Genomic DNA, 70,432 nt, shown 5'->3' with positions numbered 1-70,432 from the left:
ATGAAGAGTGCAAAGTCACAGAATGACAAGATCTACCATTTCATTGACCAGAAGTGGACATGCAATATTAAAAATCAACGGCAAGACAGACTTTTGGTTGAACTTTTATTGGTTTGTCCTTGATACTATCAGTTAGAGTTGAAGGTGATCAGGTGAATGCAGCGCACATTCAAAAGTGAAACCCTGGCCGGGCATGGTGGCTCACACCTGGAATCCCAGCACTTTGGGAGGCCGAGGTGAGCAGATCACCTGAGGTCAGGAGTTTGAGACCAGCCTGACCAACATGGTGAAACCCCGTCTCTACTAAAAATACAAAAATTGGCCGAGTGTGGTGCTGGGCGCCTGTAATCCTAGCTACTCCAGAGGCTGAGGCAGGAGAATTTCTTAAACCTGGGAGGCAGAGGCTGCAGTGAGCTGAGATCATGCCATTGCACTCCAGCCTGGGCAACAAGAGTGAACCTCCGTCTCCAAAAAAAAAAAAAAAAAAAAAAAGTGAAACGCTCTAGTGACTCTTACTGATTTTTGCTGATCCTTAATATAAAATAGTCATAAGTCATAACCAGCCCAATGGCCTCCTTTCATCTACGATACAATAACACCTGGAGTTGAGAAGCTGAAAGACCTTGAGAAGTAGCATTCGGTCTGTTTGGACTTTAGCTGACACAGTGAGGTCTTATTTTCTGCAAATCTGAATTGTGCAAATCTGAAGTTGTGAATTAGAGGCTTGTTAGAGTTCCGCAGTATGTACCCAATTTGCAATAATGTGAATTCCACATTAGAAATGCTCTAAAAATCTTATTTCAGGGTGGCCTGGTCCCCTCCTTTTTGAAATTAGACTTGAATCTTGTGGGTTCAAACAATGATGGGCTTTGAGTTTTCTTTTCTTTTTTCTTTTTTAGACTGAGTTTCGCTCTGTCACCCAGGCTGGAGTGCAGTGGCGTGATCTTGGCTCACTGCAACCTCCGCCTCCTGGGTTCAAGAGATTCTCCTGTTTCAGCTTCCCGAGCAGCTGAGATTACAGGTGCGTGCCACCACGCCTGGCTAATTTTTGTATTTTTAGTAGAGATGGAGTTTCACCATGTTGGCCAGGCTGGTTTCAGACTCCCAACCTCAAGTGATGCCCGAAAAAATAAGACTCTGTCTCAAAAAAAAAAAAAACCAAAAAACTTCTATTCATTTTTCAGATCTCACCTGGCTGTTCTTTCTTAGCTGTGGCTGCCCCCACATGTAGGGCCTCCTCTGCTGCCTGATCCCGAAGGATTCCCACTTTCCTGTTACTCACAGGGCATCAGTTTATTTGCCCTCAGCCCTTGGCACACCACAAACTCCTGGAGGTCAAGGATGACTTCGGTTTGGTTCATAACTCTCTTCCAAGCACACGACATTGTGCCCAGTACATCGTACGAGCTGGAGAAATAGTGTAATAAATAAAATTATGTAAATTAAACTTAATTAAAAATGTTCATTTTTAGAAAAACAAAAACAAGGCTGATAGGCCATTGGTGAAATTGACAAAAATGAACTAAAATTTGCCTAATAAATAAAATAGAACATGTTATTCAATAACATTTGAAGGCTGGGTGTGGTGGCTCACGCCTGTAATCTCAGCACTTTGGGAGGCTAAGTTGGGCGGATCATGAGGTCAAGAGATCGAGACCATCCTGGCCAACATGGTGAAACCCTGTCTCTACTAAAAAGACAAAAATTAGTTGGGTATAGTGGCAGGCGCCTGTAGTCCCAGCTACTCAGGAGGTGGAGGCAGGAGAATCGCTTGAAACTGGGAGGCGGAGGTTGCAGTAAGACGAGATCACGCCACTGTACTCCAGCCTGGCGACAAGGCAAGACTCTGTCAAAAAAAAAAGCATTTGAAAGAACATGAATTGCCAAACCTACCCTACTGTATAAAGAATGTTGGAGGCTGGGCGCAGTGGCTCATGCCTGTAATCCCAGCACTTTGGGAGGCCGGGCGGATTGCCTGAGGTGAGGAGTTCGAGACCAGGCTGACCAACATGCTAAAACCCCGTCTCTACTAAAAATACAAAAATTAGCCAGGCATGGTGGCGGGTGCCTGTAATCCCAGCTACTCAGGAGGCTGAGGCAGGAGAATTGCTTCAACCTGGGAGGTAGAGGTTGCAGTGAGCTGAGACTGGGCCATTGCACTCCAGCCTGGGCAACAAGAGCGAAACTACGTCTCAAAAAAATAAAAAAAGTTGGAATTTTGGTTGGAAAAAGTAACACTTCATAAGGGAATGTTTTAGTTTGTATTGATTTCAATTTTGCCAACTTTCTAGCATGTTCAGGATTCTTCCAGCAGCTTCTCAGACAGCATATCAGCTTTGGTTAGCTACTATTCAGACAATTGCATTTCATAATCAGCAATCAAAATTGTACTTTTCTGTTAAAGCTGTTAAAATATTCTTGCTTTTAAAAAAGCTGTTAAAAACACAATTGGAAAAGTCAGTGAAATGATCATTTGATATTTGATTATTCAGTGAATTAGTTTTAGACAAATCGGACTGGCAGGCTGCAGAGGTGGCAACAGGCCAGAGGTCATTAGAGGACCAGGAGGCTACAGGAAGGTCACCTCGGCTGCATTTTATAGCTCACAAAACGTTTTTACACACACACTATCCCCCCCACTGCCCCCATCACCCCGAGATGGAGTCTGTCACCCAGGCTGGAGTGCAGTGGCACAATCTTGGCTCACTGCAACCTCTGCCTCCTGGGTTCAAGCAATTCTCCTGTTTCAGCCTCCCAAGTAGCTGGAATTATAGGCACCCGCCACCGTGCCCAGCTAATTTTTGTATTTTTAGTGGAGATGGGGTTTCACCATGTTGGCCAGGCTGTTCTCGAACTCCGGACCTTGTGATCCTCCCACCTTGGCCTCCCAAAGGGCTGGGATTATAGGTGTGAGCCACTGTGCACAGCCTATACACACACTTTTTTAAAAAAACTTTTTTATTTTGGGATTTTTTTTTTTTTTTTTTTTTCAGTTTTAGTCTTGCTCTGTCACCCAGGCTGGAGTGCGGTGGTGCGATCTTGGCTCACTGCAACCTCCGCCTCCCAGGTTCAAGCCATTCTCATGCCTCAGCCTCCCAAGTAGATGGGACTACAGGCGCCACCACATCTGGCTAAGTTTTGCACTTTTAGTAGAGACAGGGTTTCACCATGTTGGCTGGGCTTGTATTGAATCCCTGACCTTAAGTGATCCTCCTGACCTTGGCCTCCGAAAGTGCTGGGATTACAGGCTTAAGCCACCGCGCCCAGCCTGTAATAATTTCATATTCACAGAACAGTTGTAAAGAGATTGCAGAAAGTTCCCGAATTCCAACCCAAGTTCCAACCCTGCACCCAGCTGGCCCTAGTGCTACCATCTTACATAAGCACAATGCATCTGTCAACACTAAGAAATTAACACTGGTATATTACTGTATTTAGAATTCCCTAGTTTTCCCATTAGTGGTGGGATTTTTTTTCTGTCCCAGGATCCTACCTTGCATTCCGTCATCATGCCTCTTGTAGTCTTCTCTGGTCTGTGACCATTTCTTAGATTTTCCTTGTTTTTCATGCCATGGACAATGTTGGGAAGGACTCGTTGGTGTTTTGTAGAATGTCTGCCTATCTGGGTTTGTCTGATGTTTTCTCATGATTGTCTGGGATTACGGGTTTTGCGGAGTATAATGCAGAGGTAAAGTGCCTTGTCACCTCATCATATCATGGGAGGCGGGGGTAGTATTGTGGGAGGCAGGGGTATGTGAGAGCCACCTGGCAAATCTTGCCTCTACCAGGGTGCTTAATGTTGTCACATGTTTGATTATCATAACCTATAAAATAACTGGAAAAGTTAAGATTCTATTTTATCATTTCAATGATTTTTTTTTTTTTAAATTTTGGTATGGAGTCTCGCTCTGTTGCCTAGGCTGGAGTGCAGTGGCGCAATCTCAGCTCACTGCAACCTCTGCCTCCCAGGTTCAAGCAATTCTCCTGCCTCAGCCTCCTGAGTAGCTGGGATTACAAGTGTGCACCACCATGACTGGTTAACTTTTGTAGTTTTGGTAGAGACGGAGTTTCACCATGTTGGCCAGGCTGGTCTTGAACTCCTGGCCTCAAGTGATCCACCTGCCTGTGCCTCCGTAAGTGCTGGGATTACAGGAGCGAGCCACCACGCCAGCCTCAACAGATAATATTTTAGTGAGCAGTCATATATGCAGGCGTTGCTTAAATTAAAGTGATTCAGTATTAATGAGGAAGGTCAGATGTGATCCTGTACTTAAGGAGCAGGGAAACTGAGGATTTGAGAGTCTAAACAGCTTTACCCAATGTGGTCCAGGCTGTAGGTGGCAGAGCCAAAATTCAAACGCGTGTCTCACTTCAAAGGCTGTGTGTGTGTGTGTGTGTGTGTGTGTGTGTGCGTGCTTTTGCTCCACTGATTCCAAATAACAAAACAAAACAAAAACTTTGCTACAAAGCCCTCACTCTGATCCTGATGCTATGTTAATTGTGATAAATGTGTTGTTTAAGCTTCACAACAAACTCATGGAAAGGAACTACATGTAATCCCAGAGCTTTGGGAGGCCGAAGCAGGAGAACTGCTTGAGCCCAGGAGTTTGAGACCAGCCTGGAAAACGTAGTGAGACCTCATCTCTACAAAAAATTTAAAAATTAACCAGGCCTCGTGGCGTGTGCCTGTAGTCTGAGCTACTCTGGAGGCTGAGGTGGGAGGATTGCTTGAGCCCAGGAGTTCAAGGGTGCAGTGAGCTATGATCGCACCTCTGCATTCCAGCCCGGCCAACGGCATGAGATCCCTGTCACAAACAAAACTAAACAAAACCAAAAGAAAAGGAACTACATATTCTTCCATTTTCAGGTGAGAAACCGAGCCCTTGAGTGGTTAAGGAATATGTTCAAGGTTATAAAGCTGGCGCATGGGCTGGGCGCGGTGGCTCATGCCTGTAATCCCAGCACTTTGGGAGGCTGAGGCGAGCAGATCACCTGAGGTTTCTACTAAAAATACAAAATTAGCCGGGTGTGGTGGTGGTGTATGCCTGTAATCCCAGCTACTTGGGAGGCTGAGGCAGGTGAATCGCTTGAACCCGGGAGAGGGAGGTTGCAGTGAGCCCAGATTGCTGCATTGCACTCCAGCCTGGGCAACAAGAGAGAAACTCCGTCACACACACACACGCAAAAGCTGGCACATGTCTGAGTTGGGACTGGAAACAGACTGCTGGGCTCGAGGGCCTGAGTTCTCTTCATCAGTACATCACACACATTTAAAAATGTTTTGAAAATGTATATGTTTATTTATATTGAGGTAAAATTTACAAAACATAAAATATACCACATTATGCAAAGCTGGAGGCCAATAAACAAAATATATGTAAAAAGAAGAAAAAATTAAAAAAGAAAAACTGTATTAAAGTGTACGATTCAGTAGCTGTTACTACACTCACGACGTTGTACAACCACCACCTCTATTATCAATTTTCAAAATACTTCCATTGTCTCAAAAGGAAGCCCAGTTAGGCCACCACTCCCCATCCTTCCCTCCCCTAGCCCCTGGCAGCCACTAATCTAGCTTCTGTCTGCATGGATTTACCTATTCTGGACATTCCATATGACCGGAATTATGTGGCTTTTTGTGTCTGGTTTCTTGCCCTTAGTGTAACTTTTTTTTTTTTTTCGAGACAAGGTCTTGCTCTGTCACCCAGGCTGGAGTGCAGTGGCGCAATCGCAGCTCACTGCAGCTCCGACCTCCTGGGCTCAAGTGATCCTCCTGCCTGCCTCAGCCTCCTGAGTAGCTGGGGTCCCAGGTGTTCACCACAATACTCGGGTAATTTTTTTTTTTTTTTATTTTTTGAGGAGACAAGGAGGTCTTACTATGTTGCTCAGGCTGGTCGGGAACTCCTGGGGTCAAGTGATCCTCCCACCTAAGCCTCCCAAAGTTGGGATTACAGACGTGAGCCACTGAGCCCAGCTGGGACTTAGCATAATGTTTTTGAGGCTTACTCATGGTGGAGCGTGGATCAGTGTTTCATTCCTTTTTATAGCTGAATAATATTCCGTGATGTGGATAGACCAACATATGCTTTGGATCTGTGTTCCCACCCAAATATCATGTTCACTTGTAATCCTCAGTGTTGGAGGTGGGATCTGGTGGGAGGTGACTGGATCATGGGGGTGGATCCTCATGAATGGTTTAGCACCATCTTCTTGTGTTGTTCTCATGATAGTGAGTTCTCATGAGATATAGTTGTTTAAGAGTGTGTAGCACCCCCACCCAACTCTTTCTCCTGCTCCTGCCATTTGAGACGCTTCTCTCCCGCTTTGCTTTCTACCATGATTGTAGGTTTCCTGAGGCCTCCCTAAAAGTAGAAGCTGCTATGCTTCCTGTACAGCCTGCAGAACCATGAGTCAATAAACCTCTCTTCTTTATAAATTACCCAGTCTCAGGTATTTCTTTCTTTCTTTTTTTTTTTCTGAGACGGAGTCTCACTCTGTCCCCAGACTGGAGTTCAATGGCACGATCTAGGCTCACTGCAACCTCCGCCTCCCAGGTTCACATGATTCTCCTGCTTCAGCTTCCTAAGTAGCTGGGATTACAGGTGCCCGCCACCACGCCTGGCTAATTTTTGTATTTTTAGTAGAGACGGGGTTTCACCGTGTTGGTCAGGCTGGTCTCGGGCTCCTGACCTCGTGATCCGCCCACCTTGGCCTCCCAGAGTTTAGGGATTACAGGCGTGAGCCACTGCGCCTGGCCAGGTATTTCTTTATAGTAATGTAAGAACGGACTAATGCAGGCCACGTTTTGTTTATCCATTCATCAGTATGGACATTGGATGGTCTCCATCTTTAGCTATTGTGAGTAATGCTCTGAACATTGCTGGACAAGTTTTTGTCTGAATGTCTTTTTTAAGTTCTTTGAGTGTATAACTAGGAGTGGAACTGCTTCCTCACGTGGGTCACCCTGCTCCTTTTTTCTTTTACTTTGCAATATTAAGACCCTATATTAGTGTGATACTCTTTCCTAGACTTTTAGTCTAAATAATAGTACTTGCTTTTTTTTTTTTTTTTTTAAGATGGTCTTGCTCTGTTGCACAGGCTGGAGGGTAGTGTCCCAATCATAGCTCACTGAAACCTTAAACTTCCAGGGATCCTCCTATCTCAGCCCTCTGAGCAGCTGGGATTATAGGCACATGTCACCATACCCAGCTAATTTTTGAATTTCTTTGCAGGAACAAAGTCTCATTATTTTGCTCAGGCTGGTGTCAAACTCCTGGCCTCAAGTAATCCTCCCTCTTTGGCCTCCCAAGGTGCTGGATAACAGGTGTGAGCCATCATGCCTGGCTAACTCTTCAGTGAATACATCTAAATAAATATATTTTGGGTTTTTTGTTTTGTTTTGTTTTGTTTTTTGTTTTGTTTCTGAGACAGGGTCTCACTCTGTTGCCCAGTGTGGAGTGCAATGGTGCAGCCTTGGCTCACTGCAGCCTCCACCCTCTGGGTTCAAGTGATCCTCCCACTTCAGCCTCCTGAGTAGCTGAGACTACAGGCATGTACCACCATGCCTGGCTAATTTTTGTATTTTTTGGTATAGATAGGGTAATGCCATGTTGTTCAGGCTGGTTTTAAATTCCTGGGCTCAAGTGATCCTTCTGCCTTGGCTTTCCAAGGTGCTGGGATTCCAGGCATGAGCCACTATGTCTGGCCTAAATAAATATATTTTGAATAAATGAATGAATGATATTAGTTGAGGCAACCCTTAATAACAAAGGCTACCAAGACATTTATTGGTCTAGTGAATGGCTTTGTATCTTATTAACTGTAACATTTGAATACATTTGAAACTTTGTTATATATGTGACACAAATTCTGGGCATATAATTGAATTTCTACAAGAACTGAGTTATAGTGAATGTTTATTGAATTTTATTTATGCCTAGGAGAATATGCTGTATTTTCCTTTTAACTTTTCTATCTTATACCTAGTGTGTGAAGGCTACTGTTCTATTTTATTTTATTTTTTAATTAATTAATTAATTTATTTGAGACGGAGTCTCGCTCTGTCACCCAGGCTGGAGTGCAGTGGCACGATCTCCGCTCACTGCAAGCTCCACCTCCAGGGTTCACGCCATCCTCCTGCCTCAGCCTCCCGAGTAGCTGGGACTACAGGCGCCCGCCACCACACCCGGCTAATTTTTGTATTTTTAGTAGAGACGGGGTTTCACTGTGTTAGCCAGGGTGGTCTCGATCTCCTGACCTCGTGATCTGCCACCTCGGCCTCCCAAAGTGTTGGGATTCCAGGCATGAGCTACTGCGCCTGGCCTGTTCTATTTATTAGGAAACTGAGGCCTGAGGGGGCGTCATCCCAGCAGTGAAGCCTTGATTCGTACTCACAACCTAGAGCAGTCTCTACTCAGTTGGGTTACCTTCTCTCTCTACAGCACTCAGAACCCAGACGCAGGTAGAGACAGCTTTTAGTTTTATAAAGGCAGCCCATTAGAGAGAGGACTTCAAATGGGATCAGAGGAAAAGGCTTTTCCTCCCAGGTACTGGTAATGCAGCTTCTGTCCACACGAGGGAAGTATTAGCTAAGGATAGCATTCGGTTGCAACTTGGAAACAAAGGCTGCAAGAGAAACTAAAATAAACCAGCTACTGGATTTCTAGGCCAACCTTAGGAAATTAATCAGCAACTGTAGAACTCTGGGTAAACAAATGTAAACCAGACCAGCCATTGGCTCATACCGTCACAGTGAGGATTCTGACCTGTTAAGCTGGAGAGCAAGGGCTTCCTGCATACACTCCTGTCTACTGGACAATTGCATCTGGAGCTGCCCCATAAGATGCCAAGTTGATTCCCCCAGTACTTATGTTGTCACACACAGATGATGACCCAAAGGAAAGGGCACTGCTTAGCCTCCGAAGAACTTTCTGTTTTTTTTTTTTTTTTTGGTAGGGCAGGCAATTGCATGACATGCTTGCTTGAAAAGCAGATGAAGCCTGGCTTGGTGGCTAACGCATATAATCCCAACACTTTGGCAGGCCAAGGCAGGAGGATTGCTTGAAACAAGGAGTTCGAGACCAGTCTGGGCAACAGAGCAAGACTCTATCTCTACAAAAAATGAAAAATTAGCCAGATGCAGTGGCATGCATCTGTGGTCCCATCTACTCGGGAAGCTGATGTGTGAGGATTGCTGGCTTCTGGGAGGTTGAGGCTGCAGTGAGCTGTGATGGTGCCACTGCACTCTAGACTGGGCAGCAAACTGAGAACCTGTCTCAACAACAAAACAACAACAACAGCAACAACAGTGGCAGATGAAAGTAAGCGTCCAGGAAAACCTTTAATTTGGGTGGACAGCCAGAGCTCCCAGAGTTTTGGAATTCATTAACCAGTAACGTTGAAAAAAACTGATGCCATTGTAAGGATACCAAGTTTTGATTTTGCCAGGTAAGATAGGGTATTCAAAAAATCCAGCTGGTGTTTACTCTCACCATAATTTCACAAAAGAGAAAGCAAGACAGTTGGAAAAACATAATTGAAGACTAAACGACTGTCCTTTAAATGGAAAAAAAAACCCTCATGAAAAACAAATCAGTGAAAACTTCATTGAGACTTGCATAAAGATCAGTGTTGGAAGGCATTGTTTTAAAGGTGTTAATTCTTTTGGTTTGAGAAAAATTCTTAAGGAAATCAAGATAACAAAGAAAGAATAACTCATCTGAATTTCCCCGAACACATTGTACATTTCCACAGACCGGGAAATAGTTTGCTGTTATGGAGCATGTCCAATGGGCCATGCATTTTTCATGCATTGTCTCATTTAAATGTTACAACTACGTTTGAGAAAGGAAGTTTTATCATCCCCATTTTATAGATGAGGACACCAGACCTTGCACCGGTACACAGCTAGTGAGGACACAGTGCTAAGGAGCGGATCCAAACAGTAGCAACGAATGAGATTTACTCTTCTCTGGTTTCTTCAGTTGCTCTAGAAAAGAGACAGGTTTCTTGGCAAATTAAGAACTATCCCTAGCTGGGCATAGAAAAAGAAAATACTCATAATCTCCCAGTTTTTTTTTTTTTTGAGACAGAGTTTTTCTCTGTCACCCAGGCTGGAGTACAGTGGCACGATCTTGGCTCACTGCAACATCTACCTCCCAGGTTCAAGCAATTCTCCTGCCTCAGCCTCCCGAGTATCTGGGACTATAGGCACATGCCAACATGCCTGGCTAATTTTTGTAATTTTAGTAGAGATGGGGTTTTACCATATTAGTCAGGCTGGTCTCAAACTCCTGACCTCAAGTGATCCACCCACCTCAGCCTCCCAAAGTGCTGGGATTACAGGCGTGAGCCACCACGCCCAATCTAATCTCACAGTTTTGAAGTATTAACATTTGAGCACTGTTCTTTTTATACATGAACATTTTGTTTTCAGATTGAATTTTTTTTTTTTTTTTTTTTTTTTTTTTTTGAGACAGGGTTTTGCTCTGTTGCCCAGGCTGGAGTGCAGGGGCGTGATCTTGGCTCAGTGCAACCTCTGCCTCCCGGGTTCAAGCAATTCTTGCGCTTCAGCCTCTCAAGTAGCTGGGACTACAGGTGCCTGTCACCACACCCAGCTAACTTTTGTATTTTTAGCAGAGACGAGGTTTCGCCATTTTGGCCAAATTGGTCTTGAACTCCTGGCCTCAGGTGATCCACATGCCTTGACCTCCCAAAGTGCTGGGATTACAGGAGTGAGCCACTGCGCCTGGCCAAGATTAAACTTTATAATCAAAATTGGGTCCTCTTTCGTTTACTTAATGGTATAAGAGAAAACATTCCCCCAGTTATTAATATTCTTTGTAGTCATAATTTTTGAACGATGTAACGCCTTCCACTGATGAATGAAACATACATTTTGACACCAATACCCTAAGCTTAGTCTTGGTTTCTTTGTAGTGTTCGTTATTTATAGAAACACTATGTTGATATTTTTGTGCATTTACCTTTGTGCACATTTCCGATTTCCTCATGGTTAGATTTTTCAGAAGTGGAATTACTGGGTCAAAGGCTAGAATATTTTAGAATATCTCAGAAAGTGTTACAAGGAACACACATGATGATTTATCAGAGATAGCAATACTTGTTTTGTTGATTACACCATAAGCCACGAGTACCAATTGTTTTTAAGATAGTGTCCCAGGACTAAGTTTGTTCAAATCCAGTTAAAAGATCATTCTGACACAGTTTCCACTAAAAAATCTGCACACATTCCTCCAGACTCTATAGCAGTGGTTCTTTTAAAAATATATAATTGTATATATAATACATATAATGTTATAAACATAATTATATATATTATATATACATACACACACACACACACACACACACATATTTTTGAGACGGAGTCTCGCTCTGTTGCCAGGCTGGAGTGCAGTGGCGTGATCTCTGCTCACTGCAAGCTCCGCCTCCCGGGTTCACGCCATTCTCCTGCCTCAGCCTCCCGAGTAGCTGGGACTACAGGTGTGTCACCATGCCTAGCTAATTTTTGTATTTTTAGTAGAGACGGGGTTTCACTATGTTGGCCAGGATGGTCTCGATCTCTTGACCTCGTGATCCCCCCACCTCAGCCTCCCAAAGTGCTGGGATTACAGGCATGAGCCACCACACCCTGACCCACATATAATTTCATGTACATATTTTATGTTATAACATATTATATAAAAATATTATATATATATTTTAATTTATTGGTTAAGGCTAGTCGAGTGCAGTAGTAAGAAGGGGAAAGAGTAGAACCAGGAGTTCTATCTGTAACGGACTGTGAACAATGAATTGAGATAACTCACTGCCTTTGGAGCAGCCTGCAGCAGTGGTTCTTGAGTGGGAGCAATTTTGCCTCCTATGGGACATATGGCAATGTCTGGAGACATCCTGGGTAATCAAAATTGGGTTGGGAGGGTGCTCCTAGCATCTTGAGTAGAGCCCAGGGATGCTGCTAAACATCCTACAATGCACAGAACAGTGCTGGTAACAAAGAAGCTTTGGAATATCAATAGTGCTGAGGCAGAGAAACTCTGTTCTAGGGTCTAGAGTTGCATTTCCAAAACCGTGTTCTTTGGCACAATAATGTTGTAGAATAACTTATTAACAATGATTCTTATCTCACAAATTCTTAACTCTAGTGAAGAATCCATGTTTTGTGTTTTTTTGAGACAGGGTCTTGCTCTGTTGCCCAGGCAGGAGTACAGTGGCACGATCACAGCTCACTGTATTCTTGACTTCCCGGGCTCAAGCAACCCTCCTACCTCAGCCTCCCGAGTAGCTGGGACTACAAGCATGCACCACCATGCCCTGCTAATTTTTTCTATTGTTTTTCATACAGATGGGGTTTCACTGTATTACCAGGCTGGTCTTGAACACCTGGGCTCAAGCGATATTCTTGCCTCAGCCTCCCAAAGTGCTGGGATTACAAGCATGAATAACTGTGCCCAGCAAATGCGTTAATCCCTACAAAATGCTAAGCATAGTTTCTGGCAGAAGGACAACATGTAGCAACATTAATTATATTATTATTATTAATAAGATGTTTATAATGAATAAAAAGATTCACCACGGGATAATAGGTGCATCTCTTGGGGATTTACCATGCACTTTAGCACAACAAAGATAGAAAAAATACTCATTAAACTTAGTATTCATGCAACTTTACTTGACTGAGAGTCTGACATATATATAATAAATATATTGTATATAATATTTATATAATATATATTATATATAAATAGATTATATATTATATTTATATAATGTATATTATATATAAATATATTATATATAATATATGAATACATTATATATTATATATAAATATATTATATCTTATATATTACATATTATATATTATAAAATATGTTATATATTATTTATTATCTATTATCTATTATCTATATTATATATTATCTATATTATATATTATATAATATAGATAATATATAATATATTTATATATAATATATATTCATATATAATACATATTTATATATAATATATATTCATATATAATACATATTTATATATAATATATAATATTTATCTATAATATATAACACATAAAAATATAATATATAATATATAATATATATAAATATTATATATAATATATAATATATTTATATATAATATATATTCATATATAATACATATTTATATATAATATATAATATTCATATATATAATATATAATATATAAAATATAATATTTATATATAATATATATGATATAATATATGATATATATTATATCATATATATTATATATCATATATATTATATATAATATAAATATTATACATTATAATATATAATATATTATATATTATATATTATATAATATATAATAGATTATATATTAAATATTATATATTATTATATATAAATATTATGTATAATCTATTATATATAAATATTATATATAATCTATTATGTATAAATATTATATATAATCTATTATATATAAATATTATATATAATCTATTATATATATAAATATTATATATAATCTATTATATATATAAATATTATATATAATCTATTATATATAATTATTATATATAATCTATTATATATAATCTATTATATATAAATATTATATATAATCTATTATATATATAATTATTATATATAATAATTATATATATAAATATTATATATAATATATTATATATATAATATGTTATATATAATATATATAAATATTATATATAATATGTTATATATATAAATGTTATATAATATGTTATATATATAAATATTATATAATATGTTATATATATAAATATTATATATATAAATATTATGTTATATATAAATATTATATAATATTTATATATATAATATTATATATAAATATTATATATAAATATTATATAATATATTATATATATAAATATTATATAATATATTATATATAAATATTATATAATTATTATATATAAATATTATATAATATATTATATATTTTTATATTATATATAATATATTATATAAAAATATTATATAATATATATTTTTTATATTATATATAATATATTATATAAAAATATTATATATAATATAATATATATAAATATTATATATAATATATTATAAAATAAATATTATATATATTATATATTGTAAATATTATATATAGTATATTATATATAATATATTATATAATAAATATTATATATATTATATAATATATATTATATCATATAATATATAATAAATATTATATATAATATATTATATATGATATAATATATATTATATATTAAATATATAATATAATATATATTATATATTATATATATAATATATTATATATTATATATTAAATATATATAATATATTATATATAATATATTAAATATATAATATATAATATATTATATATTAAATATATATTATATATTATATATTATATATTAAATATATATAATATCTTATATATTATATATTAAATATATATAATATATTATACATTATATATTAAATATATATAATATATTATATATTATATATTATATAATTCATTATATATTATATAATATATTATATATTATATATAATATAATAGAATATATTATATAATATATAATATATTATATATTATATATAATATAATAGAATATATTATATATTATATATAATATAATAGAATATATTATTTATTATATATAATATAATAGAATATATTATATATTATATATTATATTATATTATGTATTATATATTATATATTCTATTATATTATATATCATATTATAGAATATATTATATATTATATATCATATTATAGAATATATTATATATTATATATCATATTATAGAATATATTATATATAATATATTATATATAATATATTATATATAATATATAATATATAATATATTATATATAATATATTGTATATAATATAATATATATTATATATTGTATATAATACATATATATTATATATTATATATTAATATATTTATATATTATTATTATATATATTGCATATATATATTTATATATAATATATATTATATATATAAAATATATATATTCATATATAATATATATAAATATATATTATATATAATATATAAATTTAATATATTATATATTTGTATTATATTTATATATTTATATTATATATAATATATATTTATTGTATATTAGATATATTTATATTACATAATGTAGATATTTATATTAGTATATATTTATATTACATTATATATATTTATATTATATAATATATAATATATTATATATTTATATTATGTATATATTTATATATTATATATAATATTTATATATTATATATGATATTTATGTTATATTATATATAATATTTATATAAGATTTTATATAATATTTATATAAGATTTATATATTATATATAATATTCATGTAATATTATATATAATATTATATAATATTATATATTATATTTATATAATATTTATATAATATTATATATAATATTTATATTATATCATGTATAATATATATATTACATATAATATATAATATTTATATTATTTTATATAATATTTATATTATTATATATTATATATATATATTTTTGTTGTTGTTGAGATGGAGTTTCACTCCTGTTGCCCAGGCTGGAGTGCAATGGCACGATCTTGGCTAACTGCAACTTCCGCCTCTGGGGTTAATCGATTCTCTTCCTCAGCCTCCCAAGTGGCTGGGATTATAGGCACCCGCCACCACGCCGGGCTAATTTTTTGTATTTTTAGTAGAGTTGGGGTTTCACCATGTTGGCCAGGCTGGTCTGGAACTCCTGACTTTAGGTGATCTGCGTACTTTGGCCTCCCAAAGTGTTGGGATTACAGGTGTGAACCACCACACCCGTCTCGTATCTTTATTTTTGAAAGACATCAATTACCATCTCCAGGAAGAATTTTGTCTCAGGAAACACTGGAAAACATTGCTCTCGATCAGGTTTCCAGAAATTACTGCCTGTGGACCAAATCTTGCCTGCTCCCAGTTTTAGAATGGCCAGGGAGCTAAGAATAGCTTTTACATTTTTAAATAGTTAAAATATAGTAAAAGAGGGCCGGGTGTGGTGGCTCATGGCTGTAATCCCAGCACTTTGGGAGGCCAAGGGTTGGGGGGTGGATCACCTGAGGCCAGGAGTTCAAGACCAACCTGGCCAACATTTTTAGTAGTCTCTACTAAAAATACAAAAATTAGCTGGGTGTGGTGGCACGTGCCTGTAATCCCAGCTACTCGGGAGGCTGAGGCAGGAGAATCACTTGAACCTGTCAGGTGGAGGCTGCAGCAGTGAGCCGAGATTATGCCACTTCACTTCATCTTGGGCAACAGAGGAAGACTCTGTCTCAAAAAAAAAAAAAAATGTAAAAGAAGAGTAATATTTGATGACGTGTGAACATTACCTAAAATTCAAATTTCAGAGTCCATAAATAAAGTTTTCTGCTAACACAGCCACTCTTGTTGGTTTGCATGTGGTCTGTGGCTGCTTTCCTGCTGCAAGGGCAGAGTGAGGTAATGGTGGCATGGACTGTATAACCTGCAAAGCTGAAAACACAGACTCTCTGGCCTTTTACAGAAAACGTTTGTCGTCCTCTGATCTAATGTCTCTTCTTTAGAATGCCCAGGACTTCTTCCTCTGAATATATAATTTAAAAAAACCCCATTTTGAATATTACAGCAATGGAGCATAGTCTCAGTTAAATAGTTATTTCCATAAAATATGTCCAAATTTCTGCTTTAAGTCTTTTGTGAAATGAGGCAGAACATAAATTTTAAAATGTCATAATAAAAGGCCATAGGATTTAATCTCATGTTCACAGAAATATCATCTGTAAATTTTCTTATGAGGGAAGATAACGTATATTTTTCTATTTAGTCATTTCTGGAGTCTAAGTCTAGCCTAGGTCTAATTAGAAACTTTTTTTTTTTTTTTTTTTGTGAGATGAAGTATTGCTCTGTTGCCCAGGCTGGCGTGCAGTGGCATGATCTCGGCTCACTGCAACCTCTGCCTCCCGGGTTCAAGCAATTCTCCTGCCTCAGCCTCCTGAGTAGCTGGGATTACAGGTGTGCACCACCATGCCTAGCTAATTTTGGTGTCTTTAGTAGTGACGGGGTTTCACCATGTCAGCCAGGCTGGTCTCCCACTCCTGATCTCAAGTGATTTGCCCAAGTGCTGGGATTACATATGTAAGCCACTGCGCCTGGTCCATTTTTACAAATTTTGTATTTTTTTTGGAAAAACATCTGAATGTAGAGAGGTGGGCTTATTTCTCAGGTCCCAGCATTCCAAGGCCAGGATCACTGTCATTGTCTTCCTTCCAGTTTTTTTTTGTTTTTATTTTTGCTTTTTTAAATGAACATATTTTTACATACTCTAGATCATTCTGAATATAGAATTTTGATTTTTTTCTCTTTGTTTCCCACCTGTTTTTTTCTCTTTTTTTGTTTTTCTTTTCTTTTTTCTTGTTTCCCACTTATTTTTTTTTTTTTGAGATGGAGGTTTGCTCTTGTCCAGGTTTGAGTGCAGTGGCGCGGTCTCTGCTCACCTCCCAGGTCTCTGCTTCACCTCCCAGATTCAAGCGACTCTCCTGCCTCAGCCTCCCAAGTAGCTGGGATTACATGCGCTCGCCACCACTCCTGGCTAATTTTTGTATTTTTAGTAGTGATGGGGTTTCACCATGTTGGCCAGGCTGGTCTGGAACTCCTGACCTTAGGTGATCTGCCTGCCTTGGCCTCCCAAAGTTCTGGGATTACAGGCGTGAGCCACCGCGCCCAGCCCCCACCTATTTTTATATCAGAAATATGGGCCAGATGTGGTGGCTTATGCCTGTAATCCCAGCACTTTGGGAGGCGGAGGCGGGCAGATCACTTGAGGTCAGGAGATCGAGACCATCCTAGCTAACACGGTGAACCCCCGTCTCTACTACCAATACAAAAAATTAGCCGAGCATGGTGGCGGGCACCTGTAGTCCCAGCCATTCGGGAGGCTGAGGCAGAAGAATGGCGTGAACCCGGGAGGCAGAGCTTGCAGTGATCTGAGATCAGGCCACTGCACTCCAGCCTGGGCGACAGAGACTCTGTCTCAGAAAAAAAAAAAAAGAAATATGTACGTATTTTTCTGAGACAGCGTCTTTCTCCATCACCCAGGCTGGAGTGTAGCGGCATCCTCACAGCTAACTGCAGCCTCGACCTCCCGGCTCAAGCGATCCTTCCACCTCAGCCTTCTGAGTAGCTGGGACAACAGGCATGCACCACCACAGCCAGCTAATTTCTGTAGGGACGGGGTTTTGCTAGGTTGTCCAGGCTGGTCTCAAACTTCTGGGCTCAAGCAATCTGCCCATGTCGTCCTCCCAAAGTGATGGGATTAGAGGCATGAGCCACTGTGCCTGGCCCAGAAATATTTTTATTTATTTATTTATTTTGAGATGGAGTCTTGCTCTATTGCCCAGGCTGGAGTGCAGTGGCATGATCTTGGGTCACTGCAACTTCCGCCTCCCAGGTTCAAGCGATTCTCCTGTCTCAGCCTCCCAAGTAGCTGGGATTATAAGCACACACCACTGTTCCTAGCTAATTTTTTGTATTTTAGTAGAGACAGGGTTTCACCATGTTGCCCAGGCTGGTCTTGAAGTCCTGAGCTCAGGCAGTCCACCTGTCTCAGTCTCCCAAAGTGCTAGGATTACAGGCGTGAGCCACTGTGCCTGGCTCAGAAATATTTTTAAAAAGTGTTATAGAAGGAGTCTTTCTGTGTTGGCTAGCCTGGAGTAAAATGGCTGCTGTTCACAGGCACTATCATTGCTCATTACAGCCTAGAACTCCTGGCCTCAAGTAACTTCCTGCCTCAGCCTCTGGAGTAGTTGGGGCTACAGGTGTGTGCCACCATGCCTAGCTCAGAAATATTTTTGTAATGAACTTGCTCAGCCTCAAATTCTACCAGAGGACTGAGGCTGGGAGGTTCCAATGGCATAGGAAAAGGAAAGAAAAGAGAAGAGGGAAGGCAAGAAAAAAAGGGAGTAAAGAGGCATTGGAGGCCGGGCTTGGTGGCTCACGCTTGTAATCTCAGCACTTTGGGAGGGCGAGGTGGGCAGATCACTTGAGGTCAGGAGTTCGAGACCAGCCTGGCCGACATGGTGAAACCCTGTCTCTAATAAAAATACAAAAATTAGCTGGATATCGTGGTGCATGCCTGTAATCCCAGCTACTCAGGAGGCTGAGGCAGAAGAATCGCTTGAACCTAGGAGGTGGAGGTTGCAGTCAGCTGAGATTGCACCACTGCACTCCAGCCTGGGCAACAGAATAAGACATTGTCTCAAAAAAAAAAGCACTGGGGAAAGAGTGGGAAATGGAGAGGCAGAGGGTGTTGATATTAACCTCAGCTCAGGTAGCTCCTGGGGATCAAGCCTGTGATCTTGACCTAGACCCTTTCTGCTCTCCTTCACTGAGGCCACCTCATAATTTGTGATTCCTTGACCATGGGCTGACTGGTTTCCTGCCTCCTGGTGCTGTGTCTCCTGTGGCTGAGCATACTTGGTACCTAGGAGGGGCATCCGTCTTTGTTGTAAAAATAAACACATCTGCGCTTCACTAGCCATGAGCACTTTCTCACTGATGCTCAAGTTATCGTGGCTCCCAGCCCACAATTGGAGGGTTAAAGACCTCCCTTCCTCCACAACTCTCTGGAGGAGCCTGTGGCCGGGTTTTCATCCAGGCTCAGAAGCAGAGCTGACATGCACTCCCCATCACGGTGTCTTACCCTGCCTTGTTGCAATGAACCTCTGAAGTATTCAGCGTCTGCGGCAGGCTCTGCCTCTGAAAGCCCCCAAGGGCACCTCTCCTGAGGGGCCGGAGACATGTAGTTTCCCTGCAGAAGCTGCTAGAAGGCTTCTCTCCCCAGCTCATCGCTACATGTTGTCCCCAGGGCCCCCCAGTCCTGTCGTTTAAGTTTTGGTATTTTGTTCGTCATGGAATTTTTGGCATTAATTTTGATTTTTAAAAAAATATTGCATGCCTGTAATCTCAGCGCTTGGGGAGTTCAAGGCAGGCAGATTGCTTGAGCTCAGGAATTTGAGACCAGCCTGGACAACACGGCGAAAGCCTGTCCCTTCAAAAATTACAAAAATTAGCTAGGCGTGTGATCCCAGCTACTCAGGAGGCTGAGGTGGAAGAATGACTTGAGCCCGGGAGGTAGAGGTTGCGGTGTGTGGAGATCGCGCCACTGTACTCCAGCCTGGGTGACACTGGGTGACAGAATGAGACCCTGTCTCAAAAAAAAAAAAAAAAAAGAAAAATTGCATTAAAATATTTACCATGATTACTGAAGTTTTGGAACTACCCCTTGAATTTTTGTGCCCAAAATGAGTGCCTCACTTTCTGGCCAGCTCTACCCAAGCAACATCGCTTGGGCTTACAGTCTCCTGGAAGTTTCTTGTGAATCAGCTTCTTCCGTTATCACCTCTTTTAAAACCAGTTCCAAGGGTGACAGCTGTAATACCTTCTTCTTGCCTTCCTCCCTTCCAAATCACTTCCTTGGGGTACCCTTCTGCCCAAAGCAAACACACTAAACAGACACACACACACACACGCGAGCACACACATGAACAGTGCCACCCACAAAATGCCAGAGCCGCCTCCATCCCTCCATCCTTCAGAACCAAAGGCTTCCAGGCCCATCAGCATGTGCACCGAAACCTTCCCAGAGGTCACCAGGCTACTAACCGAGGTAGCTCAGCACATCTAGTCTAGGCCATCACATTCACCCTGCTGAAGAGCGTTGATTTTTCTTTTTCACAAAGAAGACTTTGAAACAGCTCTACGTTGTAAAGAGAGTACATGAATCTTTGGAAGACGGCTAACGTCCCTGGTGAAACACTGATTTACACAGAGGCTCTAATATAGGATAACAGCTTAAAGCATCCCAAAGAGGAGTTGCCAGCAGAAATCAAAACTTTTTTTTTTTTTTTTTAGACAGAGTCTCGCTCTGTCGCCCAGGCTGGAGTGCAGTGGTGCAATCTCAGCTCACTGCAACCTCTGCCTCCTAGGTTCAAGCGATTCTCCTGCCTCAGCTTCCTGAGTACCTGGGATTACAGGTGCGTGTCACCACGCCCAGCTAATTTTTTTGTATTTTTAGTGGAGACGGAGTTTTGCCATGTTGGCCAGGCTGGTTTCGAACTCCTGGCCTCAAGTGATCCGCCCACCTCCAACCTCCCACAGTGCTAGGATTACAGGTGTGAGCCACCACACCCCGCCCAGAAATCAAAACTTTGAGTTAAACAAATAATTTGGATAGAATTTTAGACTTTTGAATAGTATTGATTTTCACTCATCTTTGTGGCCCTAGGGCCTAAGTCTAGGCTGGTAGGTCCTCAATATTAGGTTGTTGAAAAAGTGAAGAAGAAATGTAAGAGAGAGGTTTTAAAAATGGGTTATAAGCAGACCAGGCGTGGTGGCTCACACCTGTAATCCCAGCACTTTGGGAAGCCGAGGCAGGCGGATCACAAGGTCAGGAATTCGAGACCAGCCTAGCCAATATGGTGAAACCCCGTCTCTACTAAAAATACAGAAATTAGCTGGGCATGGTGGCAGGCGCCTGTAATCCCAGCTACTTGGGAGACTGAGGCAGGATGATCGCTTGAACCCGGGAGGTGGGGGTTGCAGTGAGCCGAGATTGTGCTACTGCACTCCAGCCTGGGTGACAGAGTGAGACTCTGTCTCAGAAAAAAAAAAAAAGGCTTATAAGCAAGTATAATACATAGCACTCTCTACCTTGACCCAACTGTAGTAGAACCTTCAGTGTAGTGTGGTGGCTCAGGAGCTTGGGTTCAAATCTTGACACTGCCTCTTCCTGGCTGTGTTGCCTTGGTTGTGTTACTTAACCTCTCTGAGCCTCAATCTTCTCAGCTGTAAGATGATGACAATGAGAGTATCAACCTCACATTGTTAGGAATATTTCATGAGTTAATTTATTCCAGTTGAGAGAAACCTGGCACATAGGAAATACTCGATAAAGGTGAATCACTATTGTTTAAACAATTTTTGTTATTCATCAAGGGGGAAAAGGCTTAGAAGTTGCCTCTTGCTTTTCCAAATCATTCTTCTCATTTTTTTTTTTTTTTTTTTTGAAATGAAGTCTCACTCTGTCACCCAGGCTGGAGTGCAGTGGCGCGATCTTGGCTCATTGCAAACCTCCGTCCTCTGGGTTCAAGCAATTCTCCTGCCTCAGCCTCCTGAGTAGCTGGGACTACAGGCACGTGCCACCGTACCTGGCTAATTTTTGTATTTTTAGTAGAGACAGGGTTTCACCATGTTGGCCAGGCTGGTCTTGAACTCCTGACCTCAAGTGATCCGCCCCCCTCAGCCTCCCAAAGTGCTGGGATTACAGGTGTGAGCCACCATGTTTGGCCCACGTTTTTCTGATTTTAAATTAGGTATTCCTCCTCACTGGGTTAATTATGTCCTTTCTGGGAGTTTCTGGAAAAGTGCGTTGCTTTACCTAGCTCATATATTTTTTTTCTATTATTCTTTTTTTTTTTTTTTTTGACAAGGTCTCACTCTGTTGCCCAGGCTGGAATGCAGTGGTGTGATCACAGCTCACTGCAGCCTTAACCTCCTGGGCTCAAGCTATCCTCCCACCTCAGCCTCCCAAGTAGCTGGGACTACAGGCATGTACCAGCATGCCCTGCTAATTTTTTCTATTTTTTTGTAGAGTCAGGGTTTTCGCTATGTTGCCCAGGCTGGTCTCAAACTTGTAGGTTCAAGAGATCCTCCTGCCTCAGCCTCCCAAAGTGTGGGATTACAGGTGTGAGCCACTGAGCACCCAGCTCATATTTCTTATCTTCCTTTCTTGCAGCTTGTCTGATGGGCTGGTGCCAGATGACCGCAGCTGCTGAAGCCCCTGGATCCAGGTTATTTAAAGAGAGATAAGACGTCTTTCTTATTCTTTGTCTCAGTTTAGCAGTACCGTGATTTGTAGTAGGCTGCCGACTTTGAAAGTTTAACTGAAAAGTCCCCTCTGTAGCCTCAGAGTGACAATGCTGCCGAAGAGTTGGCTGCAATCAAATCAGGCAGAAAATGCAATCAAACACACCTAACCCTGCAGAGAAGGAAGGAAGAGGTGTGAATGCTCATTATAAGTAACACTGCCAGGACGAAAGTTTCTAACCTAACAAGAGCCTTCTGAGTCCCAGATTCTACATCTCCAGACACACATTCTCCATGGCTTGACACCAGGGGTTGGCAAACTTACTTGGTAAAGGGCCTGATAGTTGATATATTTGGCTTTGTGGGCCTGCTGGTCTCTGCTGCAGCTACTCAACTTTGCTACTTGTGTGCAAAATCAGCCATTGCACCTAAATACATAACTTTATTCACAAAAACATGGGGTTGGGGGCATCGGATTTGACTGGAAGGTTATAATTTTCAGATCCCTGGTCTATACTAACTGGACACTAACTCATGTTTACCTGTGCGTCTAAAGCATTTTTATCCGACCAGTGCCTGATTATGAATTGATGACTCCTAGTTTGCTGGAGGGTGATGTTGGACAGAAAATAAGATAATTTGGCCAGGTGCAGTGGCTCACGCCTGTAATCCCAGCACTTTGAGAAGCTGAGGCAAGTAGATAACTTGAGGTCAGGAGTTCAAGACCAACCTGGCCAACATGGCAAAACCCTGTCTCTACTAAAAATACAAAAATTAGCTGGGCACAGTGGCTCACGCCTGTAATCCTAGCCACTTGGGAGGCTGAGGCAGCAGAATCGCTTGAAGCCGGGAGGCGGAGGTTGCAGTGAGCCGAGATCGTGCAATTGCACTCCAGCCTGGGCGACAGAGAGAGACTCTGTCTCAAAAAAAAAAAAAAAGAGAATGCTTTTTGACTTCTTTCTCAGTGGTTCTTCTGAAAGTCCCAGGTAAGATTCTCATTGACTTAGCTTGGGTCAGGTGCTAATCACTGAACCGCTCATGGTACCCAGGGAGAAGCTGCACTCTGATTGGTCAGGTCAGATTGCTCATCTTTGTAGCTGGATGGAGCAGTCAGCCACACCCAAACTAGACTCACTGAGAATGAGTAGTGGTTTCCCAAAGGAAATCAGGATGCTGTTATCAAGAGAAGAGGAAAAAACATGTGGAGCCACCCAAAACACCAGACTTTCTTGTACCTCTCATCTCATTCCCTTTCTTACAAAGGATCCTGTCAAGTTGCCTAATCTCTTCTCTCCAGTAGAAAAGAAATTATATACACGCATTTATACTACACCGTTAGCACTAAATGTCACAGTCATTTCTTTCTTTCCCCAGGGGACTTGCATTTAACAGAGAAACAATGTGATTTGGAAAGGGGCAGAGTTTCTTCTAAGAAACGCATTGTTGATAGTAGAATATCAGACAACAGAGAGGATGAGAAAATTGGCGGTTGGCGAATGTTGATGGGTGAAAGTAGGGACCCACTGGGGATCCCTCAGATCACACAATAGGGATATGGTGACCCCATATTTACTTATTTTTTTTAATAGGTCTTTTATTTCATGCTTGATTACATAGTAAAAGGAGGAGATGATGGCGATGTCTTTCATGATCACTGAAGCCTAGGATTCTTCAGACATAGAAGGGAAGATTGTTTCCATGATTTGGGGCATGACTGTATTTCCAAACCCAAAATTGGGGCACCAGTTCAGACAAAACAAATCTATATAGCAGTTGAGACCAAGAAGCAGTGTGGGAAATTTAAATTGGACACCGAAATATTTGCATCTCTGAAGTGTTTTGGGGTTCATGGAGGTCTGCAGTGTGGGCATTCTGTGAAATCTAGGGCAGCTGGCTACAAAAATTGTCCTCTTGGATTGACATGAATTGCATAAGGTATTCTTTTTGCCCTGGCTTGGCCACCTCATACTCATTCTTCAGTCTTAGCTCAACACCAACTCTTCTAGGAAAATTTTTTCCCCACTCTGTAGTCTGGGTTTGACATAAAACAATAATAATAGTTGGTTGTTACTGTATCTCATGATTTGGGGGCTGGCAGGGCTCAGCAGGGTGGTTCTTGCAGCCACAGTTAGATGATGACCCAGGTTGGAGTCATTTCGAAGACTTCCCTTTCATGTTTCTGACACTTGATGTCAGGATTGTCTTTTATGGCCTGGCCTTGTAAGTCACGCAATATCACTTCTGCTATATTCTATTTACGAGAAATGAGCCATGCCGGGCGTGGTGGCTCACACATGTAATCCCAGCACTTTGGGAGGCCAAGGTGGGTGGATTGCTGGAGGTCAGGAGTTCGAGACCAGCCTGGCCAACCATGGCAAAACCCTGTCTCTACTAAAAATACAAAAATTATCTGGGCATGGTTGCGCACACCTGTAATCCCACCTACTTGGGAGGCTAAGGAAGGAGAATCGCTTGAACCTGGGAGGTGGAGGTTGTAATGAGCCAAGATCACGCCACTCTACTCTAGCCTCGGTGACACAGTGAGACTCTGCCAGAAAGAAAGAAGGAAAGGAAAGAAAGGAAGGAAGGAAGGAAGGAGGGAAGGAGGGAGGGAGGGAAGGAAGGAAGGAGGGAAAGAAGGAAGGAAGGAGAAAGAGAGAGAGAGAAAGAGAAAAAGAAAGAAAAGAAAGAAAGGGAGAGAGAGAAAGAGAGAGGAAGGGAGGGAAGGAGGGAGGAAGGAAGGAAGAAGAAGAAAAAAAAGAAATGAGCACTAAGTCTTGCACATTCTGGGGAGGTGGGTTAGTGAGGACTTACATTCTGCCTCTTGAGAGAAGCATCAAAAATTTGCAATTTTGCAATTTCATTTATTCATTTTTGAGACAGAGTCTCACTCTGTTGTCCTGCCTGGAGTGCAGTGGCATGATCACAGCTCACTGCAGCTGTGTCCTCCCAGGCTCAAGTGATCCTCGTGCTTCAGCCTGCCAAGTAGCTGAGACCACAGACGCATGCCACCATACCTGGCTAATTAAAACATTTTTTTTTGCAGAGACAGGGTCTTGCTATGTTGCCCAGGCTGGTCTCGAACTCCTGGGGTGAAGCAATTCCCCGTCCTTGGCCTCCCAAAGTGCTGGGATTACAGGTTTGAACCACTGCGTCTGGCTAAAAATTTGCAGATTTTTTTTTTTTTTTTTGAGACAGAGTCTTACTATGTCACCCAGGCTGGAGTGGAGTGGTGTGATCTCGGCTCACTGCAACCTCCGCCTCCTGGGTTCACGCGATTCTCTTGCCTCAGCCTCACGAGTAGCTGGGACTACAGGCGTGTGCCACCATACCTGGCTAATTTGTTATATTTCTAGTAGAGATGGGGTTTCACCGTGTTAGCTAGGATGGTCTCCATCTCCTGAACTCGTGATCTGCCTGCCTCGGCCTCCTAAAATGCTGGGATTACAGGTGTGAGCCACCACACCCGGCCTGCAGACATATTTTAAATTCACTGCAGTTCCCCCTTTTGTATTACTGCCCCGAATCTTAGCCCTTAATCACACTGTATTATCATCAGCTTGTCTGTCTCCCTTTACCGGAGCCAGGGATCTCAGGGATGGAATTCAGGAGGTCTGTGCCCTTATATGGGAAAGTCTATGAACAGTTACTTTCTCTAAGTTCTAACTCTAACTTAGCATTTCCTTGATTATGAAAGTTGGCAACACAGCATGCAGTGGCGCAAGTACCTGCCACTTTGCCACCATCTGAAGCCATGGATCTTTTCCCATAGCGTTCCAGCAGCCGTGGATATCTGGAAATATTACTCACCTTGTCATTACTTTGGAATTATCGTGGTTATTAAACCCTGCTCTGAATTTTGTTATTAAATGCATTAATAAAGAAACGCATACCTCAGATTTGTTTTTATAAATACATTAATACCTTTGTATACATGTAATTGATTTTGCTCGTGATAATATCCATTTTATGCCATTAAAGCTTTTTTTAATGTGTATATTTGAGACAGGGATAACACTATGTTGCCCAGACTAGTCTCAAACTGCTGGGCTCAAACAATTCTCCCACCTCAGCCTCCCGAGTAGCTGGGACTACAGGTGCATACTGCCTGTAATCCCAGCTACGCGGGAGGCTGAGGCAGGATAATAGCTTGAACCCAGGAGGCAGAGGTTGCAGTGAGCTGAGATCGCGCCACTGCACTCCAGCCTGGGCGACAGAGCGAGACTCCATCTCAAAAAAAAAAAAACATGATATCTGTTTCCCACTCCCAGAGAGTCTAATGTAATTGCTCCAAAGGGTGCCCTGGGCATTAGAATTTTCAACTGCCCCCCTGCCCCCGCAGGAAATGCTATTGTACAGTCAAGGTTGAGAATCACTGGTTCTTGCAACCTAATATGCCAATGATTATGTGTAATGCATACTTCTTGCAATCTAATGTGCCAATGAATCACCTGGGATGTTATTAAAATTGTTTCTGGGGCTGGACGTGGTGGCTCACACCTGTAATCCCAGCACTTTGGGAGGCCGAGGCTGGCAGATCATGAGGTCAGGAGATCGAGACCATCCTGGCTAACAGGTGAAACTCTGTCTCTACTAAAAATACAAAAAATTAGCCGGGCTTGGTGGTGGGCGCCTGTAGTCCCAGCTATTCGGGAGGCTGAGGTAGGAGAATGGCATGAACCCAGGAGGCGGAGCTTGCAGTGAGCCGAGACCATGCCACTGCACTCCAGCCTGGGCGACAGAGCGAGACTCCCTCTCAAAAAAAAAAAAAAAAAAAAAAAAATTGTTTCTGATTTTCTAGGTCTGGGTGGGCCCAAGATTTTCCATTTCTCACAAGCTTCCAGGTGATGCTGACACTGTTGACCCATGGACCACACTTCGAGAAACAAGGGTCTCGGCGGGGTTTCTCAATCTTGACACTATTGACGTTTTGGGCTGGATAGTTCTTTGTTGTGGGGGCTGTCCTGTGCATTGTAGGGTGTTCAGCGGCATCTGTAGCTTTTGCCCTCCAGATGCCAATACCACCTTCCAAATAGTGACAACCAAACGTGTCTTGAGACACCAGGAGGGCAAATTCATTCCGACTTGAGAACCTCTGGTCTGGGAGGTAGCTCTCTAAGGTTTCCTCTTTATGCCAAGACAGAATACTTAGCATTATTTGTAAAATAACAAGAGGGATATCCAACCTTTTTTTTTTTTTTTTTTGAGATGGAGTCTCGCTCTCTCGCGCCCAGGCTGGAGTGCAATGGCACGATCTCGGCTCACTGCAATCTCCATCTCCCAGGTTCAAGCGATTCTCCCACCTCAGTCTCCTGAGTAGCTGGGGCTACAGGTGTGCGCCACCATGTCTGGCTAATTTTTGTATTTTTAGTAGAGACAAGGTTTCACCATGTTGGCCAGGCTGGTCTGGTACTCCTGACCTCAAGTGATCCATCCCCCTCAGCCTCCCAAAGTGCTGGGATTACAGGTGTGAGCCCTGGTGCCCAGCCTTCAACTTTTTTATTTCTATCATCTTGAAACATCAAGCAGGGTAATCCTACATTTAGAAATATCTTAGTGATGACAAAGAAGCTGGGAGCCAAGAGGCCTGAGCTCAGTCTCAGTTTCGTTGCAACTTGCTGTGTGACTTTGGGTGGGTCACACAACCTCTCTGGGTGTCAGTTTCCTTGCTGTGAAAATGAAAGGATTGGAGGAGAGCAGAGATGGCAAATTCCAGCCTCACCAGGGCTTAGGCAGGTAACTGCAGGCCAGAGCGGGGCTCAGGGGTGTGTGTGTGTGTGTGTGTGTGTGTGTGTGTGTACCTATAGAATTGGGAGGGGGATGAGGAGACTTCAACCCATTTCATGGGAGTTATGGCTACTTAGCTGTCACTGATGGCAGCCATATGGCAATGCAAATGCAGTATTGCCCTCTGTATTAGTCCGTTTTCATGCTGCTGATAAAGACGTACCAGAGACTGGGCAATTTGCAGAAGAGGTGTAATGAACTCATAGCTCCACATGGCTGGGGAGACCTCACAATCATGGCGGAAGGTAACAGGCACGTCTCCCATGGCGGCAGACAAGAGAGGAGAATGAGAGCCAGGTGAAAGAGGAAACCCCTTATAAAATCATCAGACCTCTTGAGACTTATTCACTACCAAGAGAACAGTATGGGGGAAACCGCCCCATGATTCAATTATCTCCCACTGGGTCCCTCCCACAACACATGAGAATTATGGGAGATACAATTTGGTATAGGTAGGGACACAGCCAAACCATATCACCAAGTTTTCAGGTTTCTTTTTTTTTTTTTTAGAGAGGTTAGAAATTTGGATTATTATGTAAATCTCTCTTTATAAATATATTACATTAAATTAAAAAAAATGCAGATGGGACAAATAAAACTCCGTTGCAAAATTCCAATCTATGTGCTGTGGTCTGTGCAGCTCAGATAAAAACAATCACAATAGACACACACACTTAGAGCATTTGCTGTGTGCCACGAAGACACCAATTCATTCCATCCTTACAATAATCCTATGAAGTCACTATTACTATTATCCTTGTCTTCAACATTTTAATTGTTTTTCTCACCTCTTCAGGGCCTATCCCTTTTTTTAAGATAAGGAAACTCTACAGAGAGAGGTTAAGTATGTTACCCTAAGTTGCACAGCTAGGAAGTGCCCAAGTGGGGATTTAAACTTAAGTCACCTGTTCTCAGAGGCAGTCCTGAAAGATTCTTGCCTACAGGGGCTACTGCATCTGACTCTGCAGTTGTGCATGTCATGGCCACTGGGAAATGGTGCCCTCTGAAGTTGTGCAATGCTATAGCCCCATAACAACAGTTTTTTTTTTTTTTTTTTTTTTTCGGAGTCTCTCTCTGTTGCCCAGGCTGGAGTGCAGTGGCATGATCTTAGCTCACTGCAACCTCTGCCTCCTGGGTTCAAGCTATTCTCCTGCCTCAGCCTCCTGAGTAACCGAAATTACAACTGTGTGCCACCATGCCTGGCTAATTTTTGTATTTTTAGTAAAGATGGGATTTCACCATGTTGGCCAGGCCAGGCCAGTCTTGAAGTCCAGACCTCAAGTGATCTGCCTGCCTTGGCCTCCCAAAGTGCTGAGATTACAGTCGTGAGCCACCACGCCCAGCCAACAATGGTTCTTTGTTGCATGGAAACTCTAGAGGGGCTATGTAGACAAGGACAAGGGCCGCCGTGGTGTTTTTCTGGGTGGACTGATGGCTGAGGACCAGATTCTCCTACCCTTACCCCACTTCCATGCTGAAGGTTGCGGGACTGTGCTACAAACCAAAGAAGGACTGAGATGACATATTCCATGGGCACAGTGGCCTGGAGGACCAAAGGCTGAGGTACTAGGATGTGGTGAGTTGAATTATGTCTCCCCCAAAAATGATTTGTCCATCGGGAACCTCAGAATCTGACCTTATTTGGAAGGAGAGGCTTTGCACATGTGATTAAGGTCAGGATCTGGAGATGAGGTTATCCTGGATGAGAATGGGCCCTAAGGCCAATGAGATAGAAAAGGAGAAGACATACAGAGACACGGGAAGAAACCCATGCACGTGAAGATGGAGGCAGAGTTTGGAGTGGGGCAGCCACAGCCATGGATCACCAGGAGCTACCAGAAGCTGGAGGAGGCCAGGAAGGGCCTGCTAGAGGGAGCACAGCTCTGCTAACAACTTGATTTTGGACTTGTGGCCTCCAAAATTGTGAGATAATAAATTCCTGTTGTTTAAAGTCACTCAGTTTAGGCCAGGCGCAGTGGCTCATGCCTGTAATCCTAGAACTTTGGGAGGCCAAGGAGGGAGGATCGCTTGAGCTCGGGAGTTTGAGACCAGCCTGGGCAACATAAGCAGTCCCTGTCTCTATCCAAAATACACAAAAATTAGCTGGGTGTGGTGGCTCATGCCTGTGGTCCCAGCTACTCAGGAGGCTGAGGTGGGAGGATGGCTTGAGCCTGGGAGGTGGAGGTTGCAGTGAGCCATGATCACCCAGCCTGGGTGATGAAGAGAGACCCTGTCTCAAACTAACAAACAAATAAGTAAAGTCACCCAGTTTGTGGTAATTTATTCCAGCAGCCCTAGGAAAATAATGTAGGGGGACTTTTAAAAAAATTAAAAAGTTAAATGTATAACACTGATTGGTTAAAGAAAAATGAATAAATTAATTAATTAAAAAGAGGCTGGGTGCAGTGGCTTACGCCTGTAATCCCAGCACTTTGGGAGGCTGAGGCGGGTGGATCACTTGAGGCCAGGAGTTCAAGACCAGCCTGGGCAACATGGTGAAATCCTGTCTCTACCAAAAATACAAAAATTTATCGAGCATGGTAGCATGTGCCTGTAATCCTAGCTACTTGAGAGGCTGAGGCAGGAGAATCACTTGAACCTGGGAGGTGGAGGTTGCAGTGAGCTGAGATAGCACCACTGCACTCCAGCCTGGGAAAAAGAGTGAGACTCCGTCTCAAAAAAAAAAAAAAAAAGGGGGGCTAGATGCGGTGGGTCGTGCCTGTAATCCCAGCACTCTGAGGCAGGTAGATCATGAGGTCAAGAGATCAAGGCCATCCTGGCCAACATCGTGAAACCCCATCTCTACCAAAAATACAAAAATTAGCTGGGTGTGGTGGCACACGCCTGTAGTCCCAGCTATTTGGGAGGCTGAGGCAGGAGAATTGCTTGAACCCGGGAGGCAGAGGCTGCGGTGAGCCGAGATGGCACCACTGTACTCCAGCTTGGCAACAGAGCAAAACTCCGTCTGAAAAAAAAAAGGAAACAAAGCTACTTTGTTTTCCCTCCCTCCTCTCTCAGTCTGTGGACTGAGACTCAGAGCTGCCAGAACTGTTCCTGGGATGGACACAGGGTCTCACCCACATGCAAAAGCTGCTATGTCTGAACTCTAAGCATCTTTAATACAGGCACACACGCAAGCACGCACACACACACTAGTGACAGCAGATGTGTCCCCCATGGTGACCCCCAGCCTTGCTTTCATTCTTCCTTGTGCATGTCAGGGGGTCCAAGCAGGCCAGGAACCCTGGCCTCGAACACTGACAAGGGGTGATTTGAGTGGCTTTGGTGTGCCCGAGTGCAGGGCTGAGGCTACGCTTTTCCGTTGAAGAAGGAGTTTCAGGATTTGATAAATGACCGTTTAATGCTGGCAGGAGAGTTGGCTCATCATTGGGCAGCAACAATCATCATAATTAGAGACAGGCTAGAAGCAGAAGGCCCAGCCCTGCCGTCCTGCACTGCCTCAGAGCCTGACTCTTCCACACTAACCCTTTCTGGGCCTTGGTGCTGCAGGAAGCCAGGGGTATCATCCAGAAAGAAGAATGTTCTCTGGACAGCCGGCTAGGTCCTCTGTGGAGCCACGAGCCTGGGTGTCAATGGGTCACTGAGCAATGCAGGAGAGGGCAGGAGAGTGGCTGATGTGTGCTGGGGACCGTGGGGACCCAGCCCAGGTGAGGAGCAGCCACCATGCAGCGTGGAGCATCACAGCCTTGCCAGGCCTTCCAACTTGTCAAGAGAGTACAAAAATTCAGGCTATTTTTGTGTGTGTGGTGGAATATGAGTAACATAAACTTTACCATTTTACTCATTTTAAAGCGTGCAGTTTTCCGGCATTATACACACTTACATTGCTGTGCAACCGTCAGCAGCATCCATCTGCAGAACTTGTTCTCCGTCCCAAACTGAAACTCTGTCCCTATTAAATGTGGACTCCCCACCTCCCTCTCCCAGCCCCTGGCACCCATCATGCTACTTTGTGTCTCCATGAATTTGAGCAGGTTATTTTTTTAGAGAATGCAATCTCCTTCTTTAAAAGTTTAGCCTTGTTTACGATGGGCCACTGGAATGCACCAATGAATTTCTAATGTACATCAACAAATTAACACTCCTGAAACTGAACTTTTGATTTTGATTTTTCCATCAAATGTGGCTTTGTGAATTTTTTTTTTTTTTTGAGATAGGATCTCACTCTGTCACCCAGGCTCACTGCAGCAGCCTCAACCTCTTGGGCTCATGAAATCCTCCTACCTCAGCCTCCCAAGTAGCTGGGACCACAGGCACGCACCACCACAACCGGCTAATTTTTTGATTTTTTGTAGAGATGGGGTCTCAGTTGCCTAGGCTGATCTCGAACGCCTGGGCTCAAGCGATCCTACAGCCTCGGTCTCCCAACATGCTGGGATTACAGGCATGAGCCACCACACACATCCTGGATGCACCTCTTAACTTATATGTGCCTCAGTTTCTTTATCTGATCAATGGAAATAATTATAGGACCCACCTAGTATGATTGTTGTGAGGATAAAATATGTTCATTGCATAAAGCCAATTAATGCTAATATTTTATTATAATTATAAAAATGACTTCTGTTACTATTAAATCTATTATTTCTCAATAGGTTGTAATTATTTATTTCCATGTCTGCCCATGTAAGATTGTGACTCTTTGAGAACAGGGACTGTATCGAACCAATTTGTGTTTCCCCAGAGACTGACTTATACTTTATTCTTATTTAGCAGGTGCTTGATTAATGTCTGGGGAGAAAAGGAAGAAAGAAAAGGAAGGAAAGAAGGAATGAGGATGGCCAGGCATGGTGGCTCATGCCTGTAATCCCAGCACTTTGGGAGGTCGAGGTGGGCAGATCACGAGGTCATGAGATTGAGACCATCCTGGCTGACATGGTGAAACCCCGTCTCTACTAAAATACAAAAAATTAGCTGGGCGTGGTGGAGGGTGCCTGTAGTCCTAGCTACTCGGGAGGCTGAGGCAGGAGAATGGCGTGAACCCGGGAGGCGGAGCTTGCAGTGAGCCGAGATCGCACCACTGCACTCCAGCCTGGGCGACAGAACAAGACTCCGTCTCAAAAAAAAAAAAAAGAAAAAGAAGGAAATCTTCCCAGTGGTATGTCGTATGTCAGGACACTCCTAAGACACAAAGTCTGCAGAGTGGTACTTTTCCCAGGGTCTCCACCCTCACCCCGATCATAGGCGTGCAGCGTGCAGTCCCACCCTGTTTCAGCGACTGCCACATAACAATCTGCCCTAAAACTTGGTGGCTTAAATCTACAACCTATTTTCTATTATATGTATTATATTATAAATTATGTACAACTTATGTAATTAGAAGTTTTATCTAATAATGACATCTATCATTTCACAATATAATGTAGTTACTTATTTCCACATCTGCCTTATGAGACTGTGAATCTCACAATTAATTTATAATAAGTCATATATTACATATTATATGTATAATAAACCTATCACAAACTATTGTATCTCTTGATTTTGTGGGTCAGGAATTTGGAAAATTTTTTCTGCTCCTCACTGGTGTTGCTGGAAGTCGCTCCACAGCTGGCAGATGAGCTGGCTGGGAAGATGCAAGGTGGCTGCACTCACTATTGGGGGCCCTAGCTCCGATGGCTGCCAGGCTGGGCTCAGCTGGGACTGCCTCCTACACGTGGCCTCTCCAGCATGGTGACGTCACGGAAGCCTCAGACTCCTCACACAGATGCTGGATCCCCCGGAGGGAGTGTTTCCAGGGGTCCCCTGCAGAATCAGCAAGCAAGGCTTCTGACACCCGCCTCGGAAGGGCCAGAGCACCTCTGCTGTTGTGGTCTATTGGCAAGCCAATCACTAAGGCTGGCCTGTACTCGAAGAATTAGATCCCACTTCTCCATGGGACGCGCAGCAGATAATTCTGGGTCTTGGTTAATCTACCATGTTCTTTCTCTCCACTGCAGGTGTTTTAAACCAGAGGCCACTGGGTCTCTTGGACAACTAGCAGTGAATCTGTGAATCCCCTGAGTGCACAGTTTTAAATAAATGTGCAAAATGTGCATTTTTTTTCAGGGAAATCTGAACTAACAAGATTATGAATCACTCACCAAATGGCGGTCTTCCTTTTAACGGAGTCTTATCTCATCCTACTACAAAAATTTCCCAAGAAAATGTGAAGAGTCTTGTAAGTCTTCCAATAATATAGAAAAACAAAAGTCATCCTTTAATTCCCTGCCTTGCCTAGTCCTGTCCCCTCCTCAAAGATAATCCTTGCTATTAATTGATGTGTGTTTTTCATGATGTTTTCCCATGCATTGCATAGATAAGTAAGGTTTTCAAAAATACAAATAGCTTCATTCTCTTCATACTTTTTTCCTGTAACTTGGTTATTTTTCACTTTTAACATTATGTATAGGAAATAGGCTCATGCTAGTAGTTCTAGACTTATCCCATGTTGAGGAATAGCCTCCTTGAACTCAGCCAGTGAACAATCTCTAATGCAGTACATGCACCCGTTCCTCTACCAATTCACCTGCCTCTTGTTGTCAATTTTCCACTCTTGCCAGCAGTGCTGCTGTAAACAGCCTCACTTTACCTCCTTGTGCACATGTGAGAGTAATTCTCTTGGTAGGTACCTAGAGGTGGAATTGTCAGATCATTAGATATGTGCAATACAATTCGATTTTTTTTATGTTACTTAAAGTTCTGGGATACACGTGCTGAACATGCCAGTTTGTTAATAGGTATCCATGTGCCATGGTGTTTTGCTGCACCTATTAATCCGTCATCTAGGTTTTAACCTCTGCATGCATTAGGTATTTGTCCTAATGCTCTCCCTTCCCTTGCCCCCACCCCCTGATAGGCCCTGGTGTGTGATGTTCCCCTCCCTGTGTCCATGTGTTCTCACTGTTCAACTCCCACTTAGGAGTGAGAACATGCGGTGTTTGGTTTTCTGTTCTTGTGTTAGTTTGCCGAGGATGATGGTTTCCAGCTTCATCCATGTCCCCGCAAAGGACATGAACTCATTCTTTTTTATGGCTGCATAGTATTCCTGGTGTATATGTGCCACATTTTCTTATCCAGTCTATCTTTTTTTAATTTTTCTTTCTGAGATGGAGTCTTGCTTTGTTGCCCAGGCTGGAGTGCAGTGGTGCAATCTCGGCCCACTGCAACCCTTGCTTCCCAGGTTCAAGCGATTCTCCTGCCTCAGCCTCCTGAGTAGCTGAGACTACAGGTGCCCACCACCATGCCTGGCTAATTTTTGTATTTTTTTAAGTACAGATGGGGTTTCACCATGTTGGCCAGGCTGGTCTCGAACTCCTGACCTCAAGTGATCTGCCCGCCTTGGCCTCCCAAAGTGCTGGGATTACAGGTGTAAGCCACTGTGCCCAGCCCAGTTTTCATCTTTTTAATTGACGATAAAATGATTTACGTTGCATGACATGGGCTCACTGGTAACAGTGGATGTCATGTGTAGTGCTTGGCACATTGTAGGTTCTCAAGAAAGCTTCCTTTTTTTTTTTTTTTTTTTCTCTGAGATGGAGTTTTGCTCTTGTCGCCTAGGCTGGAGTGCAATGGCACCATCTCAGCTCACTGCAACCTCTGCCTCCTGGGTTCAAACGACTCTCCTGTCTCAGCCTCCTGAGTAGCTGGGATTACAGGTCCCACCACTGCACCTGGCTAATTTTTGTATTTTTAGTAGAGACGGAGTTTCACCATGTTGGCCAGGCCGGTCTCGAACTCCTGACATCAGGTGATCCACCCACCTCAGCCTCCCAAAGTGCTGGGATTATAGGCGTGAGCCACCATGCCCAGCCGAAAACTTTCTTTACATGGTATTTCTGTTTGTGGCTTAGCCTCTCTCTGACAGGAAAAGGCTGTGCAATAGAAGGGAAGGTGTGCTTTGACCTTCAGGCTGTCATTTCCCCAGCCCAGCTCATGGGCTTCTGGTGGAATTCACTCTAACCCTGAGTCCAGGGGTGGACCTGGGATGCAGGATTGGTAATCAGAACGTCATATTCCTCTCGCCACAGTCACTGGTTCGGGGATAAGCATGTGACCCATTCAGAACAATGGCCAGGAAAATGCCACATGAGGAAGAGCTGGGATTAGTCTCAGCTCTTCCTGGGTTGCCTGGGGCACACAGGGAGGAATAAACGAGAAACAAAGTCAGAATCTGCTATTAAGAAGGAAAGAGGCCAGGCGCGGTGACTCTCCCCTGTAATCCCAGCTCTTTGGGAGGCCGAGGTTGGAGGATCACTTGAGGCCAGGAGTTGGAGACCAGCCTGGCCAACATGGTGAAACCCCATCTCTACTAAAAATACAAAATTTACCTGGGTGTGGTGGTATCCGCCTGTAATCCTAGATACCTGGGGGGGCTGAAGCACAAGAATCGCTTGAACCCAGGAGGCAGAGGTTGCAGTGACCCGAGACCGCACCACTGCACTCCAGCCTGGGTGATTTGAACCAGAGTCAAACAAACAAACAAAGGAAAAGAATGATGGTTGCCAGGTAGATACTCAGCAATGCCCAATGTCAAAGATGATCCCACACATAGAGATGAAGAAACTGAGGAACGGAGACGTGAAGAAACTTGTCCAAGAATAGCCGGTTAACTCCAGATCCCATGTTCTTAATCATAATACAATAATTTTCATTTTTGCTTGATTCTCTGTTTGGGTTCTTCTTTTCCTTTTCTTTTCTTTTCCCTCCCCTCCCCTCCCCTCCCTTCCATTCCTTTCTTTCTTTCTTTTTTTTTTTTTTGACAGAGTCTCGCTTTGTTGCCCAGGCTGGACTGCAGTGGCATGATCTCGGCTCACTGCAACCTCCACCTCCCGGGTTCAGGCCATTCTCCTGCCTCAGCCTCTCAAGTAGCTGGGATTACAGGCGTGAATCACCACACCTGGCTAATATTTGTATTTTTAGTAGAGATGTGGTTTTACCATGTTGGCCAGGCTGGTCTCCAACTCCTGACCTCAAGTGATCCACCCACCTCGTCCTCCCAAAGTGCTGGGATTACAGGCGTGAGCCACCGCTCCCGGTGGATTTTCATTTTCCATGACTTTCAACAGATGGTAATCTCCTTGAAGTCATGGGCCATGTATGAGTCATTCTCCAGTTTATCCTCAGCACCCGACGCTGCTTAGCACAGAGTCAGGGATTAACAGGGCTCATATCTGGTGAATGAATGGGTGAAGAAGAAACCTGCCCACAGAGTCCTAGATCTTTAGGTCTCTAAGAAATCCCATAGCCACTTTTCAGATTTTGATGTGCACACAAATCACGTGGGATCTCATTAGAAGGCGGGTTCAGATTCAGCAGCACTAGGTTGGGGCCTGAGATTCTGGATTTCAAACAAGGTGCTAGGTAATGTGGATGCTATTGTTTCAAGAACCACGCTTTAAGAAACAAGGTCTAGATGGCTGTGCCATCCCAGTGGCAGTCACTAGCCACATGTGGCTATGAGCATTTGAAACACAGCAAATCCCAACCAAGATGTGCTGTAAATGTAAAATACATGCTAGATTTCAAAGACTTATTTAAAAAGCACTGTAAAACGTTTTATAATTCTTTTTTTAAAATAAAATAAAATAAAATAAATAATAATAATAAAAAAAAGAGGCCAGGCGTGGTGGCTCACACCTGTAATCCCAGCACTTTGGGAGCCTGAGGCAGCCGCATCACCTGAGGTCAGAAGTTCGTGACCAGCTTGGTCAACTTGGTGAAACCCCGTCTCTACCAAAAATACAAAAATTAGCCAGGTGTGGTAGTGGGTGCCTGTAATCCCAGCTACTCGGGAGGCTGAGGCAGGAGAATCACTTGAACCCAGGAGGCAGAGGTTGCAGTGAGCTGAGATCATACCACTATGCTCCAGCTTGGGTGGCAAGAGCGAAACTCCTTCTCAAAAACAAACAAACAAACAAACAAAAAAATCAGCCAGGGATGGTGGTGTGTGCCTGTTTTCTTAGATTCTTAGGAGGCTGTGTTGGGAGGATTGCTTAAGCCCAGGAGTTTGAGCTTACAGTGAGGTATGATCTCACCACTGCACTCCAGCCTGGGTGACAGAGCAAGGCTCTGTCTAAAAAAAAAAAAAAAAAAAAAAAAAAAAAATTCAGTGATAGCAAGTGTTAGGGATGGGACACTCTGTGACTCTGCAATTCCACTCCTGGGAGGATACCCAGAGAAACTCACAGGTGGATGAGGAGTGAACTGCAAGAATGTCTGTGATGTTGCCAGGGGCGGTGGCTCACGCCTGTAATCCCAGCACTTTGGGAGGCCGAGGTGGGCGGATCACTTGAGGTCAGGAGTTCGAGACCAGCCTGGCCAACATGGTGAAATCCCATCTCTAAGAAGAATACAAAATTAGCTGGGCATGGTGGTGCACACCTCTAATCCCAGCTACTTGAGAGGCTGAGGCAGGAGAATCGCTTGAACCTGGCAGACAGAGGTTGCAGTGAGCTGAGATTGTGCCATTGTACTCCAGTCCGGGCAACAAGAGCAAAACTCCTTCTCAAAAAAAAAAAAAAAAGATATATGTAGGAATGAGAAACATCAAATTCAGGATAGTGGTTATCTTAGAGGGGAAGGAGAGGGAAGAGAGAGGTTCATAGGGATCTATTTTTAAAAAACTGGATATAATTACTTATTCATTAAAGAAAAACTACTGCTTAAAACATAGTCCATTTTGACTACAGAAGATATGGATGCTGTAATTTTATTGTTAAAATTTCTTCTATTTCTCTGTCAAATATTAGATTTTATTTCTAAATAACTCCTTTCATTTTTTATGTTTATCACAGCCATGCATGCTTATGGCTTAAAGACTCAAATCAGTCTACAAGGTTTGTTGACTACATAAAGATAAAAAAAATTTTTTTTAACTGGTTGGTAGAAACAGAGGTGTTTGCTTTATTACTCTCTAATATGTTTTATAAATCTGAAGCATTTCATTAAAAAATACTCATAAAATCATTTGGAAGGCCAGGAGCGGAGGCTCACACCTATAATGCCAGCATCTTCAGAGGCCAAGGTGGGTAGATCACTTGAGCCCAGGAGTTTCATACCAGCCTGGGTAACATGGCCAAACCCCGTCTCTACAGAAAATAAAAAAAATTAGCCAGGCTGGTGTGTACACCTGTGGTCCCAGCTACTCAAGAGGCTGAGATGGGAGGATCACTTGAGCCTGGGAGGTGAAGGTTGCAGTGAACGGTGATTGCACCACTGGACTCCAGTGTGGGCAACAGAGTGAGACCTTGTCTCAAAAAAAGAAAATCAATAAACCTCCTTTGGAATTGCTCTGTGTCTACATATTTAGTGATATTAATCTTTTCTAAAACTTGAATTCACCCATCTCATATTCCACTAGCTTCTCTATTTTCTTGGAGTCATTTATCATTCTCACTTTTCTTCTCTACTTCCCACCCATCGCATCCACGTTTTGTCATTCAGAAGCCCTGATGAAGAAGGATTCTAATTTAGGGTCATAGGCCAGGTGGATTTTCTTTATTTCTGTTGGGCGTGGTAGTGGAGATAGTTTGGAAAGTGTATTCAATCTTATAATTACCGAGTGGATGACAGCCAGAGAGCTCTCTGCCCCTTTGATATCTTTTAAAAAATGGCTTGAAGTCCCCACTCCCCAGTCGTATGCAGTTCCAAAGCTCTACCAAATAGTTCTGCTAATCCCTTGGGAGGTTAAGAAATTTGGGGCCAGTTTCTTTCTCCAGAGCTCTGTTTTCCATGTGTGCGGCCTCCTCCTCTTCCCTGCTTCCCTGAAACTCTGCCTCTCCTTCATCTTAAACTACAAAAACCCACTCAGACCAATCATTTAAAAGCACTGAGGACTTTATTGGCCATTTTTTAAGGACAAACAGAGAAGAGTTTTACAAACCAACCTGCAGACATATTTTAAAGGGGTCAGTAGGCATCGCTCTACTTAAAATGTCTGTAGGGGGCTGGGCATGGTGGTGCACACCTGTAATCCCAGCACTTTGGGAGGCCAAGGCAGGCCAATTGCTTGAGTTCAGGAGTTCGAGACCAGCCTGGCTAACATGGTGAAACCCCATCTCTACAAAAAATACAAAAATTAGCCAAGCGTGGTGGTGGGCACCTGTAGTCACAGCTACTCGGGAGGCTGAGGCAGGAGAATTGCTTGAAACTGGGAGGTGGAGGCTGTAGCAGTGAGCTGAGATTATGCCACTTCACTTCATCTTGGGCAACAGAGGAAGACTCTGTCTCAAAAAAAAAAAAAATTAAAAGAAGAGTAATAGTTCATGACATGAAAATTACCTAAGATTCAAAATTCAGTGTCCATAAATAAAGTTTTCTGCTAACACAGCCACTCTTGTTGGTTTGCATGTGGTCTGTGGCTGCTTTCCTGCTGCAAGGGCAGAGTGAGGTAATGGTGGCATGGACCATATAACCTGCAAAGCTGAAACACAGACTCTCTGGCCTTTTACAGAAAACGTTTGTCGTCCTCTGATCTAATGTCTCTTCTTTAGAATGCCCAGGTCGTCTTCCTCTGAATATATAATTAAAAAAACTCATCTTGAATATTACAGCAATGGAGCATAGTCTCAGCTAAATAGTTATTTCCATAAAATATGTCCAAATTTCTGCTTTAAGTCTTTTGTGAAATGAGGTAGAACATAAATTTTAAAATGTCATAATAAAAGGCCATAGGATTTAATCTCATGTTCACAGAGATATCATCTGTAAATTTTCTTATGAGGGAAGATAATGTATATTTTTCTATTTAGTCATTTCTGGAGCCTAAGTCCAATCAGAAACATTATATATATATATATATTTTATTATTTTTTTTTGAGATGGAGTCTTGCTCTTATCTCCCAGGCTGGAGTGCAATGGCACGATTTTGGCTCACTGCAACCTCTGCCTCCCAGGTTCAAGTGATTCTCCTGCCTCAGCCTCCTGAGTAGCTGGGATTACAGGTGCCCGCCACCACACCCGGCTAATTTTTATATTTTTAGTAGAGACGGGGTTTCACCTTGTTGGCCAGGCTGGTCTCAAACTCCTGACCTAGTGATCCACCTGCCTTGGCCTCTCAAAGTGCTGGGATTACAGGCATGAGCCACCGCACCCAGCCATATTTTATACATATATTTTATTTTTGGAAAAAAATCTGAATGTAGAGAGAAGTGGGCTTATTTCTCAGGGTCCCAGCATTCCAAGGCCAGGATCATTGTCATTGTCTTCCTTCTAGTTTTTTTTTTTTTGTTTTTATTTTTGCTTTTTTAAATGAACATACTTTTTACATACTCTAGATCATTCTGAATATAGAATTTGCATTTCTCCTCTTTGTTTCTCACCTATTTTTTTCTCTCTGTTTTTTGTTTTTCTTTTCTTTTTTCTTGTTTCCCACCTATTTTTGGGAGGCGGAGGCAGGAGAATCGCTTGAGCCTGGGGGTCAGAGGTTTCAGTGAGCTGAGATTGCACCACTGCATCCCAGCCTGGGTGACAGGGTGAGACCCAGTCAAAAAAAAAAAAAAAAAAAGCCCCTACAGCAGACATTTTATTTGTGTGCGTGTTTTTTGTTGTTGTTTTTTTAACGTCTTCAGGTTTTTTTTTTCCCTATGGCTTTGTCACTCAGGTTGGAGTGGAAGACAATTTTTTCACAGATCCGGGGGTACGGGGTAGGGGTGGTGGTTCCAGGATGATTCAAGCGCATTCCATTTATTGTGCACTTTATTTCTGTGATTATGACATTGTAATATATAATGAAGTAATTATACAACTCACCACAATGTAGAATCAGTGGGAGCCCTGAGCTTGTTTTCCTGCAACTAGACGGTCCCATCTGGGGGTGATGGGAGACAGTGACAGATCGTCGGGCATTAGATTCTCACAAGGACAATGCAGATCCCTCAACACTCGCAGTTCACTATAGGGCTCAGGCTCCTCGGAGAACCTAATGCTGCTGATGGTCTGACAGGAGACGGAGCTCAGGCAGTCATGTGAGTGAAGGGGAGCGGCTGTAAACACAGATGAAGCTTCGCTCACTTGCTCGCCACTCACCTCCTGCTGTCCAGTCCAGTTCCTGGTCAGTATCCTTCCGTGGCCTGGGGTTTGGGGACCCCTGCTGTATAGCGTATATTTTACTGATTTATTTATTTTCTCTCCTCTCTCTAGAACGACAGCCCTTTAAACAGAAGGACTCTGTTGTCTAGTTTTTTTTACTGTTGTATCCACAGCACCTAGAATGACTCTTGGCACATGGCAGGTGCCCTATATATGTTTACTGAATAAACATATTTTTGTTTTCCTGAGGGCTATGGTGCTTAGGTACATATCAGAACGACCTGGGAAGCTAGTTAAAAACAGCAATAACGGGGCCGGGCGGGGTGGCTCATGCCTGTAATCTCAGCACTTTGGGGGGCTGAGGTGGGCAGATCACGAGGTCAAGAAATAGAGCCATCCTGGCCAACATGGTGAAATCCCGTCTATACTAAAAATACAAAAATTAGCTGGGCTTGGTGGTGCATGCCTGTAATCCCAGCTACTGGGGAGGCTGTAGCAGGAGAATCGCCTGACCCTGGGAGGTGGAGGTTGCAGTGAGCCGAGATCGCGCCATTGTACACCCTCCTGGTGACAGAGTGAGAGTATGTCTCAAACAAACAAACAAACAAACAAACATAGCAATACGGGCTGGGCAAGGTGGCTCACACCTGAAATCCTAGCACTTTGGGAGGCTGAGGTGGGCCGATCAATTGAGGCCAGGAGTTTGAGACCAGCCTGGCTAATGTGGTGAAACCCTGTTTCTACCAAAATACAAAAATTAGCTGGGTGTGGTGGCACACACCTGTAATCCCAGCTACTTGGGAGTCTGAGGAAGAAGAATTGCTTGAACCCAGGAAGCAGAGGTTGCAGTGAGCCAAGATTGTGCCACTGCACAGCCTGGGCAACAGAGTGAGACTCTGTCTCAAAAAAAAAAAAAAAAAAGCAATGCCCAGGGCACCTGACACAATCCTAGGCACCCAGTTAAAGTCTGATGAAAACTAGATGATTGTAAGAGGCACCCCTGGAAATTACTATTGCATTTATCTCCTAAGCTTTCAGCAAAATTTGTTATTTCTGCTTTAACAGAGGCAAGGAAAATAGTAAAATATATTGAAATTGGTTTGTATTAAAAAAACTCCTTTGTAGTTAGGGCAGTAAATTATAGACATAGGATTCAATATAGGCCATAAATTGAATATTTTAGTGTGAGTAGAGTTGTATCGAGTGTTCCTTTGGGGATTAGAGTTTATTTCCTAAGCTTTTGTTCACTACATCATGAGTCTTTTCAATAAAACGATCTCATTGCCTGACAGCCAGACAAGCCTTTCAGTGATGCGAGAGGATTTTATCGGGTGTGGTTAACTCAGAAAATTGCTCTTTGAAGATACTTTATGACCAAATATTTACTAATGTCCCCTAGCAGGCCTGGGTTAATGTCAGAATACCTAAGAAAGCAAATAAATGTGAGATAACCAGGAAACACACACACACACACACACACACACACACACACACACACACACACACACACACACACACCCCTACTGCTTTTACTCTGCTTTAAGTAGACAAAAACCAAGAAATGTAATTTAAATAGAAGCTTGATGCTATCATGACCTTAATATAAAAAGTTCTTGTGAAGAGGAATGGGATTAAGACTGGCGGGCATGTCACATAGAGATTTAAATGCATCTATTTATCCATCTATTTGGAGCAGGTGGACACTTGCTTTACAACACTAGGATTCAAGGCTTACAATTCATTACTTTTCTTACCTAGGCAAATTTTTGTATTTTTAGAAAAGACGGGGTTTCACCATGTTGGCCAGGCTGGTCTTGAACTCCTGGCCTCATGTGATCTGCCTGCCTTGGCCTCACAAGGTGTTGGGATTACAGGCGTGAGCCAATGCACCTGGCCGCATTGTGTTTTTGAATATGTTTTATAATATGCACAATAAATTCATATAATAGGATGTATATATTATTTTTGCATCACTAAAGAAAGATCCATTGGGGGTTACAGGTGTGTGCACATCACCTCAGTAGTTTAGAGACCACTCTTTAGACCGATGCCACTGACTTTATGAGCCTTCACCTGCGCACTTCCTTAAACATACTATTTCCCTGGTCCTGCTCCTCAAATATTCTGATTATTTAAATCCAGGGTGGGGCCCAGGAATCTGCATTTAACAGCTGCTCCAGCTGATTCTGATGTGTAATTATGGACAGGCCAGGCCTTCTCAAAGTTTAATGTGCATAGTTATTACTCATAGATCTTGTTAAAATGCTGATTCTGTTCAGTAGCTAGAGTAGTTTCCAAGATTCTGCATTTCTTTTTTTTAATTAAAAGATTTTATTGATATAAAATAAATGTAAATATTTTCAGGGTACCTGTGATATTCTGATAACATTTATTATAATATGTAAAGATCAAATTAGTATAATTGGGATATCTATCACCTTAAATATTTATCTTTTCTTGGCTGGCCACAGTGGCTCACGCCTATAACCCCAGCACTTTGGGAGGTTGAGGCTTCCCTTTGTGAGGAAAGATTGCTTGAGACCAGCCTGGGCAACATAGTGAGACCCAGTATCTATTTAAAAAATTAGCCATGTGTGGTAGTACACACTTGTCATTTCAGCTATTCAGGAAGCTGAGGTGGAAGGATCGCTTGAACCTAGGGGATTGAGGCTGCAGTGAGCTATGATCGCATTACTGAACTCCACCCTGGGCGACAGAGTAAACCCTATCTCAAAAAAAATAGTTCTTTCTTTATGCTATGAATATTTAAGTTATTCTCTTCTAGCTAGATGGAAATGTACAATAGATTATTGCTAACTACAGTCGCCCTACTGATCTATTGAACACGAGAGGATTATTTGTTCTAACTATATATTTGTACTCATTAATCACCTCTCAAGATTCTGCGTTCTAACAAGCTCCTGGGTAACACTGAATGTACTGGTCAGAGGATTACACCTGGACTAGTGAAGGTTCGGACCTGGTTCTCAAAGTGTGGTGCTTAGAGCAGTGGCATCACCTGGGAGCTTTGCAGACCGGCAAATCCTCAGGCCCCATTCTAAATCTATTGCATCCTGGGAGCAGGGCCAGCCACTGTATAATGCCCTGCAGGTGATTCTGATGCTAGCTCAAGTCTGAGAAGCTCTGGTTTATGAGAGAGCGCTAGTACCCTCCCAGCAAAGGACTCTCTTCTGTCTTCCTCCAGCATCTTCATTGAACAGCCAGCTTCAAGCCCGTCTTACTCCACAGAGGTGAGTCTTTGGCAACCCTGGAGCCCCCTCCTTCCAAAGGCCTGCCTTCAGAACCTCTCCCTGCATTCCCCAGCACAGCAGGCATGCCCAGTTCAGTCAAGATGACAGGGGGTTGCTGTTGAGAAGGCTGACAGGCCCTCTCATCAAGGGGTGATTGGCAGCGCTCTAATCAGCAGAAAGAGAATGGCGCGCCTCTAGAATGATGTTTGCTCTGTAAATATTTGACATTATCTACCCTGAAAACCTAAAAGAGAACTTCATTTTTCTTTCTTTTTCTGGGAATACAGCAAGTCACGGAACACCCATAAGTATAATTAGTCTGACAAGGGAGTTTCTGATTGGGGCTGGGGACCTCGGATGTGGGAACAGTCGTAGGCGTCTTTGTCTCTGCTGTTCAGGGTAGATGAGGGTTGCTCACCTGTGGCCTTGGGAATCCCAGCTCCTTTGCAAAGGCCTGTGCACAGTCACGAGGGCGCATTGCAGATTCACATTCAGTAGGTCTGGGGCAGGGCCTGAGTTTGCATTTCTACCAAGCTGTCAGGAGCCACCATTCGTGCTGGTTTGAGGGCGAGATCTGGAGGACATTCTTACTACTGTTGCTGACTTAATGTCTGCAGATGATTCAAACGTCATTTAGGGTGTGGCTTTTGGCTTTAGACAGATGTGGGTTTGAATTCTTTCTCTACACAAGAATTCACATTACTTGCTGTGTGACTTTGGGGAAATTAGCTTTCCTCTCTGAGCTAATGTAGATGTTCATGAGAACACCTACATTTTAGGGTGGTGTTACTCAACATTTTATTTTTAAAATTATTCATATTTTTCAAGACAGGCTGTCACTCTGTTGCCCAGGCTAGAGAGCAGTGGTGTGATCATGGCTTACTGAAGCCTTGACCTCCTGAGCTCAAGTGATCCTCTCATCTCAGCCTCCCAAGTAGTAGCTTCCCACCACAGGCACATGCCACCGTGTTTGACTAATTTAACAGATTTTTGTTTTTGGAGAGATGGGGTCTACCTACGTTGCCCAGGCTGGTCTCGAACTCCTGTGCTTAACCCTCCCCCTTGGCCTCCCAAAGTGCTGGGATTATAGGTGTGAGCCTTTTTTTTTAATTGCCTTTTTATTTTTAATTGCTCCCTTGAGGAGTGTTTTAAGACATTTTGTTCCTACTTGTCCCCTCTCCATGAATTTTTTTTTTTTTAAAAACAGACCTACATTCTATGCCTTTTAATTCTTTCTTTCTTTTTTTTTTTTTTTAGACATAGGGGTCTCCCTTTGTCGCCCAGGCTGATCTTGAACTCTTGGCCTCAAGTGATCCTCCCCCTTCAGCCTCCCAAAGTGTTGGGATTACAGGCTTGAGCTGCTGTGCCCGACCCCATGACTAATGACATTTTAATATCAGAGATACTTACTATATTGTTTATGTTCTGTGGCCCTTTGGAAGGCCACAGACCATGGCGATCGCTAAGGCTTTTCATTCCCCAATAATTAATTTTTGCCCATTTGGGAGGGATATCACCCTGTTGAGCATGTGTGTTTTAAGGAAATTGTAAAAGAATTAAAACAGATTATTTCTGCCAAGAACCTAACGCAGAGTCAGTGCTCAATAATATATTAATGTGTATTATATAAGGTATGTTACTGATCGTACATTAACACACATGATCTTCTTTCCCAGTCTAATACCCACATATTGAGTATGAATGGGATAGCAAAAGAGTAGAAGGAGGAGGCTGAGGGGATCCTGTGCTGTCACAGTGCAGTTCAGGATCTGAGGTTCGGCTCGGGTCTCTGTTTGCTCCATGGCTCTGCATAGCTGTGAGCTCTCCCGCCTGGTCCTCTGTGTTTTCATCTCTGCGGTGCATGATGCATGTTTTCTTTTATAATGCAGTGAGGTGCTGTATTAGTCAGGGCCCTCCAGAGGAACAGAATTTATAGGACATATGTGTATATATGTATTTTTTGTTTGTTTGTTTGTTTTGTTTTTTTAAGACGGAGTATCACTCTGGAGTGTCACTCAGGCTAGAGTGTAGTGGTGTAATCTCGGCTCACTGCAACCTCCGCCTCCTGGGTTCAAACAATTCTCCTGCCTCAGCCTTTTGAGTAGCTGGGACTACAGGTGCCTGCCACCACACCTGGCTAATTTTTGTATTTTTATTTATTTTTGTTTTTATGTTTTTTGAGACAGAGTCTCACTTTGTTGCCCAGGCTGGAGTGCAATGGCGCTATCTTGGCTCACTGCAACCTCCACCTCCTGGGTTCAAGCAATTCTCCTGTTTTAGCCTCCCGAGTAGCTGGGATTACAGGAGTGCAGACTACCACGCCTGGCAGCTTTTTGTATTTTTAGTAGAAACGAGGTTTCACCATGTTGGTCAGGCTGGTCTTGAACTCCTGACCTCAAGTGATCTGCCCTTCTTGGCCTCCCAAAGTGCTGGGATTACAGACATGAGCCATCGTGCCTGGCTGGATATATGTATATATGGGAGGGAGTTTATTAAGGAGAACTGACTCACATGATCATAAGGTAAAAGTCCCACAATAGGCCGTCTGCAAGTTGAGGAGCAAGGAAGCCAGTAATGGCTCAGTCCAAGCCCCAAAACCTCAAAAGTAGGGAAGCCGACAGTGCAGCCTTCAGTCTGTGGCCGAAGGCCTGAGAACCCCTGGCAAACCACTGGTGTAAGTCCAAGAGTCCAAAGGCCGAAGAACCTGGAGTCTGGTGTTCAAGGGCAGGAAGCATCCAGCACAGAAGGATGAAGGCTGGAAGACTCAGCAAGCCAGCTTATCCCACCTTCTTCTGCCTGCTTTTTCTAGCTGCACTGGCAGCTGATAGGATGGTGCCCACCTACACTGTGGGTGCATCTTCCTGAAGGTGGGTCTTCCTTTCCCAGTCCACTGACTCAAATGATAATCTCTTCTGGCAACACCCAGACACACCCAGATACACCCAGAAACAATACTTTGCATCCTTCAGTCCAATCAAGCTGACACTTAACCATCACAGGAGCATACCTGAGGCTGCTTGGAGGGAGACTATCACCCGGCCTTTGTCATGTGCACCACTCCAGTGCGGCTTCATCGTGCTCCCACTGTGCCTAGCCACACGGTGCAGTGCTGGGGACACAGGCTGGGGCGTCAGGGGGAAGGCTGCTGGAGCCCTGCCCGTAGTGCATATGGGAGACAAGCAGACAGCTCACATGACCGCAACTGCCAGGACCTTTGCAACAGCTCAAGTGACTGCAACTGCCAGGACCTTTGCAAGAGGGAGGTCCAGGGTGGGACTGGAGGGCAGGGGACTTTTTCTAAGCTGAGAGTCAGAGGCAGTCCCTACGGGAAGCTGAAAGGTGAGAGACAGTGGGAAGACCAGGGTCCCAGCACATGCAAAGGTACGGAGGCAGGAGAGCACCTGGCAGGTGCTGGGATTCAGAGGACTCCAGTTTGGCTGGAGTGTAGAATGTCCTGGAATGGCAGGAGCCAGACCAGACAGAGTCTCAGGCCTGCTGAGGCCTTTGGAACATATCTGGGTCCACAGGGGGACGATAAAAGTAATCAATCCAGGATGAGCGCAGGCAGGACAGGCTGGGGGTGCAGGAAGCTTGCCCTTACTTCTGAGAACATCGTGTGTTTTCCCAAAGCCGTTCCATTTCCCTCGAGACAGGAGGAGCTTAGTTCTGGAGCCTGGGAAGCAGACCAAGGAGTGACTGGAAGACTTAGTGGGGAAGTGAGACACCAGCTCATATTTCAAAGGTCTTTGCTTGTCACGTTCACTTTCTCCGGGAAGTGCCTGTCCTCCATTATTCATCCTGCAGCCTCCAGGCCTCACTGGGTCTTCTTAGAAGTCCTGCAACACCTCCTGGTACTAGCATGGGCCTTAGGTCCCTAAAGTTTGCACATAGTGACGAAACTATCATTTTTAAAGGGCCCACCATTTGCCAAGACTCATGCTAGGGGCTCACAAGAGTGTGGACTTTCCCACACCACGAACGTTAAGTCTGAATTTCAGGTCTACATGTCAAGTGGTGTGTGATACTGAGCAATGCGAATCTTCTCATCTGTGAAATGGGGGGTGACTGGCACCCTGCGGGCTGCTGTGAGAATCAGTCCATTTCTCAGCTTGATGTCTTACTAGGCAAGCGTCACTACACAGCACATATGAAGGGATTAGCTAAGACTCATTTATGTATCTGTTGATCCTTCCTTCCTCCCTCCTTCCTCCCTCCTTCCTCCCTCTCTCCCTTCCTCCCTCCCTCCCTTCTTTCCTCCCTTCCTCCCTTCCTCCCTTGCTCCCTCCCTTCTTTCCTCCCTTCCTCCCTCCATTCCTTCCTCACTCCCTTCCTTCCTTTTTTGAGACAGGGTCTTGCTCTGTTGCCCAGACTGAAGTGCAGTGGCACAATCATGGCTCACTGCAGCCTTGACCTCTGGGACTCAGATGATTCTCCTGCCTCACGCTCCCGAGTAGCTGAGACTGCAGGCACATACCACCACACTTGGATAATTTTTTAAATTTTCTGTAGAGATGGAGTTTCATCATGCTGCCCAGGCTGGTCCCAAACTCCTGGGCTCAAGCGATCTGCCTGCCTTGGCGTCCCAAAGTGCTCAGATTACAGGCATGAGCCACCATGTCCAGCCTGATTCTTTTCTATGTATATATAATTTTATTTTTTTTAAGCAACTGTGCAGCGTGAGGGCTGATAGACTCTGTTGCAGGAGCTGGTGAAACAGTGGGAGACCAAGCAGGATTTTGCTCTTGCCTTCACGAGTCTGAAATCTAGTGACAGAGTAATGGGGCTCGGCAAAGATTTTTGGTAAACGACTAGATAGTAGATATTTTTGGCCTTGGGGAACAAAAAACAAAATTGTATTATGATGGCATCACTGTAACCCAGAGGGTGCCACGCAGCGGTGTAGAGTGAGGAGAGACCCATGTAAGTTTCTGTAGCAAATGCTTCATTTGGCTGGTGTAAATTGCAAGCAGCCATAGATAAGTAATCAAATGAGCATGGCTGTGTTCCAATAAAACTTTATTGAAAAACAAAACAGGTGGTGGGGGCTGGGCTTGGCCCATGGGTTGCAATCTGCTGACGCCTGGTAGAGAATTGGCCAAGACCACAAACAATGGAGCCAGTTGGCCTGGCTGAATCCCAACTCTGCCACTTACTAGCCTGTGGAGATTAAATAACTTATTTGCCCTCTCTGTTCCTCAGTTTCCTCATCTGTCATATGGAGGAGAAAACTGTACTCACCTCAGAGGGTTGTTTGTTTGGATTAAAGGAAATAATATAGGCAGAGTGCTTAGAAAAACGATTGGCATGTGGTGTGTACCATTATAATGCTAAGCTGTTAATTTTAGTATAAGTGAGGAAGGTAGGCATTCGTTAATGATGATCATGCCAAGCAGGATAAAATTACAAATGTAATAAGTGCTGGAAGACAAGGTCCTAGAGGGACTTCAGCTAATTTAGGGGCAATTGCTCAGATGTGCCCTGAGACCTTTTCTCCACTCCTCTGGGGCAGAAAACTGCTATAGTGGCCACTTAATTTTAATGCATTTTTACGACGTTTTTAGTTTCTCTCACATGTTGCAGTCATGCTATGTTGATATGTTTCTGGAAAAATTAGAAAAAACACCTCACCCCAAGATAAATATAAGCTCAGTATAAAAAATATAAAGAGGCCGGATGCAGTGGCTCCTGCCAGTAATCCCAGCACTATGGGAGGCCAAGGTGGGCAGATCACGAGGTCAGGAGTTCAAGACCAGCCTGCCCAACATAGTGAAATCCCGTCTCTACTAAAAATACAAAAATTAGCAGAGCATGGTGGTGCCTCTGCTACTGAGTAGCCTCCCAGCTACTCAGGAGGCTGAGGCAGGAGAATCACTTGAACTTGGCAGGCAGAGGTTGTGGTAAGCTGAGGTCGCACCACTGCACTCCAGCCTGGGCAACAGAGCTAGACTCCGTCTCAAAAATAAATAAACGAATGAATGAATGAATGAATAAATTAAAAAAAAACAATATAAAAAATGTAGAAGAGGCTGGGCGCGGTGGCTCACGCCTGTAATCCCAGCACTTTGGGAGACCGAGGAGGGTGAATCATAAGATCAGGAGATCGAGACCATCCGGGCCAACGTGGTGAAACCCCGTCTCTATTAAAAATACGAAAATTAGCCGTGCGTGGTGATGTATGTCTGTAATCCCAGCTACTTGGGAGGCTGAGGCAGGGGAATCGCATGAACCAGGCAGTTGGAGGTTGCAGTGAGCCAAGATTGCACCACTGCACTCCAACCTGGTAACAGAGCTAGACTCCATCTCAAAAAAAAAAAAAAAGTAGAAGAAAAGAAACATGAAGAGGCTTCCTACTCATTGTGGTGTTTTTTGTTTTTGTTGCCTTTTTTTATATACATACATATATGTATGGGTATATATACATATATACACATATATACATCTACATATATGTATACATATACACAAACACACATTTTATATATATGTATATATGTGTGTATATATATATTTTTTGAGATGGAGTCTCTCTCTCGCCCAGGCTGGAGTGCAGTGGTGCCATCTCAGCTCACTACACTCCTAATATATATATATGTATATTTTTAATGCAGGTAATATATGCTTATAATGAAATATTTTGGGCCCAGTGCGGTGGCTCACCCCTGTAATCCCAGCACTTTGGGAGGCCGAGGCAGGCGGATCACCTGAGGCCAGGAGTTTGAGACCAGCCTGGCCAACATGGCAAAACCCCGTCTCTACTAAAAATACAAATAATTAGCTGGGCGTGGTGGTGGGCGCCGGTAGTCCTAGCTACTCAGGAGGCTGAGGCAGGAGAATTGCTTGAACTCGGGAGGAGGAGGTTACAGTGAGCTGAGATTGTGCCACTGCACTCCAGCCTGGGCGACACAATGAGACTCCATCTCAAAAAAAAGATTAAAAAAAAGAAAAAGAAAAAAGAAATATTTTGTAAGTTAAGAAAAAGTAAAAACATACCAAAGAATATAAAATTAAACATTATTCATAAGTTCAACACCAATAACATTGGTCTATATTCCTTGTCTATCTTCATTTTTTTTCTATTTTGTTTTTTAATAAATATACTGTGACTATTTTCAAGTGCTCAAGTATTCATGACTGTGTACTATTCTATGGCATAGATGCACCATCATTTATTTAATCAGCTTCTTATTTTAGAACGCTTAGGTTTATTCCAATTTTTCACTCTTATAACCAATGTTATGATCGAACATTCTTATTAAATAAATCTAAGTGCACATCTTCAATTATTTTTGAGGAAAGTTCTCCAGAATAGTAATTAATCAAAGGGCATACACATTTTAGAGAAATTGATAAATACTGTTTAATTATTTTCCAGAAAGTTGCTGTCCATTTTTGCTTTCAGCAACGGTGTGTGTGTATATCTCTTTTTGAGCCCTCTCCGACAATGGGAACATTTTTCTTTATTTTTGTCAGTTTGATAAGTGAAAACGATTTCTTCTTATTTTACTTATTCTACATCCTTTTGATTATTATTGTCACTTGTCTTAAATGTTTATTAACCATTTTAATTTATCAATTTTTTAATGTTGGCTTATAAATTTTGCCAAAAGTTTTCTATTTGGATATTTATTTATTTTTCTTAGATATATATATATCTTAGACATATATATATCTATATCTATCTTAGACATATATATATATATATACACAACACTCTTCATATAATTAATTAGAACTGTCACCATTAATCATGTATCAATATAAATAATTTGCCTCCAATGACTTTTCACTGTATTTACAGTATTTGTGTGTGTGTGTGTTTTGACTCCTGGAGTTTTTATTATTTCTTCCTTTTATTTCTTTCTTACCGTTTAAGGAAGAAATAATTTAAGACTGGAACTTAAGACTTTTAAGGTTGAGAATGACTTCCCTGACTGGTATCAGCTATCAACATAGATTTTATTCTAATTGTTTTATGATTTGTTTTCTGGATATAAACCTTTAGTTCATCTGGAATATATTTTAATTTATAGCATAAAATAAATACTTAACTTCAGTTTCTGATAAGCTTATCAATTGTCTGAGTACTTTTTTTTTGTTATTATTATTAGTATTATTATTTGAGACAGAGTCTTACTCGGTCACCCAGGCTGGAGTGCAGTGGCACAATCTCAGTTCACTGCAACCTCAGCCTTTCAGGTTCAAGGGATTCTTGTGCCTCAGCCTCCCAAGTAGCTGGGATTATAGGCTGGCGTGACCACACCCAGCAAATCTTTGTATTTTTAGTAGAGTTGGGGTTGCCACGTTGGCCAGGATGGTCTCGAACTCTTGACCTCAAGTATTCCCCCCACGTCGGCCTCCTGAAGTGCTGGGATTCCAGGCGTCAGCCACTGCACCCAGCCTTTTTAAATTATTATTATTATTATTATTATTATTAATTAATTAATTTTTTTGAGATGGAGTCTCGCTCTGTCTCCCAGGCTGGAGTGCAGTGGCATGATCTCGGCTCACTGCAAGCTCTGCCTCCTGGGTTCATGCCATTCTCCTGCCTCAGCCTCCTGAGCAGCTGGGACTACAGGTACCCGCCACCATGCCCAGCTAATTTTTTTTTTTTGTTTTTAGTAGAGAGGGGTTTCACCGTGTTAGCCAGGATGGTGTCCATCTCCTGACCTCGTGATCCACCCACCTCGGCCTCCCAGAGTGCTGGGATTACAGGCATGAGCCACCACGCCTGGCCCCTTTTATTGTTTTTAATTGACACATAATTGTACGTATTGGCTGGTCGCGGTGGCTCACGCCTGTAATCCCAGCACTTTGGGAGGCCGAGGCGGATGGATCACGAGGTCAGGAGATCGAGACCATCTTGGCTAACAAGGTGAAACCCCATCTCTACTAAAAATACAAAAAAACTTAGCTGGGCGTGGTGGTGGGCGCCTGTAGTCCCAGCTAATTGGGAGGCTGAGGCAGGAGAATGACGTGAACCCGGGAGGCAGAGCTTGCAGTGAGCCGAGGTCATGCCACTGCATTCCAGCCTGGGCGACAGAGCAAGACTCCGTCTCAAAAAAAAAAAAAAATTGTACGTATTTATGGGATACAGTACAATATTTTGATAGACATATAACTGTGTAATCATCAAATCAGAGTAATTATCATATCTATCACCTCATTTATCATTTTTATTAGATATGAATGCATCATTTCTCCACAAATCTAAAATTTACTTTTGGACTATGCTAAATTCTTACTTAAGCGCTTAACATATTCAGGGACATTATTTTGTTTTACATTGAGATGTCAGTTCACCCTTGTGCCCGCCCAGAATTTTAAAATTATTATAGATAAGTATATTTTCATACCTAATAGGGACATTCCCTTATCATAAATATGTTTACTACTTTATCTAAAATCTTTGCTCTTTAATTATGAAAAGGTAATATGTGCACTTAGTAAAAAACTCAGCAAGATTGTAGTGTTTTTAAAGTGCTCAATTTGTTGAAAACAGATTCTGATTTGCGATGTAAAAGACACAAAAGTGATTGGATACATTGGGGACTTCTTTGAAGAGCCCTTTGTTCACCCACCCTAAACCCTCTTACTCAGGAGCCAAGTCTTGGCTTCCACAGGACTCCCAGGCTTCTGTGCTGGGATATTTTTTTTTTTTTTTTAGATGGAGTCTCACTCTGTCACCCAGGCTGGAGTCCAGTGGCATGATCTCAGCTCGCTGCAACCTCTGCCTCCCGGGTTCTCCCCATTCTCCTGCCTCAGCCTCCCGAGTAGCTGGAACTAAAGGCACATGCCACCACGCCCGGCTAATTTTTTGTATTTTTTGTATTTTTAGTAGAGAAGCCAGGATGGTCTTGATTTCCTGACCTCGTGATCTGCCTGCCTTGGCCTCCCAAAGTGCTGCGATTACAGGCGTGAGCCACTGCGCTCGCCCCCCCACCCCCCCCTTTTTTTTTGTTTAGACAGAGTCTTGCTCTGTTGCTCATGCTGGAGTGCAGTGGCCCAGTCTCAGCTCACTGCAACCTCCTCCTCCCGGGTTCAAGCAATTCTCCCGCCTCAGCCTCCTGAGTAGCTAGGATTACAGGTGCCCACCACCACACCCGGCTAATTTTTGTATTTTAGTAGAGACGGGATTTCGCCATGTTGGCCAGGCTGGTTTCGAACTCCTGACCTCAGGTGATCTGCCCGCCTCAGCCTCTTAAAGTGTTGGGATTACAGGCATGAACCACTGCGCTCGGCCTGTGCTTGAACTTTTTAAGAGACTGCCTTGAGTCCACTGGTTTTAGGGCAAACACACATGTTCTTTGGCTCTCAGTGGGGACCTGGCACTGGGTGCAGAGTCTCATGCTCCTGGGGTCCTCCTTTCCTTGTGGCTTCCTGAGACCACGTTCTGTAACCTAGTTGGAGCTCACTGAGGCCCCTGGCTACCCAGAAAGTTGAGATATTTCAATAGCATGTTCTGTGATTGTATAAAATCCTTGAGAAATGCTTCCCTGCACTAGCGGGAGGATGAAAGCGGTGACTCCTGGTAGATTCAGGCAGTGGTTAGGCAGTGGAAGGGAGGGAGAATTTTAGAGACTGTGCCTGGAGACCTCCCAGGTCTTCAGAAGAACAGCGTTCATTTATTTAACGAGTATTTGTTGGATACGTATTGTATGTAAGGCATTATGCTTCTTATAGGAATACATGAACAAAACAGACATTGTTTTCTGTTTTCACATGGTGGCCTGTGAAGAAAATTGATCACACATAAATGACAGCAAAGCTCATGATCGGGGCTGAGGGGTATAGTAACAGGGCACTGTAGATGAGGGCTAAGATAGTACCTTTCAGAAAAGGAGATCCCAAGGCAGAGACATGGGAAATAGGAAGAAGCCTGGCTAGGTGGCTCACACTGTCACCAGAGGGAATGGTGTTGCGTGGTTTAGTTCGTTGCAGGGCAGCATGGCTAGAGCTGCGTGTCTAAAGGAGAGATGAGGTCAGGAAAGCAGGCAGGGGACAAACCAGGAAGGTTCAATACTGCCTGGGGGGCCGGGTGTGGTGGCTCACGCCTGTAATCACAGTAAGTTGGGAGGACGAGGCAGGTGGATCACCTGAGGTCAGGAGTTTGAGACCAGCCTGGCCAACATGGTGAAATCTCGTCTCTACTAAAAATACAAAAATTAGCCGGGCGTGGTGGTGGGCACCTGCAATCCTAGCTACTCGGGAGGCTGAGACAGGAGAACTGCTTGAACCTGGGAGGCAGAGATTGCAGCGAGCCGAGATCGCACCACTGCACTCCAGCCTGTGCGAGAGAGCGAGATTCTGTTTCCAAAAAAAAAAAAAAAAAAAAAAAAAATACTGCCTGGGGAGGAGTTTGGATTTCTCTCTAAGTGAGACAGTGTGCTGCAGAAGCTCTGCCCACATTCCTTGGCATAGACTATTTCTTTGCATGTCGTTCATCTTCTACCTCCAGTTTCAAGCAGCTGGAACTCTGTGCCTTAAGGTGTTCTCTGGCCACTGAAGACTATTTCTTTCAACCTTTGGGCAGATGGAAGTGCTAGGGAATTGATGTCCCCCTACCCTACCCTGCAGCAGCCTTTGACTAATAACTGAGCAGAGGTGGTGTATAAACACCCCAGCTCCCTCACCCCTCAGGCAGGATTACTGGGGCATGCTGCACACTGTCTTCCAGAGCTCCCCAGTGGAATTGGACTCCATTGCCCATGGTGATAATTGTTCTTAAGGCCTCTTTTTGGGCATTCTTCCTTTCCTGTTTCCCTCCCCATTCCTCTCTTAGTGTTTCCTGGATTCACCTCCTATATGAACTACTTGTCCTGACCTCGCATCCTCATCTCAGGGCCTGTTTCCATGAGAAATCAATCTAAGACAATTGGAAACCTGGGTGTTGAAGGACCTTGAGCCAGGGTTGGCAAACTATGGTCTGTGGGCCAAATTTGGCCTGCTACTTGTTTTTATGGAGTAAAGTTTTATTGGAACATAGCTACACTCATTTACTTATTATTGCTCATAGCTGCTTTTGCACAACAATGGCAGAGTTGAGTTGCTGGGTCAGAGACTAGATGTTCTACAAAGATGAATATATTTACTATCTGAGCCTTCAAAAAGTGTGCTGACCCTGGGTCTTGAGGAGCAAAATGACATGATTTGATTCACTTTATTAAAGCATCACTTCAGCTACTATGTGGAGCATGGATTTGGGTTTAGCGGGCTTAGGATGACAGATGGGAGATTAGTTGGGCGGCCATCCCAGATGTCTAGGAAAGACCTAAAGTAAACAGATTCATGTATTTTGAAGTTAGAAACCACAGGAGTTGTTGACGGACTAGATTGGAAGAAGGGGGTGATTAAGGCACACACTCTCGTGTCCTGGTGGTTTTTCCACACTCCTTTGAGAAATTACTCCAGTGATGGTACAGGTTTTGCCTTCATCCTTCTGTGACTTCTCAGGTTGGCTGAGGGCCACCTCTGAGCTTCCACAGCCCCCATTCTCATCCTTGCTTTGTGTTCTTTTGAGATGGAGTCTCGCTCTGTCATCCAGGCTGGAGTGCAGTGGCGTGATCTCGGCTCACTGCAAGCTCCGCCTCCCGGGTTCATGCCATTCTCTTGCCTCAGACTCCTGAGTAGCTGGGACCACAGGTTCCTGCCACCACGCCCAGCTAATTTTTTGTATTTTTAGTAGAGATGGGGTTTCGCTGTGCTAGCCAGGATGGTCTCGATCTCCTGACCTGGTGATCCACCTGCCTTGGCCTCCCAAAGTGCTGGGATTACAGGAGTGAGCCACCGCGCCCGGCCGCTTTGTGTTCTTTTCTTTCTGTGATCTTGCCTTAGATCACACAGACAAGACATGACAGGACCTGGACCTTAACACAGTTTGGCTCTCAATCCTGTTCTCATAACCATCACTGCCTTCATTTATCTGTGTCATCCTCAGACCTGCCACACAGTAGGTGCTCAGTCAGTGTTCACTAAGTAAATGATGACCAAGAACTCTTTGATTGGGTCCAAGGTGCTTATCCCAACACTTCACCATGGCTATCTCCCTCATTCCTTACCTGACTTGCTCTCTCTAGCCTGGCCGCTCCTATTTTATGTCCCAGACATGGAGCCATGGCAATGATGTGGAGCTAACAGGTGATACGGTAGCCGTCATAATTTAATGAGTACGGGGCTCAAGCAACCACAAAACACAGGAGCTGAGAGCTGGCTGTGCACAGACAACAAATCATTTTTGGTGGGGCATCAGCGTCTGCTTGGGCAGCTTGTATATGGAACATGGTCCAATTCTCCCAGGACGTTAAAGGAAGTGGAGGGGAGTACACAGGGAAACTGAGTGGTAAGCAGGGCCATCGCTTTGAGGTGGAGAAGGTCAGGCCGTCTCAATCATGGCTGCTCTCTGCCTTGCTTCCTTGAATTTGTGAGACAGCCGCCCACTGCTTCTGTTGAGATTACATCATAAATTACTCAGGCATAGGCAGACCAGAGATGAGAGCAGTCAGAGGCAGCCCAGAAACCAAACAAGGGGTGCTGGCATTTGTAAAAAAAAAAAAAAAAAAGTAAATCTGATGGAGTTGAGGGGAGATTCTGGAAGTGGATCAGCAGGTCCCAACCACAGAGAGGCCTATCAATAATGTCCTTGCTTAGCCTCCGCGGGGGTCGGTGTTGTTCTTTCCCGCCCTCATCCCCCCTCTCTTGCCTTTTTCCTCTCTTGCCATCTTTAAAAAACACACATAGGCAGAAATCAATCCATCAAATGTCATTACAGATTTATTAAGCCTGATGTAGAAAGACATTTAACAGTAACATCTCCAGAAAGCATAAAAAGAGCACTTCTATTCAGTCTTGTGCTTTGAAAATCTAAATATATTTTTATCATATAAATAATTCTTTTCATGTTTTAAGTGCATCTGTGTTTTTTTTCTTCTCTCCTTTAATTTTCATTTTTCAATTGGCCAAAGCAGAAGTCGACGTTGACTGAAATGAAGCCATTTGCAAAGCTAATGGTGTTGAGAGGCATGTCTCTGCTATTCCGTATCAGCTGGGTTTCAGGAAGGTGGTTCAATATCTGCAGCATTAAAATGAGGGACAGCCTCCAGCAAAATCATAATTGAACACACCCAAGTCCTTAATGTCAGCAGTTGGGTTTCCTGATGCAAATTACGATAAGGTTTCAGATGGGAACAGTCTATTTCCAATAACTGCTGAGTGGGGGAAAAAAAAGAGACCTTTTTTTCAACACAAAGGAAAGAGTTATCAGGTATAAAAATGTAAATAATATACTTATAGAAACCTTTTTGATGGAAATCAGGGGCTCCATACAACCTTGGCGAATGTGTTGTTATTTTTTCACAATAGCTCAAAAAATAGTGTCTGTTATTTAGGGCTTTAATTACGGTTCTCAAAGTAGAATGATTTTCCTTAAAAAAAAAAAAACTCTTTGGATGCAAAAAATAATGGCTTTTGTGATATAATTTAAGGGTTTTCTTTGTTTCCACCATCAGAATTTATTTCTAGTGATAAAATTGTATTTAAAAAAAAATTCCCCTTCTACAGATAATTTCAATGCTGCGGCATCACACACAGGCATACATCTTAAGTGCCTCCAAACAGTCATTTTTATTCAGCAAAGGGATGCTGTGAATGTTTCTTTTTGCCTGATTTCTGTGGGAGATCAAGATCAGATTGCTCATGATTACGAAGGAGGACAGGATGGTGGCACCACGGGACATAAAAGGGAGCACTTTTTCTGAAAATCCATTCTTTTTTTTTTTTTTTTTTTTTTGAGACAGAGTCTCTCTCTGTTGCCCAGGCTGGAGTGCAGTGGCACCATCTCAGCTCACTGCAACCTTCGCCTCCCAGGCTCAAGCAATTCTGTTGCCTCAGCCTCCCAAGTAGCTGGGACTACAGGCATGTGCCACCATGCCCGGCTAATGTTTTTTGTATTTTTAATAGAGACGAGGTTTTGCCATGTTGGCCAGGTTGGTCTGAAACTCCTGACCTCAAGTGATCTGCCTGCCTCAGCCTCCCAAAGTGCTGGGGTTACAGGTGTGAGCCACCGCACTTGGCCCCCTTCGTTTCAAGCAGGAAAGCCATCATTTCCAGCTGGTTGTTTGTCTTTGGGCAGTGACAATGCGGCAAAGCCTTTGGAAATTTCAAATAGTGACTGCATTGAAAGCTAATATTCAGGATAATGGGGAGTAAAAGAAATTGGGGCCAGCCAAGGAAAGAATTTTCCAGATCCCAGAGAAATGGGCATAGATGCCTATCTGTGATGAATCTGTTTGGCCACAGGGTGGTATAATCTTCCTAGCAGAAACTTTTTTTTTTTTCATTGCAAGGACAATTTATAATCATCAAAAACAAGTGAAACATGGTTTTGATTAAAACAGCCTGTTGGCTCAATAATCTCTGTAATTTCAAAAACATCCTTAATGCAGAAGAAGAACACGCCGATGTCAGGAATGGCCTGGGGCCCCATTACAACAGCAACCGAATAAATAAGGAGAAGAATCTCGAGGTCATAAAAACAAAATTAAGCTAATGTTTCAAATTTTGACAATTATGAATTCTTCCTCTAAGAAGACATTAAAAAAATTTTCAGGCACTATTAGATAAAATACAAAGAGAATAATTCTACATGGATGAGTGTGCAGTTTTCCCACGGGGGTAAAGCATGCCTTTAAAAGGAAAACTCTGAATTAGGACATTGGTTCCTCCCTAGATCCAGCAATTGGATGGGACTCATGCAGACAGACAAACTTGGTTCTTATAGTTTCTTTGTAAACTCAGATCTAATTCTTTCATAAGCTATTGAAAGAGAATGACCAGGAAAAAATTACAAGCATATTTTTTCTATACAAAAGAATCCCCATTGTGGGCCAGTTTGGTAGGAAACAGAAACAAGCAAATATAACAAAATCTGTGTTCATACATGGCGATATAGTTAGTATATACAAATATGTACACTATAAAAATGCACGGAAGGCTTACGCTCCCAGCCATCCAAGCTGCACTGTACTCAGGGAAAACAGCCTGGTTTTTCTTCCTAGTATACAGGCAAATGTATTATATACAGCATGCAGGTGATAGAAAATTAGTGCGCTTGCACAGAAACATTCTACAGGTATGGTTGCAGTCATTTTTCTTTGAAAATGACCGGTCTGCTTTCTGAATATAAAAATGTGTTTGCCTTTCTTTGCTGGCAAGTAAACACTTTCCTTTAGAGCAAGGATGAATGTGATTCTTGAAACTCACTCTGACCCACGTCCCCCCTGCCCTTTCTAAAAGAAATTAAAAAAAAAATCTAGAATTAATGCAAGGGAGCAAATATATAACATAAATGTGTTTGATATCAGGCTTCCCAAAAAGGTGTAAAAGCTCTGTAGAGCAAGAACTGGTTGGCCATTGAAAAGACTGTATGATCACCTAGCTTCTTGATTTTAAAGGGGTTTGGAAGTTAATGATTCATGCCAACAGTGCCTGGCTGTTAGGAATCAAAGTCAGAAGGGATTAGAAGGACATCATCAGGAAATCAGAAAGTATATTTTACCTAAGATATTGTGACATTTAGGAACCCTGAGCCAAATGGGAATTGTTTTGTATGTCAGCTTTTTTGACTCGCATTACACATTCTAGTGTCTGATGTGTTCGAAAGCTCAAGTATTGTATTGTGAAACTGGAATGTTTGTAATATTTACTTCAATGCACAATAGGCATCACTTTTACTTCTCTGAAGACCGGTTGAACTTTCTGTACTTAAAAAATATACATACACATCTATAATTCCTGAATGTTATATGGGTCATTTAGAAAGTGAAAATATTACTGTACAAAGTCTTCACATTTGAGACATAATTGTATGATTGTTCAAATTCTGTTAATATTAGCTATTGGCAGGGGACTGATATCCAAATGTAGGTTTCAGGTTCAAGACAATTCATTGAACACATTGAAATTTATTTTCTGAAAGAGTTGAATGGAGTGGTTAGATTTTTTTTTTGTAATGCCTTTGTTCAAATTTTTTGACTTCTCCTGGGGTTTCTTACCAAAAAGTTATTACTTGTACTTCTAAAAGCTGTTTTAAGCAAATAAACATGATACAAGGGGCTGTGAATATTTAATCTGTCTTTTTTCAAACAGCCTATATTTTAAAAGGCCTTAATAATAATCATGGCTATTGGTAAAATCATTTGTATGCCGAAGTGTGTCAGGTCAGGGTGTCATTCCTTGGAAGAGCCATTTTACTTGGAATATATTGTTCCAAAGGAAATGGACAGAGCCCTGTTGCAGAAATAGCGTTCCACCTGGTACTAGCATTTTAAAACAGTCCTATTCTAATCCATAACACATTTCTAGTTTTTCCTGAAGCTTTGGGCTGCCTTGTGCATGAATAATTTTTGGAGAAACACCCACGTCCGTTAGCCCATTGTTCGTAACCATTGGAAGAAGATTAACTAGAGGCTGAAAATTGTATATCTGCGTATGCCTCTGAATCTGTCACTGGGAACCAAAGGAGATAAGTGGCTTTTACTTTGGATGAAGAGGTAAAATTCCCCAGTAGAAATTCTAAAGATGATTCACAAGTTTCAAAATGTTTAATGCCTTCTTACAATGGAAACATGTCTCTCTGTCTGGGGGGATGGAAATTTGTATCTCTTTCTCCAGCTCAATCTTTGTCTGAAAGTATTTCATAGATATTTTGAGAAAGTGCCACATAGAGGAAAGGAGAAAATGAAATTAGCATTTGAACATCTTACAAGGGGAAAAATACACGAAAATTTCAGTTTTGATTTCTTTTTTGCCTAATGCATGTTCGAAATAGATACTACCGTTATTGCTCTTTAGAACTACATATGTGCATATTTTAAAGCTTTAATATATTTCCTTATTGTTGTTATTATTTTTGCATTCATCTACATCTTACTATCCTTGTTGCAGAGAAGAGAGGATAATGTGAAAAATGACATTTGTTTTTTAAACAAAAGCATTTAACAAGCTTAAAAAATGAAACTCAATGAAAAAGAAAAGAAGGTTTGAACACAGTCAAATAACCTGAGAAGTGACAGATGGAAAAGCAACAGAATGCAAGCACCTTGTAAGGTGTGTAATCTTTGGATTTACTGTGAAAAGTTTCAGAACATCATAGACTCTTACTGCCACACTGTCCATTGACCTTGGAAAATAACAGTGAAATTCATATGTATACACGTATATATGAATACACACACGCATGCATGCACACTGTCTTCACACACCCCTCCTCACCACTTAATCAGAGTTACATAAATGCTTCTCAGATACGTCATTGCATTTGTTTGTTTTCTGCATCTCAACTAAGTTCAGCGGCTTACGCCCGTGACATTAATTATGCAAGATTCAAACAACCAAGCAGGCACATTTTGGGGGTGAGTTTTAACAAATCTGTGACCTGAAAGAAATTCTGTGGGGACTGTCTGGGTTATCCAATTTATTCCATGATTATATTCTCTTTTTAGGTCTTGACCTATTTTTAAGCTATTTCCTCTCTGTATGCTTTTTAGAAAAAAAATCCTTATTCTGAAATACTAATATTTTGATTCTACATGAACTGTGTCCCTCAAATATCTTGATATCAGCTATCTTTAGGAGCTGTTGTAAAACACAGGAAGGCCAGGCTGTTGTTTGAAGTGTTTGCTGTTGTTATCCCACAGTGCCTAGGACAGTGTTGCACATAACAGGTGCCCAATAATATCTGTTAAATGAATTTGCTAAATAAATATCATTTCCTGTTGTGCCCTATGCCATCAGTGCTTTGTAACATGCTGTGTATTTGGAGGATTTGCTGAACTACAAAATAAGGCCAAATACGTAACATTTAAATATTGACATATAAATTTTTAAATGGACATCTCAATTTGCAGCTAGTTGGTGGTCTTAGCTGGAAGGAGGGATGGGGAAGAAAAGGCAAACTCTCGCTCTTACTGGTACCAAGAGGTGGTGGAAGAATGGAGATACTTGAGGGTAATTTGCATTATATTTGCATGTCAGCCTCCTTTCCAATTCTAAAGTTCTCACTTATCAGAACTGTGTTTTATTCAGCGAAAAGAAAGCAGTGGTATGAAAGTGGATAAAGACATTCTCCTGAGTTTATGTTATTTAGTTTTTTTCCTCCAGAAAGAAGTTTCTAGAAGCCTCAGAGGGCTGGCCGAATGAAGACAGGCCTGGCCTCTAGGAATATGCTAAGAGCGGATGTATGCCCCAGTGCCAGCCCAGATCTTGTTTTCTAAGGTGAACCTTAGCAGCCATCCCTCTGCAGTGACATGCGTGGTTGCCAGGCGGCAATTCACCGGTCTTACCAAATTTATCAATATTTTTGTCTCTCACCTCCCACCCCACCCACCATAGAAATTGCGCTAACAAAACCATATCGATTGTATGTTGAAGCAGATGATTTATTTTTTCTTTCTTAGAAGGGAAACAATTTCCACGGAATTGGGAATTGTATTGATCTCCCCCCATTGGAGCAAGGGCTTGAGAATCCGCTTTTGGATGGTTGCAGTGAGATCTGAATTATGTAACTTTGGCCTAATAACCCTGGATTGGAGCAGACAATTTTTAACAGCTTCAAGAACCCCAATGCTAATGCATTGATTTTCCTTTAATAGAATTTCCTTGTTGAAGGACGGTGCTCAGTAGAGTCCCGTCCACCCTTCAGTCTTAACCCATCCGAAGACCATTCCTTTCCAGTGGAGCTCCATTCATTTCTGGTTGAATAGGTTAAGCAAAGACAGACCTCGCTGTTCTCAATTCACTTTATGATCCTCCCATCATAAAAAATAATATCAGCACCTTGCTTTTCATGTCAGAACTACATTTGAGCCACTATTCCCTATGCCCATGAGTAAATCCCATAAAAGCCGCCCCGTTGTACTGTTGCTATTTTTCCTTGTGGGTGATTGATTGATGGATGAGTGCTGACACTTCAATGAAGCTATTTCAACTGCCATCTCAATCCGATGATGTGAGGGGTATATTTTCTGTCCATGCCTCATTACTTCAGAATGACATTCCTGGAACTTCATTTACTTTTTCCCTCCTTCCCCGAAGCGCCATATTTTTTCCCATCTAGGTTATGCATGCCATAAAAAAAGCAATTTGCTATTATATGTGGCATAAGGGCAACACTTTCCCTAGGAGGTAAATAAGAAGTTTTTTTTTTTTTTTTTTTTAATCCCAATGTTGAATTTAGGGATCATGTCAAAATTTCCAAAACAATTCCAACAGGCAGCCTCCTTGAGAAATGGTGAGGAAGAGATATTTGGTTTCATTTTGTCAGTGTTGAGATTTAAAAAAATAACCTTGGTAATTAAAGCAACAACAGAAAATATTCCTTTTGTTTCAGAATCATCTAGTTCCTAGTGTTGTGCCTAGAATAGTATAAATATTTCACCATAGCTGAGTAGCAATTTACCACATAATCCAGACGTATTTGTCTTTTGAGAATAAGGAAATTCATTGTTTAAATGCAATGATGGATTTATCTATTATAGGTTGCTTTCAATTGTATAGAAAATGTTCAACTAGAGTAAACAGATCTATCCTTGCGTCTCCAAACTGTGCACTAGGTATGCAAGACTTTTAATATTAAAACATGCTCTTAGCTTTTCCAAGTTGACTTAGGACCTGATTTTAATCTGTGTAATACAGTATTCCCGTTAATAATAACGTATAATTAAGACATCCGTTAAAAATCCATAACGTTAATTTAATGGAGAAAATCTAATACAGTTCTATTGGAATTTTTACGTTAAATTAACTTTAACGGGCTTTTAATGGATGTCTTAATTAGATCTCATTATTAACGGGAATATTCCACAAATTAAAATTGGGCCCTCAAAGTTTTAATGAAAAAAGTTACAGGAACACATTTAAAATGGACACCCTATTTCATGCTTTCTGTTGCTTCTAAAGCTAAGCTGCGTTTTAGAGCCCATAAACATCAGGTTCTGCAGAAAGGGATTACCAGAAAAGGCTGCTGCAGAACTTTCCACCCTGTAATGATCTCATCTTCTTGCGTTCTCTCAGATTCTGCATTTCACCAGTTCTCCCAATTTGCAGTTCTCATACGACAGTGGTGTGTGCTTAAAACTATTTTTTTTTCAGCCAATCAAGGTAATGATGATGATCAAGGTGCCCTACCACTGCATAGGAAAAGTCTTTGGCAGCAACATGGTTAAGCTTAACTATTTGAACAAGTTTCACAGAAGATGAACATTGTTCAGGGGTTTTCTTGGCTCAAACTCTGGTTTAACTTAATAATTCTTCTACTTTGCAGTGATTAATGGCCCCCTAGTGCAGGGGCAGGACTGGGCAATCCAGGTGCAACTGTAATTGTTACACTGAACAGAAACATTTCCTTTAGACAAACGTTCCCAGAGGGGTTATAAATAGGAAATGGACATTACCATGAAAAGTAAGCCTCCAAGTGTCTACATCTAGTGCAACCCACTTGGATATTAAACTATGAAGACTTATACTCCCCCCCACTTTCCTGTTACAAACTGACAAAATAAGTACATAAATGCTCTTGGTCATTACTTTTCTTCGGTGGTACTTTGTTTTCTTGTGACAGTGAAAAGGGTACTGTGGAGACGAGACAGCCCCATTGCAGTTTATCAATGAAAATCTAATATCGCCCATAAGCAGAGAAGTGGAAATCAATACTTCATTACCAAATTGTTAGTGAGGATGAAGAGAAATGGCTGGGGTGATTTTTTTTTTTTTTTTTTTTTTTTGGCAGTCTTCTCGGAGCCAGGGTGTCAGGAGGAGTTCAATGAGTTCAATGTCAGAAGCAGGATGGTGCAACGAAGAAGGGTTCAGTGTGAGGGGATCCAGGCTGGAAAGTGGAAACTAAGGCATTCGTCCTGTAATGGGAATCAGAACAACAGAAAGATGCATTATTTTCTGAGGTGATTTTTCCCCCGGGGTGATCACCTTGCCCACCTCCACTACTTTATCTGTCCGAATGTTCTGAGTAGAGTCCTAGTTATATAACCAGACCGTGGAACATGAAAAGGAGGAGTCAACTTTGAGAAAAAACTATTTAAATACCGTATGTTCTCACTCATAAGTGGGAGCTAAACACTGAGCACAGATGGATGTAAACATGGGAACAACAGACACTAGGGACTACTGGGGCCCGGGAGGGAGGAAGGAGGAAATGGGTTGAAAAACTACCTATCAGGTACTATGCTCACTCCCTGGGTGATGAGATCCATACCCCACAGCTCACCATCATGCAATATTCCCATGCAACAAACTGCACATATACCCTCTGTATCTAAAAAGAAAGTTGCAATTTTCTTATTCTTTTCCTTTTGAGACAGAGTCTCACTCTGTCGCTACACTTGTGCAGCGGCGTCATCATGGCTCACTGCAACCTCAACCTCCCAGGCTCAAGTGATCCTCCTACCTCAGCCTCCTGAGTGGATGGAAACACAGGCACCCTCCATCATGCCTGACTAGGTTTATTTTTTATTTTGTAGAGCCTGTGTTGCCCAGGCTGGTCTCAGATTCCTGGGCTCAAGCAATCCTCCCACCTCAGCCTCTCAAGGTGCTGAGATTACAGGCTTGAGCCACCTAGACTGGCCAAAAAGTTGCAACTTTAAGAAAAAAAATTTTTTTAATATAATGTATGGAAAGGATATTTGAACACCCATGTTCATAGCAACATTATTCACAATAGCCAAAACTCAGAAGCAACCCAAGTGTCCAAATGATGAGTGGATAAGCAAATGTGATATGTGCATGCAATGGAATATTAGCCCTAAAAATGGAAGAAATTCTGACACATTCTACAACATGGATGAACCCTGAGAATATTATGCTAAGTGAAAATAAGCCAGTCACAAAAAGAAATATACTATATGGTTATACTTATATAACATATCTAGAGGTAGTCAAACTCATAGAAACAGAAAGAGGAATGGTGGTTGCCAGGGGCTGGGGATGAGGTGGGAAAAGAAATAAGAATTCTTGTTCACTCACAACAGTTTCAGTTTCATCTTTTGTAAGATGAAAAATTCTGTAGATGGATATTTTTATGTTTGTACAACAATCTGAATGTACTCAAAGCCACTCAACTGTGCACTTAATAGTGAAAATGATAAATTTTATGTTGTGCGTATTTTACTGCAATTAGAAATAAATATACATAATGTACGATTTTTTCACTATAAAGCTTTTTGGAAAAACAAAAACAAAAAAACCCCATTAACCTATGGTCATACCAGGCTTAAAGCTCTCATTCACATTCTGCTGCATTTCCTTCTAGTCTTTTCTTTTCCCACGCTTTTTTTTTTTTTTTGAGTCGGAGCCTTGCTCTGTCACCCAAGCTGGAGTGCAGTGGCACGATGTTGATTCACTACAACCTCCGCCTCTTGGGTTCAAGTAATTCTCCTGCTTCAGCGTCCCGAGTAGCTGGGATTACAGACATGCATCACCATGCCCAGCTAATTTTTGTTTTTTTAGTAGAGACGGGGTTTCACCACGTTGGCCAGGCTAGTCTTGAACTCCTGACCTCAAGTGATCCGCCTGCCTCAGCCTCCCATAGTGCTGGGATTACAGGTGTGAGCCACTGTGTCTGGCCTTCCCATGCATTTCGTTAGGTTTACATGGTTATATATGCTGACTGTATGATGCACCTGTCTGGAGGTATTTCTTCACTGAAAGGCATCAGTATAAGTAGCTGTAGAAGTTCTATCACATACATTATAATAGTTTATGATACAATGATAATGTAATATTGGACATTTAATGTTTGTAATTTTTATTCAATAATATATAACACTATGATGAACATCTTTGTGTTTCAAGCTTTTCTGTATGCTGGAATATTTTCATAGGCTTAAATTCTTAAGTATGGAATTCCTGTCAAAAGATAGGAACATATTTGGTAGAGAAGTGCTACTTACTAACAGGGTGATTTTTCTTTCCAAGAACTTTGCTCTGGATTACTGTGTGGAAAGCATGCAATTTCCTTCAGCCCAATCTGAGTGAAGTTTCTTGTTTACATCTTGTTATTTAGTGGTAATGTTCATTTTAGTGAGAAAAAACATTCAACCTAAATATAATTAGTCTTTTTAGAAAAGGAAAGCTTCCAAATTTCTAGTGGAAGGATAAAGACAAATTGAAAATCAGATGACATTTGATATGTGTAGAGAAATTATACACAAGATAATCATAACAGACATTTAAAACTATTCCTTGGTAAGGAATAGTATGACTGGAATACTAGCAACCAGTTATTATGTATCTACCAAATTCCAATCACTTTTTACACATTACTGTTAACTCTTGAAACAATCTCATTTTAAAAATGAGAGATAAAGGCCGAGCATGGTGGTGCACGCCTGTAATCCCAGCACCTTGGGAG

At 42.3% G+C, this 70,432-nt stretch overlaps 1 protein-coding gene and 1 long non-coding RNA gene across 3 annotated transcripts in view; one reads left to right on the top strand and one right to left on the bottom strand.

Annotated features, from left to right (window-relative positions):
• The first annotated feature begins 30,149 nt into the window (after positions 1-30,149).
• Positions 30,150-34,794, top strand: LOC129052155 (uncharacterized). The gene is made up of 3 exons (XR_008517019.1): positions 30,150-30,314; positions 33,473-33,589; positions 34,255-34,794. It is a non-coding gene; the product is annotated as an uncharacterized LOC129052155 (long non-coding RNA).
• Positions 34,795-60,777: 25,983 nt separating this feature from the next.
• TSHZ2 (teashirt zinc finger homeobox 2) overlaps positions 60,778-70,432 on the bottom strand; it is a 519,460-nt gene continuing 509,805 nt past the window's right edge. For both annotated transcript variants that reach the window (XM_054541873.2, XM_024238960.3), the window contains exon 3: positions 60,778-67,922. Coding sequence is in view for 1 of the 2 variants with exons in the window: in XM_024238960.3 (XP_024094728.1) it covers positions 67,921-67,922 (2 nt within the window). In the remaining variant the exon portion in view is untranslated. The remainder of the gene's footprint in view (positions 67,923-70,432) is intronic.

Source organism: Pongo abelii, chromosome 21 (assembly GCF_028885655.2).
Source record: "Pongo abelii isolate AG06213 chromosome 21, NHGRI_mPonAbe1-v2.0_pri, whole genome shotgun sequence".
Taxonomy (NCBI): domain Eukaryota; kingdom Metazoa; phylum Chordata; class Mammalia; order Primates; family Hominidae; genus Pongo; species Pongo abelii.
The sequence above is the reverse complement of the archived record's forward strand: the minus strand, read 5'-3'. Positions and strand labels throughout refer to the sequence as shown.